We start from the raw sequence: 72089 nt of genomic DNA, 5'->3' as shown, positions 1-72089 counted from the left end.
TCTCTCTCTCCCCTGGTAACATGCACTCACCCTGTGTGTTTGCATGTTCTGTCTCCATAGCCATGTGGCCCTAGCAGCCACCTGGGGCCCTCAGCAGACAGCATGGGGCTGGGCACAGCACCAGTCAGGAGCAGACCAATACACCTTATCGGGACAGAGACATGGACTGAACCAATGTTGCAAAATGCCTGGACACTGGCCCTATTTCTGGCCTGGATGAAAACAAAGCTGGGCCTTTTCCACTGTGGGAGAGGAGGAAATAAGACATTGGGAAACTGGGGGCAGCTTTCTATTTCCACCCAAATAAATCTTACCATGACACAACCTCACCCTCCCATAGGTGGGTCCCTCAGAATGCTTTTCTTGTGCACCTGTGAAAGAACCCCATTTTGACCAGCAAGAGAATCAACTTTTGTGATTCTCAATCCAATTATTGTTGAACCTTCACTGCATGTACACAGTGGAGCTGTAGTTTGAAGTCACTGCATACTTTACTGAAAATATACCACTGAAAGGAGATAGAACCGGACCTATAAGAAATGCAGGTATTTAGGACAGAGTATGGTTAGGACTGCCAAGCAGTTCCAAAGACTCCACACTTCTATTTTGGTGACAGACACCAGAATAAGCAGTTTGTATAAAAGAAGGTGAACAGCACTTGGATAGAGCCCAAGATGCCCAGGTTTAGGGACCTGCTTGACATTGCCCTAGGTTACTTCCAAGGAGAAGTAATTGGCTGCAGATGACAGTGCCTGGACTGGTAGAGGGACATGTTGTCCAGACACTGCTCTCCCATACGTCTTTGTTACCTTAAGCAGATGGTATGAAGCTTTGGTTTTGTCATTGCTAAAATGCTAACTATTCTGCCTCCCCTTTTCAGAGTTGCTGTGAGGACCAGCTGAGTTCAGGGGGCCTGAGTATGTATAAGGGGGATCGAGTCTTCTAAGACTTTGGCATTCTCTCCTCACAGCTTTTATGGAACTGTACCGTAGCTCTTTGATGACACAAACTGAATGCCATAAAGGTACACAATATAGAAAACCAGCAAGTTCTTAAGAGTAAGACCACCTTTCTGGTTAGATTTATGGGAAGAGGCTTAGTTCTCATCTCCTTCCTCAAAACTTGGTAACATTACTTAAACTCAGTGGTGTGCTAGAGGTGGCTCCTACCAGCTGTGTATCTCCCTGCAACTCTGTGTTTAAAGCGGTTGGAGTTGGTAGCTCGAAATTGGTCTGGCCATGCTGGGCATATTTGTACCATGGAAATTGGCAGATGCTACTATGATATTGTGATATAATGAAAAATACAGTTTGGTCTTTATTCCTACTTCCTGGCACAGAACTTCTAAAACCTTTGGACTTTGCTGAATGATAGAAGTGAGAGGAACGTTTTTTGTTATTCATCTTTTAATCACACTTGAGTTTATTATGCTAATGAGGTGACTTACAAGGCCCCTAGATAGCTTCAGGATGGGTGCTAGTTGCCAGCTGAACCCAAACCATTAGAGAGTTGGAACTTTCGGTCTGACCTCTGATCTTTAAGGAGGGAAGAGTTAATCTGGGGCCTGAGTTAATCACCAATGGCCAATGAGTTAATCAACCATGCGTACATAATGGAACCTCTATACAAACCTAAATGATAGGGTTTGGGGAGCTTCTGGGTTGATGAACGTATGCACATGCCAGGATGGTGGTGAACCTCAAACTTCATAAAATCTATGCTCAGGACCCTTCCAGATCTCTTCATCTGGCTGTTCATTTGTATCCTTTATAACATCCTGTACAATAAACCAGCAGTAATAAGTAAAGTTTTCTACTGAGCTCTGTGAGTCATTACAGCAAATTATCAAACCTGAAGACAGGGTCGTGGGAACCAACCATTTATAACCTAGATGGATGGAGTGTGGGTAACCTGGGGAAAGGCAGTCTCTGAAACTGATCCTTTCATTTGTGGGGTCTGTGCTAACTTCGGATGGGTAGTGTCAGAATGGAATCAAATTATAGAGTCTCAGTTCTTGTCCACAGAGGACTGGAGGATTGTGTGGTGTGGAAAATCTACATATTTGCTATCAGAAGTATTCTATGGGTAGAAACAGATCATAGTAGAAGGTACATATCAGGGCTTTAAAAAATTTTTTCAGAGAGCTACTTGTCATGTATTTACTGGCTTACCACTACTTAGACTTTTTCCTGTGCTTATAAATAATTGTGGTTATGTTTATAGGCTGGGAGAATCATGAACTTAATGATTTCAGGGACTCTGGAGTGAGCTGAAATCCAAAAGAAAAGCTCCCTAATTTACTTGCAAATGTATCTTTACCTCTCCCTATATCAATAGTGCTGAGACAGGCATGATCTTAGTTCCACCTCCATGAAGTTACCCTGAGTGGAGTTGGGGAGGTCTGGGTTCAAGTTCTTTCTCAACTGTTACTGGCTGTATGACCCTCAGCAAATGACTTGATTTATCTAACCCACAGAATATTTATTTGTAAACAGACACAAACACCTACTCCTCACAGATTTGTTAAAATTAAATAAGATATTGCATGTAAAATATTTATCATGGGACCTTGCCCACAGCAAACTCTAAAAAAAGAAGGGCAGCGGTCAGTCAAATTGTCATTGTGATCACCACTCTCACCATCAAGAGGGGCAGTGGATAGTCGTGATGATTCCCACCTATCTGTGAGAAATCCTTCCAAAGTCATAGTTTGTTGATCCACAGTTCATTTCATCTTTATAAATCCTCAGTAACTTTGGGTTCTTTCTCTATTGGACTCAAAATCTCTTTACTCTCTTTAATCCCATGGAAAAAAAACTAATAATACAACCAGGTTCAAACAGCAGGTCAAGTATTAGCATTTCATAGGTTGAAATATATCATCCAGTTAAATTTAAAACCACTACACCTCACTGTCACTGGAGTTACAAACATATTGAGATATTTCTCAAGGAATTGAGAAATATCAATTCCTTAAGCAGGTTCCTTATTTAAAAGGAACAGAAATTTGGAGGCCAAAATAGTATGTCATTACTAAGACAGAGGATGTAGTATAGTGCTGGAGGATGTATAGGAATTAAATGAACCTGCTTAATAAAACTCCAGAACTGGACAGACTTGAACCCCAGTCCAAAGCAGTGCTTGCTACATGGAAGCTCACTCCAGACAAGAGGCAGAAACACATGAGCTCCTAATTGCAGCCAAAAGGAAGAGGGAAAACCAAACAGAGCATGTCCAGATCAATCTTCTAGCACTTAATGGTCATAGAAGTTATTCAACCTCCCCTGGAGGTATGGGTGTATGGATGGATGCATGGATGGAGTTCTTTCTTAAATATGACACTTTCTGTCTTCTTATCTCCTTGGAACTTGAAGGAGAAAGACCTTCAAGCAACCAAGTTGATGCTTGTTGCACATATGTTAATTCACACTTTTGAGGAAATAAAAAGGTTTCAAGGGCTTCAGTTCTTTGCAGGAGCCCTTTCATTCATTTATTTTTAGAAGTCCTCATTGAGAAATGACTGTTCAGTGTTCACACTGGGGGCATAATCCCTTAGCCCAAGGAGTTCATAGTTGGATGGAATAAACAAACATATAAACTCATTATCACAAGGCCAAGTGATAGATACTGTTGTGAAAAATGACAAAATAACTGTGGAAGAATACTATATCTGAAAAGGCTTTGCAAGTGAACTAAGAGTGAGGGCAACTTCACCTGTGAGAGTTTTCTATATCTCTGAATGGACAGTGATATGAATACACACACACCAACATCTTTCCATAACTATATATTGCAGGGGAAGGTTCTCTTTAATATCACTTTTGCCCTACTTTGCAGTCCCATATCTTACTTGGTTCATCTTATGATAGCTAGTTTGGCATATATTATTAACACTCCCCACTCTATGGTTGCCTCATATGTTAACTTGTGTTTTCATTTCATTTGAATGAAAAGCGAACATTTTAGAAAATCACAGCTGGTCAATGAAACTTCCTTTCTGCCTACACTGTACCTGCCAAAGTGGTTCCCACCCTTTAGCTCATTGGAATCTCCTGTTTTCCCAGTGATACTGGCAGAGTTGACTCATCCATTCGCAACCTATGGGTGCCACTTTCCACAATTCCAGGGACACTGTTCACATTGTAGTCTGCGTTGTTCTCAGTGCACTTTCCTTCCTCTTTGCCTCCTGTTCTGCCACCCAAACCCATTCCCAGAACCCCCCGTGCTGCCCTTCTGTCCTCATACAGGATATCCTCACGACCCCTAACCCTACACCCTCACTAGCTCCCCATACTCCATATCTATTGTCGGAGAACCTATCTGTTGTCCCATTATGGGTTGGTGAGTTATTTATTACAAGTTACTTTTGTTACTTTTGTGATATTTTGATTTATTTTTTAAATATTTTACTTATTTATTTTTAGAGAGGAAGAGAGGGAGAGAAGCATCAATGCATGAGATATCTATAGATCAGTTGTCTCTCATATCCCACTGCCCCAACACCTCCTCAACTGCACTCCTGTCCCCCACCCCCCGGGACCTGGTCCACAACCCAGGCATGTGCCCTGACTGGGAATCAAACCAGCAACCTTTCTGTCTGAGGCCAGTACTCAATCCACTGAGCCACACCAGCCAGGGCAGGGATATTGTGGTTTACAATAATAAATACGTATTTGATCTTCCTCCTGTTCCTGGCAGAGACCTACTAAAACCCTTGGGATTTACTAAGTGATAAGAGCAATTAAAGTGTCTTTTATTATTCATAAAAAGCACCTTTTAACCTCACCTGAGTTTATACAAAATTACTTTAGGAAAGTCCCTAAGGATGGAGGCTGGTTGCCAGGGGAACTAACCTGTGATTAGAGTTTGAAACTTTTAGCCTCAAGTGACCTCCAGGAAGGGAGAGGGTTGAGTCAATGTTTCAATCACTTGTGCATACATAATGAAACCTTCATAAAAATCCTTAAACTAGGAAGTTTGGAGAGCTTCCAGGTTGGTGAACATGTGCTGGGAGAGAGGAGTACCTGGAGAAAGCTTGGAAGCTCCAGACACCTTCCCACGTACTTTGCCCTATGAATCTCTTACATCTGGCTGTTCCTGAGTTACATCCTTTTATAATAAACTGGTGGCCTCACAAATAAACTGTTTTTCTGAGTTCTGTGAGTTGCTCTAGAAACTTACTGAACTCAAGGAAGGTTGTGGGAACCTCTGATTTACATCCTGGTGAGTCAGAGTACAGGTGACAGTCTGTACACTTGTGATTGTCTGAAGTGGGGACAGCCTTGCAGGGCTGAGCACTTCACCTGTGGGATCTGACACTAACTGCAGGTAGTACTTAGTGTCAAAACTGAATTGAATTGTAGGACACTAGGTGGTGTCTGCAGAGAATCAGAGAACTACTTGGTGTGGGAAACCCACAAACCTGGAGTACAGAAGTATTCTCTGAGTGGAGAGAACAGAGGAGATCTTTTCCCCCTTTTTTCTACTCTTCCCAATTCATTTACTGATGTTTTACTTGGATCTTGGGGTTGAGGGACAGAGAGGACTGGACTTTAACCCAGAGAAGTGTGTGGGGCTAGAAATTTCAGGCCAGGAATTGGCAACCTGGGCAGTAGTTGTAGGAGGGCCATTTTTTGGGCAGGATGATATTTTAGGCATCTGTAGCCTTTTATTCCCCATACCCACAGAGAGGCTTCCTGCTTGCATAAGTCAATAACCTCGTGTATTTTAGGATGGGTCCTCACCAAAGGCAGGATGCTGGTCTCAGCCTTACAGGGAGATGAGACCAGGCATTTCACAGGATTAGTTATTGTTTGGTTCTGTTTCTTAGCAGGTGAAGGTGAATCTGCTTGGTATTTGCATAATATGAGTATATATATGTATGGAATGACAGAAAGAGTATATATAATACACAAAAGTGGTTCAAATGCTAGTGGAAACATAATAGAGTGACATGGTTTTGTCTGGCTTTAAAGTTGGACTTAATTTCTTATTTGTGCTGAGTCTGGATTGCAGGGAAATAAAGACTTGGATACTCATCCACGTGTGACTTTAGTTTCTATGCATTATAGCCAAAGTTTTTTTTCCCTCTGTTATTTTTCTTCCCTTCTATTTGCAAACAGATTGAAATTCTATACTAGGAAAGCTCTTAAATAATCTGTTCAATTTTCAGTCATTACATTTCCCCAATTATACACCAAGAATAGATCTGAATTTTATTTTTTAAGGTCTATCTTTAAATGAATATATCCCAAAGGCTTATAATAAAAACTCTGAGTCTCATGCTCCAAGTTCTGCTCCCTGGAAACTTCTAAACATTTAATTCTCTTCATCTTCTAGTTGCTTTCTACAATTTTCTAAGTAATGTACTTAGGCCATAATTTTATTATTGATCAGTTTTAAATAATCTCATCTTCCTGCTATGCTAGATGAAGAGTTAACTTTATAAATTCCCAATCCCGTCTTCTCGAAGTGGTTATATTCATATTTTATTTTAAATTACTAGTGACCACTTACATTATTGTGACTTTTTAAAGATTTTTTGTAGCATAAGCACAGTGGGTTGTGAAATCATTCCTTTTCTTTAGTAAAGTGGTTACAATCATTCCTTTGGGTGGGATGTCAAAAACCTAGCTGATGCTGACACCATCTTCAAAGAGAAAAACCCTTAACTGTGAAGGGCATGCAGAGGGGTCTGAGCACCACACCAAGTGCTGACCTCATCGCTATTGCTATGATCACCAGTGTGCATGGCAGAGCTCAGAGAAAACTTGGTGTCTCAGTAGATACCCAGAGAAACACTTTCTGTGTGTGTGTTGTCCTTGCTCCAGCCAAGGGCTATAGGAGCAGGGTACATCCCCTTAGATGAGTGTGGCTTTTGGAATCATGAAGACCAGAATTTACATCATTGTAGTAGACAGAATAAGGCCTCTGTGATGGTTCATTTTATGTGTCAACTTGGCCTAAGGAATGCCCAGGTAGCTGGTAAAACATTACTTCTGGGCGTATCTGTGAGGATGTTTCCAAAAGAGATTAGCATTTGGATCTGTAGACTGAGTAAAGATCACTCTCACTAATGTGGGTGGGCACCACCTAATCCATTGAGGGCTACATGGAACAAAAAGGAGGAGGAAGGGCAAATTTGCTCTTGTTGCCTGACCTGGGCTTCTCCTGCCCTCAGACAACAGCGCTCCTGGTTCTCTGGCCTTCACACTTGGACCAGGACTCATGCCATTGGACCCTTGATTCTTGAGCCTTTGGAGTTAGACTAGGACTTCTATCACTGATTCCTGTGGTTATCAGGCCTTCAGACCTGCACTGAATTACACTACTGGCTTTCCTGGTTCTCCAGCTTGCAGACAGCAGCAGATCATGGAACTTCTCAGTTGCCATAACTGTGTGAGCCAATTCTTATAATAAAAGTCAACAAACAACAAACAAATCCTATTGATTCTTTTTCCTTGAAGAATCCTCACTAATGTGTCCCAAAATCCATGCCTTGATCTCTGAAATCTATAACTATGTTATCTTACATGGCTAAAGGGGCTTTGCAGATGTGATTAAGTTAAAGATTTAGCCCTGGCTGGTGTAGCTCAGTGGACTGAGCGTGAGCTGTGAACCAAAGCATTGCAGGTTCGATTCCCAGCCAGGGCACATGCCTAGGTTGCAGGCCATGGCCCCCAACAGCCACACATTGATGTTTCTCTCTCTCTCTCTTTCTCCCTCCCTTCCCTCTCTGAAAATAAATAAATAAATCTTTATTAAAAAGTTAAAGATTTTGAGGTGGGAGATTATTCTGAAATACTCAGGTGGACTCGAGGTGATCTCCTAGGTCCTTAGTAGGAAAGGGGGGCAGGTGAGTCAGAGAAAGAGATGTGATGATAGAGTCAGCGTTTGGAGTGATAATGCTTTGAAAATGAAGCTACAAGTCAAGAAACACAGGCAGCATCTACAAGGTAGAAAAGACAAGAAAATAAATTCTCTCCAAGAGCCTCCAGAAAGAACACAGCCCTGCCAACACCTTAATTTTAGGACTTCTGACTTCCCAAACTGTAAGGTAATAAATTTCTGTTGTTTTAAGCCATAGGTTTTTGGTATTTTGCAGAAATAGGAAACTAATGCAATCAAGGTTCTGCTGCTTGTTCTGTGTGGCTATGGGGAGCCAACTCACCTCTCTCCTCTGAGTTTCTGTGAAATGGGGACAACACGGACTCACTCCCCCCTTGACCAAACTCTAGTCAGGCTCCTCTGAGCCTTCTTCTTGACTAATCCAGTCCTTGGCCTGCTGACCCCAACTTTAGTAAAGAATCTGGCTGAACCAAGTTTTAGCAAGAATCCTACTAAGTGAATTTAGTGAGACTGTCCCTTAACATGTAATCAGGTTCCTCTTGATAATCGTCCACCCACAGATTCTCTTACTCTACCCATTGGATTGACTATAAATCCCCAGCGTGAGAGTGAGGGTAGGATGAGGTGGGGAATTGATCTCTGCTGCTTTACAGGGCAGTGAGGGGCTAGCTAGGAGGCTCTGAGACCCCGGCAGTGGGGTGAAGGGCAGTTATGGTTCTGACCCGGGTTTGAATTCAGGAAGGAGGCAATGAAATAACACAGAGGTTGGAAGATTTTTTCTGATGGGTGACTGCTCTAAGATGACACAAAGGAGGAGGAAGACCTGAAGTGACTCCAGTGTGAATGCCCTGCTCTCCAGTTCACTTGACCTAGAGCCGTTTCAGAGGAGGCTGATGATGGGGCGAGCTCCCAGGCAGTTAGGCCCTCCTGAGTGCCAGGCTCTCTGCTCTGCACTTCACATGTGTTTATTCCACTTGACCTTCCCCAGATCCTCATTTCATGGTTGAAGAAACTATCAAGCAGAGTTAGTCAGGGCTTAACCATGATGCCACTCGGCCTGTCTTTAGAATTAAAATGATAAAAAGTGCCCAGGCTGCAGCTCCTGGCCTATCCTAGAAGATAAAGGTGTCTACGCTGCCATGGAGGAATGAACTGGGCAGCCAGCATAAACCTCACCTGGAGAGGCCTGCACTGCTTATGGTTCCCAGGCAACACACACCTTCAAGGAGAAATCGTGACAGCCATAGTGAAACTTGTCAAGTTATTGAAAGAACCCATCAAAACAGCTTCAGAGCCCTGGTTGCGGGGCTCCATTGGTTAGGGCATCATCCCTGCATGCTAGGGTTTCTGGTTTGATCCTCCATCAGGGCATGTACACCTAGGGTGTGGCTTTTATCCCTGGTTGGGGCAGGCAGGGGAGGCAACTAATCAATATTTTTCTCCCTCTCCCTTCCTCTCTCTCTAAAATCAATGGAAACATGGCTTCAGGTGAGTATTAATAATAATAAGTTATTTTTTTAAAAAATAGCTTCAAATAGGTCACCAAGGTGTGTCAGAAACTGGCTGAATAGACAGTGCGACTTCCACCATGAGAGAGGGGAGCAGGAAAGGACAGCCAGACCCATCCAGTTCTCCTGTCAGAAAGTTTTCGGATCAAAGAGCTGTCAGGGATAGAGCACAGTTTCAAAATGGGATTGCAAGACATGCTCAGGCACAGCACCAGTTATCTGTGACATGGGATATGAAAAGACCAGTTATATTCACTGTGCTTGCCTCCAAGTTAGAAAGTTCTATTGCAGGTGAAATGTTTGATTCTTCTGCATAGATTTTTTACACTAGAGCAACTTTGTAAATAAGCCCTTGCTGAGGGCAAATAATATAAAAAATTGTGTTTATGGAATCTACTGTGTCTCATCCTATAATAGTCAGGATTTGATCAGAGAAGTAGAACCACTAGAAGAGACATCTAATAGCAGATTTAATGTGGGACCGTATGCAACTGTGGAAGCTTTGAGAGGCCATTGCTTCTGCACTTGCCACAGTAGGCAGTCAGGAAGGACACATGGATGTGAAGTGGGGAAAGTAAAGACAAATGGGGCCCTTCCAGGATAAAGTGGAGCCTGCATCGCTCTACCACTGCCATAAGCCTCCACCTTCAGTGATGGGGGTCTGCCTGAGAAGCTGGTGCCCAATATCATAGAACTGCACATACACCCAGCCCAGGAGCTGCAGAAGCTGAATGAGGACTGACAGCAGCTGCTGGAGTTGTGGCTGGGCTGTTGCACCTGTTACCAGCAGATGAATGACACCATGCATGAGCACCAACAGCACCCTGTGTCCTGCACCAACCTTCCAACAGCACAGGGAATATGGCTGCTGCTTCACTTCCATCTACCCAACCTTACTTCAGGATGTCTCCTGTGGTGCAGGCTCACCTGGACCCAAGCAACAAAGGGAATTCTGGGAAACCCAGTTCCAGCTAAGCCAAGATGACACAATCTAGATCCCCCACAGATCTTGTCTATGTTGGGAGAAAGAGCTGCTGGAATGTTTCTTGGGCTGGCAAACTCTCTTTAATGAACTAGCCAAGTGGTCAGGGCAGCAAGGGGGAATAAAAGAAGTCAGCTGGCCTATGGAGTCTGCTGGTGGTAGGAATGAGAAGCTTGGGGGCCTTAGGGAGAAACCATGGCTCAGATTTCAAATCTCAGCTCTACCACTAAGGGGCTTTATTTGATCTAGAAATTCCTTCAACCACAAGGACCAAAGGAAAGAACCAAATCATTGGATCTCTCAAGGCCTTTGCAGCTCTAAGTTTCATTCTCTGCATTATTTCATTTGTAAAATGTAGAAGTGCCATAGTCCCCAAACTTGCAATGGCCTCTTAGGTCAGTTTCAGGGCCCCATCACCACTGCACTGGGACCACCACTGCACCTCCTCAGAGACCACTACCTCTCACCCAGCATGAGTGTCTGACCTTAGACCAGAGGCGTCAAACTCATTTTCACTGGGGGCCACATCAACCTCACAGTTGCCTTCAAAGGGCTGAATGTAATTTTAGGACTGTATAAATGTAATTACTCCTTAACTAGGAGCAAGGAGCTCGGCACTGCCACCAGGTAGAAACAAGGTGTCGGGATGGATAAAATAAGGTGAAGGGCCGGATTTGGCCTGCAGGCCTTGTGTTTGCCACCTGTGACTTAGACTCTTGCAGGTGCAGCAGATGGAAATTAATATGACTAGTTTGTCCCCAGCATGTTGTCAGAAGCAAATGGAGAGAGCTACAAGCAGTCTGACATTCCATTCCAGATCCCTATGGACCATTCAGATCAGCCTGGCCAAAGGAAGGGTTGAAATTGAGAAGGACAAGGAATCTGGACCTGCTTGGCCCAGGAACAACCAGAAAGTGAGGAGAGGCCACACAGGGCCATGAAAAAATTGTACAAGCTGGTGGAATTGTGGCCTCTTTGGGACAAAATGAAGAGCAGTGGACAAGTAGGGCCTAGTCCCTCCTCTTGGGAAGGCTTGAGGGATTGTTTTGCAGGGAAAGATGGAATTATCTCCAGTATCCATCTAAAGCCTTTACAACCACTGGAGTTGTTTCCCTTCCTTGCTCGTTGATAGAGGTGCCTCTGTGTCTCTTGATTATGCTTCACAAGATTCATGTTTTAAAGGTGCTAATAATGAACCAAGGGACAGAGATTTCAACAAAGATGCATAGTAGGACACTGGGAAGGAAGGAAGGGAGGGAAGGAGGGAGGGAGGGAGGGAGAGAAAAAGAAGAGTAAAGGACAGAAATAGAAGCTGCCCTGCCCTGGCTCTTTCACAAAGACCAGGGACCAGAGTGTTCCAGTTGGTAAGGCCTGGGCCATGCAGCCACCTGGGACCTGGGCGATATGCTCTGCTCCATCTGAACCACAGAGCTGAGCCTGAGGAACCAGCATTCCCTGTGTGGAAAATCAGGGTAGCGCTACCAGAGGAGGGGGATGGACAAGGGACAGAAAAACAAAAGGGATGCCAACTACTCTCATCCTTTTGTAGAATCGGGTGATAGATTAAGCCAGATTTTTATTTACCAGATTTACCTGATGTGGTATCAGCAAGTGTAGGGACTACAGATAAACAGACCCAAACCCTCAATAGCACTGTGGGAGGACTGTCTCATCTTACTTTGCCCCACCACCCTCATGTTTTTTAACCTTCCCTTTTTCTCTCTTACTCAAGACTTCCTGCTCCCTCTCGATGCACATATTTACTCCTTTGCTTCCTCTCCTTCTACTCTCTTCTTTATTTTCCTGTTACATTTTCTCTATTTCCATTCCTCTTCTGCTTTCCCCTCGAGCTCCTTCTCCCACTGATACTCCCTTCTCTGCTTCTCCCTGTCTTTTCCCTAGATCCTGTGCTGTCTAAAGCTAAAGGATTGAAGAGTTTCAAAAGCCTGTTACTCCTACGACCTTATGTTTGCAGTGTGTCAGTGTGAGCAAAATTCAGTAAATACACGTGTTCTGACTGCAGACATGTGGCTCATCTAAGCTCCGTAACATCCATCCAGGAGCTACAGCGGAATTCCAACCATTCTGTGTGCATGAAGATCTCCTCCCAGCAAAGTGCAACGTGGAGCCCAGCAACCGGCCCTCCACGCTGTGGGGAACACAAAGACGTGCAGGACAAGAGTTCTATCTTCATAGTCATTGCCATCCAATGAGCCAAGACATACAGATGGGGTGACCATGCATCCCAGTTTGCCCAGGACCACCCTAGTTTTCACCTATTTTTTTGCAAAATTATTAATATCACTTCTTTTCCCTCTAAAAACACCCAGGTGCAGATGATAAATTGTACATTCACCTTCCATCTATAAGAAACATTAACAACAGCTCAGAGTTAGTAACAGCTTAGAGTGTTCATGGTGAAAAGGGCCTATATTAGAAGATTGAATTCTTGTTTTAACCAAGCCACTAACTTGGGAAGATTTGGGACAAGTCCCTTCAGTTCTCTGGGCCTCATTTGAAAATGAGAGGTTGGAAATGGAGTCCTCACTAATTCATTGGATAATTCATTCATTCATTCATTCATTCAACAAATTGGGAAACCCAAGGTTTCCTACTATGTTTTTTTTTTGTTGTTCTTGCTCAAAATCTTTCATGGCATTTCTTTGAAAAGATGCTGAGCTTATTCCCAAGTACAATTTTTATAAGTTGTTCAGGTCCCAAACCTGTTAAGATTTACATCTTTCACAGATATAGAATTTAAGTTTACACATGTTCTGGAAGGCGTCTTTGTAAGTGGTGGGCCATGCAGAAGACCCCTAACTGCTGTTCCTGCCTTCCTTGCACTCTCTGGATCAAGCTCCACTCTGCTGGGCTTGATCCTGTCCAGGAGATGGCAGCCCCTGACTTGTGTTCACCACTGGGAGCCTGATGCCAACTGAGCAGGTGTTTCCTGACTTTCTTATAAGGCACCGTATGTGTCACATGACCTGGGCAGCCATAGTCAGTCCCCGAAGGGGCACCCGGCTGCAATGAGAACACCAGCTTTGTCAGACTTGTGTCTCTACAATAGATGCTTTTGGCAAATTATCATGTAGTGTGGAGGAAAGTGCAGGAAGGGAGACTAGGCTCATCTTCTTCCATCAGTTAAGTACCCAATAATCTAATGTGTTGTTCTGAAAACAGGAAATGAATAAAAGTGTCTGGAAACCATCAGTAAATTTAGGTTTAGTTTTAGGGCAACAATGAACATGTTTAAATGGGACTGAAATAAATAAAAATTCACCAAAGCTTATGCTTAAGTCCTTAGTCCATAAATCTTCATTAAAAAAAACAATTCCATCTTGACCTGGCTCACCAAGGGGTCAAGTGGCTTCTCACCCTGCCCCAGGTACATATGCTTCATGAGGCAGGAGAGGGTCACATGGTTACAGATACAGCTTAAGGAGATCGTTGCTGACTGCTGGGGGGCTTCAGCACCCCCAGGTCTGTAAACAGCAGTGTTATTAAGGAAGGGGAGGTATAGTCGACCTGTGGGTACTTCTGTTTGAGATCTTTTCCAGTCTGCACAAACTACAAAGTAGCTGCCTTGAATTTAAACTTATCCAGGATGTCTTGCTGGTTTAGTGGGAAGAGCTGTACAAATTTGAAACTTACTGCAACCACATAAAATGGCTTGTTCTGTGCTTTGGCGTACACAGCCATCTGGTTGGTTCCAATCTTGTTAATAATTCCTCGGTTTTCAACAGCTCCTTCAGCACCAACTATGACAAGGTCCACTCTCTCCATGATACAGCCAACAGCAGCATCCAGGACCTCAGTGACAGGGACATTGAGCTGGCAGAGGGTTTTGGCCATTTTCTTACCAGATAAGTCAGACTGTGACTCTGTAACAACACACTGAAATGCTTCTTGGCCACCACAGTTGCTTCCAGGACCCTCAGGGCCACTCGGGAGTAGGCGTGAGTTCATATTCTTGCCCTGCCTTTGATCAAAGTGTGGCACAGATCCGCAGTTTTACTTCTTGACAAGGATATTCTCTTTTTTAAAAAGCTCTCCTTGCTCAATCATGATCTTTTCACATTTGGAGAAATCAGAGTGTTCAGGGAGGTAAGGCTGATGAAGCACCGGTTCCTCTCAGCCCCCAGGACAGGCCACGAGGTGTCCAGGCTACACAGGATCCCTACAGCTCTGGTGAGATTCCCTCTCAGGCCCTGCATTATCTCCCCTTCATCTTGCTTCAAGAACTCTGGCAACCACTGCTGAGGCCATGTCAGGGTCTTCTTTCATCTGATACTTAAAATATTCAGCACCCTGTTGTCTGCAGCACCCTCTGGACCACAAAACCAAGGGGCCTGGAGCTGCCCGTGCTGACCTAGTAAGTCCCTTGACTGTGCCAGCTCAGAACGGCAGAGACTGACAGCTTGTGGTGCCCTTATTATGTTATTTTCAAGGAACTAAAAAAGAAAAAATACCTCACTGGAGGATATATGTATTGATTTTAGAGAGACAGAGAGAGATATGAGACAAAAACATCCACCAGTTTCCTCCCTTATGCGATCCCATGGTGGAAAGGAATTGCAACCTAAGTACGTACCCTCACAGGGTATCGAACCCTCAAGCCTTTGGTGTACTGGACGATGATCCAACCAACTGAGCCACCCAACCAGGTGGACAACATAGTAGGAAGCTACTATGTTTTAGCTATTCCAATTTGGGCAAACTTAGATGATGATGTGAGAGTGTCCCAGATTCTTGCTTTTGTCTCCTCAGGAGACAATCAATTGAATTCTATAATCAATTGAATTCTGAGATGGGCCACTAAGTAGGTCTCCCATCCTCCCAGGGTTTGCCAGACTGGTCTTGGGGAGGACAGAGAACGGAGAGAAAGAAACAGGATGACTAATGGGGGTGATGGGAGGGGTAGCTGTTTTGTGGGGGAGCTGTGGGAGAAAAGGGAGTCAGCACCCATGGGGTACTGAGGGCAGCTGACAGCAGAAGGAAAGGGCGCTGGAAGAAGTATTGCCAAAGACTTAGATCTCTATGATGGTATTTAAGAAATACCAGGGAAGTTAAGCCCTGGTTGGCGTAGCTCATTGGATTGAGCATGGGCTTCCAACCAAAGGGTCGCAGTTTGGATTCCCAGTCAGGGCACATGCCTGGGTTGCAGGCCAAGTCCCCAGTGGGGGCCACGCAAGAGGCCACTATACATTGATATTTCTCTCCCTCTCTTTCTCCCTCCCTTCCCCTCTCTAAAAATAAATAAATAAACTCTTTAAAAAAAAAGAAATACCAGGGAAGAACTTGGATACTTATATATTGCTTTTGGTTGCTTTGACTTTGTTCTTTTAGACTGAACTGTGTAGGTGTTGGAGAAACAAAGAGGAATAATGTTTAACGTGTTTCTTCAGGAACCTTTAGTGTGGCAAGGGTTGTGTTCTCTCAGACCCTTCCAGCTTGAGGAACCCATGACCAATGAGCCAAAGATGGGAGAGATGACTGAAGGAATTTAGTGGGAACCTAAATGGGTCATGAAAAAATGGGCAAGATCAAGAGAAATAAGCTTCTTCTTCCAAACTTGGGTAGATTGAAACAAAGCACCTTCTAGGGATAAATGATCCTGTTCCCATCCTCAAAGTGCTCATGAGTCAATCATGATGCTTCATCCCCACCCCTTCCCTCCGCCAGCCATAAACCTTGCCATACCCTGTCCTGTTTTCTTAACAGTGGCAGGGCCAGGTTGCTCACCTGGCAACTTCTAAAGCATTGCTCTTATAGTATTTTCCACTTCAGCACATAGGGTGGATAAACAGACACTATTTCCTTTGTCTCTTTAAAAATTATTTGGCCATGAAAAAAGGAAACTAATAGACCACAACATTGTCTTTTTTATCACTGCATTTAAAATGAAATAAGTGAGACCATATAAACACTGCTAAAGCCTCTTCTTGCATCATGTCAGTTTACAGTCCATTAGCCAAAGTAAGTCACAAGGCCAAGCCCAGCATCAGTGGGGTGGGGAGGTGTAGTCCACCTCAGACAGGAGGGGGAAGAGGAATATCTGTTGACCAATAACACAGTCTCCCAAGAGGGGAAGGTGTGGAGTGTGGAGACCAGGATTGTTATGAAGCTATTCACAGAGAGCCAGCTGAGAGCCCATGTGTTTTTACTAAAAAGACATTGCTAAGCCCCCAGCCTGTGCCAGGCACTGCGCTCGATACTTGGAGAAACAATTTACAAACAACTAAGGTGCAGTCCGTGGTGGCTAAAATGTCACCAAATCATGTGGTTCTTAAAAACAAAGAGGTGATTCAAATGGCAGCAAGGGGGGAATGCTTCCAATTTCTTCACTGCTGGGTGGCAGCCACCAACACTTTTGGCCCCTTCCAGGTGTCAGCTGCTTCCCAGGGCCAGGGAATCAAGCCTCTGGATGCCAAGTAAGTGCTTCCCACGAGATACATGTGGCAATTAAGCCATCAGCCACTGTAGAAGTTTGCACTCTGGTTTTGCTTCTCTCCAATAGAAAATGAATGAAATTACAGGGATGGTTCCTGCCCCCCAGCCCTGCACTGTTATCCATGCCAGAAATGCAGCAGTGATTCCTGTAAAGAGCTAATTGCCAATTTTAACAGAGCAAATTTGAAAAATCTATGTATGGACTTTGCCCAAGACAAGGGGCCTAGCCAGGTTCACAGAGCAGAACCCACAGTGCAGAGCCAGTGGGATGTCCCAGGAGAAGCATGTCACAGCTCCCAAATCTTTGGAGATGTCTCCCTTTATAGTGGCCCTGAAGACAAGACAAACCCCTCCTCCTTCATCTTCCAGCACAACCTGACCCCCTCCCTCTAGGGAGCTGAGTGGATCCCAGGCACCTCCTTCCACGGACAGACCACACCCTAGGTGTGCACTCCTTTGAGCTCGAGGACTAGCCAAGGGCTGCTGCTAGGAGGGGTCTGGAAGCAGCTTTGACCAAGGGAGGTGTGTCCGGACAGGAGGGCAAGGTCCCCCTTGGTGTGGAATGCAGTGGAGATTGAGAGAGAAGGAGAACAGGTGGGGCCACAAGGAAGAGGTCTGTTATCTAGGCACCACCATGTTTTGGCTCTGAAATCCAAGGAATACAAGAATTCTGACATTGAACCTGGCCTTCCTAGGGACTCTAGAGAGAGAGATACAGAAGATAAAATATTTTACTTACAGTGTGTTGGCTTGACTTATAACTTTAAATATTTAGACTAATGGTTTGAGGGCCTCTATTTGTATTCTTTCTCCAAGCCTCACAAATGTCCAAGGCAGACCTATAATTATACTAGGGACACAGAAGGAGCAGGTCAGTGCCATTTTGGTGTCTCATCAGGTACCTGTGATGAGAAATCACAGGGGCATCTTCCAAAGCAGCAGGAACTTTAGATCTGGCTTGTTAACTCCGGGTTGAATTTCAGTCTGCTGTCAGCTTGCAATTAATCTTCCAATGCTTTATCCAGCCCAAGTTATATTTACTCATTTATTTTTATAAGCATGTGTTCCCAACTCCAGAATTTCATCTGAACTATACTATGTAGCTCATTCATTGATTTCAAATTTCCTGTACATTCAAAATGACACAGAATCACCAGCATGGATCACTTTTTTATTAACAATGGGAGACAAGGAAAATTAAAGCAAGGGTTTATTAGACACAAGAAGTCTTTAGTCAAAGAACAAAAAATGAAAATGATCAGAGTGAGATTTCTGGGGACCAGGGGAGGAGGGGACCAGTCTGGAGACAGGCACACTGCAGAAGCCCAAGAATTTAAGTAGAGCCCCTTTAAAAAGCCTTATTCTATTTTGACTCACAGAAGGCTTAAATATTGGATTGACTAATTAATAAAACCAAATATAAAACTATCAAGAGTATAAGTACTGATCGCCCAAGGTTAAGTGTTTCTGGATAGGGACCCAAGGGAAGTATTGTCTAGCACAGACACACACTTTGCACAAAGTAAAGGCAAGGCATGAACAACTGCTCCATGACCACCTATCTGTGAACTTTTGTTACTCAAAGGGTGGGCCTCAGACCCGCAGCATCAGCATCAACTGAGAGGTATTAGAAATGCCCAGTCTCAAGCCCCACCTCAGACCTGCCAAATCAGAATCTTCCCTTTAAGAAGATTCACAGCAATTCCCATGCACATTAAAATATGAACAGGCTGCCCTCAATCCTTTGAGATTCTTGTTTTTCAGCTCTCACTGCTTTGGGCAGACTATAAAAATAGCATAGCCACTGGCTGGAAACCACCCCTTCCATTTTCCCTCATTTTGCCCCTAACCCTGTACATATCTTTATTGCACCTATAACCCCACTGCTTAGAATCCTGGATCCCTGGGCAGCCAGGTGGAGATGTTTTGGAGAGCAGGGCAGAGAGTCTGTCCTGAAGGCTTTGTATCAGACTGATAAGTCAGGCTGATCCCTGACTGCCCACCACAGAAATGGCCACCCTGCCTCCCCCATCATTACATTCTTTCTGATCATAAGACCCTCTCTGTAATGAGGAAATCTCACATTGCAGTCATCCAGCAACTTCTAACAAAGCAGGAGAGATGACCGAAGCAGCAGCAATGCTGTCTGAAGATTCAGATGACTTCATGCCATGGAAAGTTTTAAGGAAGATGCCCCTGATTTGAGCTCCATTCAAAAGTCCCTAGAACAGTAAAGAATGCTTATTTTAGCTCCAGGGAAATTTCACTCAAAAAATAAATAAAAACAACACACCTTTATTCTGAATCTCATTTAGCTCATATTTTAGGTTATCCTAGTTAATCCAGCCCATGTAGAAAAGGCCACCCAATTTCACATTTATAACATTAGTTTTGTATTATTTGCTTCTTTCTAATTAATACATCTTTGTCATGTGTGTGTGTTTGTTGTATTTTTATCATCAATTCTTATAACTTTGTAAAATCAATGGATTTCCAGAAACCAAATTCTAGTTTATAAAACTTCATGTCTCTAGGAAATAAAGGTTTGATTTATGAAGTGTTGATTTGCAGCCATGGTTCAGGAATTTAATTGACTCATAAGTCAGGTGAATTGCATTTCCTCTCCTAGCCCAGAGCCAGTCCCCCTGCCAGTGCGGTACAAGGGCACTCAGAGTGAGTAGTGCTCTGAAGGAGCTCCATGTGGGAAGCGGTGGGCTGTTTGGGGAAGCACCAAGGCCCTGTAGCAGGATTGCAGGTTCTGGAGTCTGAGGCCACCTTTTTTTTTTAACTTAAATAATTTTTGTTTTTCGATTACAGTTGACATACAATATTATATTAATTTCAGGTGTACAACCCAGTGATCAGACATTATAAAACTTGCTAAGTGATCACCCTCATAACTTTTTAATAGCTGTATCTTCCCTGTATTTCATAAAATGAAGATATTGGTCAACGCAGTTACCGAGTAATGAGATTATCGACGTGAAGTGTTCTTCGCAGTTCCCAGCACTTAAAAAAATGTACAATTAAGTATCAGATATTAGCCACCCTTCCCCAGAGGGTCAAAAGCCCTGTGCAAAAGAGGAAACAAGTATCCCTGCTGCTAGGCAAAATCCCGTATGAATACTCATTCATAAAACTGAAATCTTGCATCACAGGTCTTAACAAAGTAGGACCCCAACCCTCAATCTTCTTCAGAAGTGACCAGTGGTAGATGACTTCCAGGTGTCCCTTGGCCAAATCAAACATCCAAGCTGCTGCTTATTCTGTGTTGTCATGCAAATGCCTTCTGGGGATCAGAATGTTTGATGGGCTTCTGGATGGAGGAGCTGTAGCTTCCCTGGACTGGACCTCAGGAGAAGGGACTCCATGGTTTTGGGCAGAAAGTAAACAAGATCTTTTCCCTGTGGCTGGGCAAATAACTGTCTCATTATCAAATGCCTCCTGGGGCATCCACATTCTAAAACGGTCTGTCCACAGTTGCTGGGCTCTTGCTGTCACTGAGGAAATATCCTCATTGTCTCCTTGCAGTGGACCCCACATGAATCCTATGGTAGCCAAACATCTAAGCTTCATTCTCCAGCTGTCTCTACTGAGATGGAAAGCATCCTGAGAAGCAGTAAGGGAGCCTTTGGGGAGCCAGAATGTTCCATATCTCAGTCTGGGTGGTGGTCACATGAGTGAATCCATTTGCAAAAACATTTATTGAGCTCTGTACTTAAGAAGTGTGCATTTCATCAGCTATCCTATACATGTTAATATATTCAAACAAAAAATTTTAAAGAAAAATAAGGAGACTTAGAAAAGCTGTGAAAATCACCAGGCAGCATAAGAACACCTGAAACAAGTGCAGACTACTCAAGAGGGGCTTCAGAAATTTGAGTGCTAATCATAGGGACTTTGGAGCTTTGCTTTTGGCTTTATTTCTGACTTTCATGGATTTGGCTTTTGACCTTAACTGAAAGTGAATGGCAAAGATAACAGCAAAAGGAGAGGAGCTTGTTGCTTCTCTGACAATCTGCTCCAATGAGACACCAAAAACAGTTTCTCTCCATACTTGAGTAATCCCCTCCAAATTACTTCAAGAAGGGCCATGGAATCACAGCCTCCAGGAGTTCTGATGAATTCAGAATCAGAAATCATTAGGACTTTAACAGCTACTTAAGCATTTTCTGTTAGAAATCCTTTGCCCCACACACAAATGGAGGGTTATAAATTATTTATGGAACCAATCAGGGATGTAATTGGAATAATCTGGCTGGTTGCCATAGCACTAATGCATCTAAAGTTTGCTTCTTTCAGTTAAACTTTTTATCTGTTTTCTGCTACATCTTTTACTATCCTAATCTGCTCTCTAGAAGTCTGTGAAATATGTTCATGATTCTTTTTTTTTAGTTTTATTTTAATCATTGTTCAAGTACAGTTTTCTCCCATTTACTCCTGTTCCAGCCCACCCACCCAACCCTCCCCACTTCCCACCCATTACCACCCTCCCCCTAGCTTTTGTCCATGTGTCCTTTAAATTTGTTCCTGTAAACCCTTCCCATTCTCCCCCTGAAATTCCCTCTTCTCTCCCCTTTGGTCACTGTCAGACTGTCCCCTATTTCAGTGACTTTGGTTATATTTTGCTTGTTTCTTTGTTTTGTTGTTTAGGTTCCTGTTAAAGGTGAGATCATATGGTATTTGTCTTTCACTGCCTGGCTTGTTTCACTTAGCATAATGCTTTCCAGCTCCATCCACGCTGTTGCAAAGGGTAGGAGCTCCTTCTTTCTTTCTGCTGCATAGAATTCCATTGTGTAAATGTACCATAGTTTTTTGATCCATTCATTTACTGATGGGCATCTAGGTTGCTTCCAGCACCTAGCTATTGTAAATTGTGCTGCTATGAACATCGGGGTGCAAAGGTTCTTTTGTATTGGTGTTTTAATGCTCTTAGGATATAGACCCAGCAGTGGAATTGCAGGGTCAAAAGGCAGATCCATTTTTAGTTTTCTGAGTAAGTTCCATACTGCTTTCCATAGTGGTTGTACCAGTCTGCAATCCCACCAACAGTGCACTAGGGTCCCCTTTTCTCCACAACCTCTCCAACACTTGTTGTTTGTTGCTTTGTTTATGATGGCCATTTTGACTGGTGTGAAGTGGTATCTCATTGTGGTTTTAATTTGCATCTCTCTGATAGCTAGCGATATTGAACATTGTTTCATGTGTCTTTGGATCTTCTGTATGTCTTCCTTGGAGAAGTGTCTGTTCAAGTCCTTTGCCTATTTTTTAATTGGGTTACTTGTCTTCTTAGAGTGGAGTCCTGTAAGTTCTTTATATATTTTGGAGATTAAACCCTTGTCTGAGGTATCATTGGCAAATATGTTTTCCCATACAATTGGTTCTCTTTTTATTTTGATACTGTTTTCTTTAGCTGTGCAGAAGCTTTTAATTTTGATGAGGTCCCATTTGTTTATTCTTTCCTTTATGTCCCTTGCTCTAGGAGACATGTCAGTAAAAAAGTTTCTGCATGAAATATCTGAGATTTTCCTACCTATGTTCTCTTCTAGGACTTTAATGGTGTCACGGTTTATATTTAAGTCTTTTATCCACCTTGAATTTATTTTTGTGTAAGGTGTAAGTTGGTGCTCGAGTTTCATTTTTTTGCACGTAGCTGTCCAGTTATCCCAACACCATTTGTTGAAGAGGCTATTTATATGTTCATGATTCTTTTAAAAATGTGTATAAAATTCAACTTTAGTAAGGAGTCATTGACTATCAACAACTTATTTCTGCTTCATCATCTTCTCACAAGTATTAGCAAAAAGCACTGAGCTCAAATCACTTATGAAGAGATGGCTTTGGTATGTTTACAGAGTCTCCTTCCTCCTCCCATTTCAGGGATTTTATATCCCTTTTACCTGTCTTCATGGGCTGTCTTCTTGCTGTGAACTTTGTGAGATGCACCAGTCCCTTGTAATAATATCCCTTGACTCAAATTAGCTTGGGTTTGGGTTTTTTTGCACCAAACTCTCCCTATGACAGAGTGAGTTAAAAAGTAATTTATCCCGCCCTGGCTGGTGTGGCTCAGTGGATGGAGTGCGGGCTGAGAACCAAAGGGTCGCTGGTTCGATTCCCGGTCAGGGCACATGCTTGGGTTACAGGCCAGGTCTCCAGTGGGGGCCACGTAAGAGGCAGCCACACATTGATATTTCTCTCTCTCTTTCTCCCTCTCTTCCCCCTCTCTAAAAATAAATAAATAATTTTTTTAAAAAAGTAATTTATCCCATTTAAAACTCAAGCTGCTCAATATTTTCACTGACATGTCTCCTAGAGCAAGGGACATAAAGGAAAGAATAAACAAATGGGACCTCATCAAAATAAAAAGCTTCTGCACAGCTAAATAAAACATCATCAAAATGAAAATGGAACCAACCATATGGGAAAATATATTTGCCAATGATGTCTCCGACAAGGGCTTGATCTACAAAATATATAAAGAACTCACACAACTCCACTCCAGGATGACAAATAATCCATTAAAAATGGACAAAGGACCTGGACAGACACTTCTCCAAGGAAGACATAGAGAAGGCCCACAGACATATGAAAGGATGCTAGCATCACTAGCCATCAGAGAGATGCAAATTAAAACCAAAGTGAGATACTATTTCACACTGGTCAGAATGGCCATAATAAACAAATCAGCAACAATAAGTGCTGACGAGCTTGTGGAGAAAAAGGAACCTTAGTGTATATTGTTGGTGAGAATGCAGACTGGTACAGCCATTGTGGAAAATAGTATGGAATTTCCTCAAAAAACTAAAAATGGAACTGCCTTTTGACCCAGCAATTCCACTTGTGGGATTATACCCTAAGGATCCTGAAACACTAATTCAGAAAAACCTATGCACCCCAATGTTTGTAGCAGTACAATTTACAATATCCAAGTGTTGGAAGCAACCTAGGTGCTCTAGGTAAATGAGTGGATCACAAAACTGTGGTATATTTACACAATGGAATAATATTCAGCAAAAAGAAAGAAGGAACTCCTACCCTTTTCAACAGCATGTATAGAACTGGAGAGTATTATGCTAAGTGAAGTAAGCCAGGTGGTGAGAGACAAATATCATATGATCTCATCTATAAGTGTAACCTAATCAACAAAATAAACAAGCAAGCAAAATATAACCAGAGACACTGAAATAAAGAACATGCTGACAGTAACCAGAGGGGAGGGGAAAAGGAGATAATGGGGGAAAGAAGGGAAAGGGTCATCAAGGAACATGTATAAAGGACCCATGGACAAAGCCAAAGGTGGGTAGGATAGAGGGTGGGAGTGGGGGTGAGTGGGGTGGGGAAAAGTGGTGGTGGGAAAATGGAGACAACTGTATTCAAACAACAATAAAAAATTGATTAAAAAAATAAATAAAACTCAAGCTACTGCCCTGGATGGCTGGGTCAGTTGATTGGAGCATCATCCCATATACCAAAAGGTTGTAAATTCAAACCCAGTTGGGGCACATACAAAAGGCAACCCACTAATGTTTCTCTGACATGGATGTTTCTCTCTCTCTCTCTCTCTCTCTCTCTCTCTCTCTCTTTCTACCCCCCCTCCTTCCCTTACTCTATAAAAATCAATAAACAAAAAAAATCAATAAACATATCCTCAGGTGAGGAATAAAATAAAAACTCAAGCTCTTTCACTTTTTAATGCTTATTCCCACACTGACACACTCAGTGGTTCCATGCTGACTTCAACTACTGGCACACCTGCCTACTCAGGGACACCTCAGCCCATGTGGATTTCCGTCGTCATTGCCGGGCTGCACTGCTCTTTGTCTGGACCTTTCTTTTCCATGAATTTCCCATAATTATTGTTACCTGCCTGGTTGGCTTCACCAGAGCTCACCTGGCTCTGAAAAATTGAGTCACTAAGCATGATCATGTCTGTGATAAAGGTCTGGGAAAAGCATGTTGGCCTCTGACATACCTCCCTACAAAGGGTCACTTCCTTGGTCTGGCCCTCAGGCTGCCAGCTTAGAAATTTGCTCTTATCATTGTCTAATAGGTGATGAGATTTAGGAATGTGACTCCTGTCTACACAGTCCAGGGAGGCACTGACCTCTCAAGACAGAACATCACCACATTTATTTGGTCTTTACAGCCTAACAACATGTGAAGCCCAAATACCTCCTGAGGAGCTTGGGACTAAAGTAAGGCGCTTGGTCTTGATAATGGGAAGGCTGCCTGACACTGGGCTGGAAGGGCCCTAGCAGCCATATTTGGAAAAGGATCCTAGTGATGCATGGTACATGTTTTCTATGGATAGTGCCAGCCCTTGTCTCTTGAGCTTTGCTTCTTCTATGCCCCTATCTCTATCCAAATTTATCAATCCAGGCTGGTTAATATACTCATTCTTTAGAAGTTTTGATAACATTGTAGTGGATGCTGGAATTCACTGCACAGAACCAGCCACCACAAAATCAAGGCACTCAATTCCCCAGCTGCTGAAGTGTTACCTGCTGAGGGCTCACGATTCAATCCCTCTCTGAGACACTGCTCTGCCCAAGTTCATACTCCCTCCCTAGGAACATCAAGCATCCAATGACTGGTCCATGCACAGGTATAAAAGCCCAATCCTTCATCTCAACTCACACAAAAGGGCCTGTTGGCTCCAGAACCACCCATGAGATTGGCTGAGGCCTTTATTACAGCTGTGTCACTACCCAGCTTCTCCATCCTGTCCTCTTCACTGTGTCGTAGGTGTCAATCTTCCAGCACACAAATTCTTAGAGTCTGTTTCCTGTACATCATGACCTAAGACAAATGTAATTCTGATACCAAGCCTAATGGACTATAAGCTGACTTTTCTGTCTTCCCTCGGCCAGCATGTGTGCATTTAGAATCTGTTGTTAAAAATTGTTGTTTTATCTTTTCTTACTCAGACATTGAGAGCACCCCTCAATGTTGGCTCCTGCATATGTCTAAAAGCCCTATCTGGATTTCAAGTGCTACAACTCCCTACTTATGTGGCTTTAAGCCAAGTTACTCACTTCTCTGTGCTTCAGATTTTCTCATCTCTGGATAGAGTTCAAAAGAACTTCCTCACACACACACACTTTTGAATGAGATAGCAACAAGAAACACATACTACCAGACATGTGGTACACAGTTCATGTGTTTGTCAAATAAGTGAATGGATGAATAGTATCAACAGTATTAACCAGATAGGACAGCCAGTTCTCCTTGTGGGACTAGAATCAAAAGGCTCGAGTCTCAGCTTACTCATAGGCATTTATTGATTTACTCACTCACTCATCCATTCATTAATTCAGTCACTGATTCATTCAACAAATATTATTTGAGCACCATGCTTGATGAACCACACAAGGAAAACACAATTCCTATTCTCAAATATAGTTGGAAAGTAATAGACCATACATTCTTAAAATATTTCAAAGTTTACCAAATGTTTTATATGTATTATCTCATTAATCTTTATGGCAATTTAATGAGGTCAGGACTATTATTTACATTTTCAGGTGCAGTTAAATAATTTTCTCAAGACCTTGCAGGAAGAGGTTGCATATGGAAACTGTTGTTTTGAATATAGGTCCAGAGGGGTTTCCATGATCAGGCTTCAGACAAACAGATGTAAAAAATTAAAGAGTGTGTAGTTAAGTGCCAAGTGATTGAGCCAAAAAACATTGCTGGCAGGCAGACAATAAGTGGTGAGAGAGTTACATGAAGGATGGATTTCAGTATTTGTCCTGCCTTCCTGCTGTGGCTATAGTGGAAACCACCCATTTGTGATACAGTCTCCCTGCAGTGCCCACACTTCCCTTTCTCAACAACAGAGATGAACTCTGAAATGTAGATTCATTTTTTAAAATTAATGCATCCCCATATTTTTAGTCTTTCTGGCCTTCTAGTTCCAAAGTCTATAATCTCTATAACTAGGCAAAAACCCTAGACAGTAATAAAAGGTAAAGGCCAAAAGTTAAAAGGTTTCAATAAGGTCAAAAGATCATTTTAGTGGAGTTTTTGACAGAAGGTGGTGGTAACAAAGTAGAATGTTAGAAGTTGCCATTTTGAAAGTCATGGTGTAGGGCTTGACCCTAGGAATGGATGTTCCGGTTTAAATAGAGAAGTCTTTGGGGTGATTAAATCAAGAAACTAAGGATCCTAGGTAGTAGGTGATTCATTTATATGGGAGTGGAAATCATCCAGAATAAAGCAAATGTTGAAGGGGAAAAGACCATGAAGACAAAACTCAACTTCTTTGGCAAATGAGAGAAAGTGATGAGAATGGTAGTGAATTATAACAGTGAGGAAGCACTGAGAGAAAATCGAGTCATCCTCAAAGAAACAAGGGCTTTTTAGAAAAAGAGGTTGGTATGTGGAGAGGGGAATTGAGAACCTCAACTCTACTTCCTGGTCCCAAAGAGCTTGTGCTGTGTGAGGGAACAATAAAGAAATAAAATCCATCCTCCACTTGAGAAAGCTATAAGGAAAAAAAGAGTCCTTGAGGGAGAGCCTATTTAATTCCAGAAAGAAGAAGGAATAGTTTGAGGTCTTGATGACAGGAAACTTTGTTGGCATACCAGAGGATACAGAGGAAGGCTTTGGGATAGAAAAGGGGTTTGGATTATTGGTCCTTATTAGGGAATAGACTCAACAGTACAAGGATGAGTCTGACAATGGTGGCTGCTGCTGAGATGTGACTTAGGACATACGCTGAAACCCAGATGCATGGAGTCAGCTGCCCACCAGATTCCTCCATCTGGATGTCTATGCATTCCTCAGACACATTTTTTTCTCCTTCCTCCTCCATTCCCCACCCCAATTTGCTCTTCCATCTCAGTCAATGGCATCCTATTCATCCAGCACCAAAATCTGAAAAATGGGAATCATCCATCATAGATTTATCTTTCTTTCTTTCACCCTAGTAGGCCACTAACTCTTGTTGCTTTAACCTTTTGAGTATTTATTGACTACATCCCCTCCTCTCCATTTCTGCTGTGCATTCTCTCATCATTTCCTGTCCAAATTGCTAGTTGCCTCCAGGCTTGCCTGTCTCAAGCTCCTCCTATACTGTTACCAGAAGGACATGATGAAAAGGTTCTACTGCCTTTAAAAGCCCCCTGGCTCCTTGTAGAAAGATGCCAAGGACTCTCAGCAGAGCACACACAAGAACTGCATGACCTGAACTCTCTCACCTCTTCAATCTCATTTCCATCAATTCTCTATCTTATGTAGAAATATCAAATTTCTTGGTATTCCACCAAAATACCTCACAGTTCCCACTCCAGATCTTGTCCATGTTCTTCTGATAGTCTATGTGGAAGCTGGCTCTTTTGGATGTGAAAAATAAGGACATACTGGGCTTGCCTTGGGAAAGGTATTATTGTCTGTCAGAATGGAATTGACATGGAGTAACATGTCTTCAAGGCAGAACTGGAACCAGGACAATGTCTGGCTTTGTGGAGACCAGAATGTGGTTCAGGAACTGAAGTGCCATTTGGGTACTCCTGCACTATGTGGTTTCTCCCTCGCTGGTTGTACCTACTCATAGTTTTCAACCTGAGTGTTTGACCATTATGGTCACTCCAGACCAGTTTATCTGTGCTTTGTCCTTTGGTGATACTAAGTGCTCTGCCTCTTCCCTCTGCTTCATGTTTCTTGCAGCCTCTTGGCTCCTGCTTCCTGCCTCCTTTTATCTGAATGCTTTTCTGCTTCTGCTCCCTGCTGTCAATTGCTTATTATCTCTCCCTGTCAGATTAAAATTCCCCCAAAGAAGGGCTCTGATAAATTGAGCCAGTCAGCATCCAGTGTGGGTTTGTAAGGGGTTTGAGGAATTTGGGGCCAATGGATGATAAAGATATGACCACAAGAGGCAGTAACATACATGAAGCTTCACGGGGCAGCTCTTGGACACTGTTGCATGAGAGCAGAATTTCCTCATAGCATGAGATTGTCTAAAGGTTTATGGCACAGGGGCTACCATTTAGAAAGAGAAGAGGGTGAGGGAAATCTTGGGGAGAGAAGATTGGTGAGGAGACTTATTTGCCTGGGTGAGGTCACTCAGTAGGACCTCACCCAGACAGTGGGAGTCTCTGGATCAGAGAGCTGTGAGGAGCAGGAGCATCTTGGGGTCTTATAACCATAAGGCTCTGTCCTATCAATGGCCAGCAGATGCCAATTGTAGTTTCACAGGGTATGCAAAACAGGAGAGCCTTAAATGGCTAAAAGTCTGCTTTTGGGGCTATTTTTAAAATAATTGGATATGTAAAATTGAGTTTAGTGCCTGTGGACTTTTGAGTGAAGGAGTCACAGCCTGCTATGAAGACATAAACACCTGAGGACAAATACACAGAGGCCATCTTTGGCTCATTTATATATCAAGGGCTGCTTTCATTCTAGGCTTCTCCTATATCTCTGGTCACCCTGTAGAGTGGTTGTGTAACTAAACAAAAATGAAGGGTCATCTGCCTGTTGCCACCAAAGTCAAACTCATGAGGCAGATGCTAGTGTAAAAGGAAAAAGGTTTTATTCAGGTGCTGTGCAATCTGGGAAAATTGCAGACTCCTATCTCAAAGACCACCTCCTCAACAAGACCAAGACAAAAGCCAGTGTTCAGAGTTTCTGCTCCAATTTAAAGCACAGTTCTTTGGATCCCATAGGCAGCTGCTAAGGGGTCAAAGTCCCTATGCAGGTAGCTTAGCTTATTCCTGGCTGCTCTTCATTTCTGGCTCCCTCCTAGAGCCTGTGTATGGAGCCTGCATGACCATGGGCCATGTAGCTACTAGGGCTGCAAGATCATGCACTCCTGTGAGAGCATGTGAATGCACTGGCAAGAGCATCACCAGGTAGGCAATAGAGAGCAACAGGCTCTCTCCTGGAGGCTATGGGTCACGTGGCTGCTAAGGCCACATGGCCCATGGAGAGCATAAACCAGAGCCCTATGCAAGTGTAGGTCATGAGCCAGAGTGTTTCTTTGTCCCTCTGGGATTATATTAGCTTGGGTGTGGGATGGACCAGGTGCTTTCTAAAAATGACCAATCAACTTTACCAAACTTTTGTGCACTTTATGTGGGTCCACCTCCCAACTAATTCCTTCTTTCCCCAGGCTAGACTGTCAGGCTTCTTTGGTTCAGCACCTCCCCCTGTGCCATTTTTACTTCTACAGTGCATGTACCTGCCTTCCCCTGGTCACACCCCCAATCTGGTACTGGAAGGGGGAAAGGGTTTTTCTCTACCCAATTATCTTGTTAACTTTCCACTCTTAGGCCCTATCCATTGAGATTTCTAGCTTTCTATGCACTCAGTGTAAGAACCTTTCCCTGCCACCACCTCAGCCAATTGGGGAGACTGTGCAATGCTTTGGACAGATGGTCTACCAATAACAGTTGCCCTTTGACCTGGTACCCAGTACTGCTCTAATCAGCTGAGATCAGAGCAGGAGAGCTGATGTCTTGCATGTGGCATCTATACTTAAGCAGCTACTCAGCAGTTACGAGCTTGACAGACCCCGGACACTCTTTGCTCTGAAATCCCAGAAGGCCTTGTATTCCTTATGATCTTTGCCTGTTCCATTCACTCATGAACAAAGTCAAATACCATGTCTTACATGTTGCCTTTTCCCCTGATACCTGCCCACCATTGCCCCACCCTCAAGTCTCCATAACATTCAATGCATGTCACTGTCAGATACCTTACCTTGTCATTTAGATAGGGGTTTTAAAAAAATTATTTATTTATTTTTTGAGAGATGAAAGAGAGGGAGAGACATGTTGATGTGTGAGAGAAACATTGATCAGTTGCCTCTTACACATGCCCCAACCAGGACCAGGCCCACAACCCAGGCATGTGCCCTGATCAGGAATTGAAAACCAATTGAGCCATGCTGATCAGGGCTAGATAGGTTTTTTTTTGGGGGGGAGGGTGTTTTGGGTTTTTTTTTACATTTTATCTCATCTATGGAACTACTAAGTATGGACTGTCTGAGTCACTCCTATGTCCCCAGGATATCTCAGAGTTCTTGGTACAAAGGTACTTAGTAAATAGCTACTAAACAGATTGTTTCTAGAAAAGATTAAGAAGACTCCACAGAGGAAGTGATGCCAGAACAGTGCTTTGGAGGATGTGTAGGAGTGACCCAGGAGATGAAAGGGTGAATTTCAGAGAAAGAGAAAATGGCCTGGATTAAAGCCCAGAGGTTTGAAACATGACATGATTGAGGAACCATAAGTACTAAGTAGTTTGGTGGTGGGAGTGGAATTGTGTGGTTACCAGAAGTTTCCAAGGGTAATATCATCTGAGTGAATGGAGCCCAGACCTTTGGTTTTGGCAGCACCTCAGATTCATTAATCCCAGGCAGGCTGAATTACACTAACAAAGCTAGTTTAATAAAAGGATATAAAATCAGATGCCAGTTTTTAAATTAACAAGAAGTATAAATGCCAGACAGAACAGAATGCTTGTGTCAACATGACCAGTACATTCTCTCTTTATATTAGAATAATTCACATGTGAAGCCAATTTATAAACATAAAAATTTTGGTGAGGATGAGATTGGGGCAAGGGAGTTGGGATTTGAATGCTTAATGATACCAGGCCCTGATCATGGACCCATGAAGAAATGTATGGTACACTCAAATTGGGTAACTTGGAGGACAGTGCAGTACCACCATTACTACATGTAGGTGAGAAGGAATGAGGGTGGAGAGTGGCAACTGGAAATCAGAGGGAAAGAGTTGTAGGAGAAGCCACAGTGCAGAAGTTGTGGCCTTAAGTCAGGACAGCAAACATGGGGTAAAGCTAGAGGAATCAATAATCTGACCTCACTCTTCTGTCTCCCTCCAATCTCCTGACAATGTTCTCTATTAACTAACCCCAATACATAGCCAGAGGACAAAGGAACCCATAGATTCAACCTATTCAGGCCAGTCTCCCAACTCTCAGAGAAGCCAACTGAGAATAACCTGAACATCCTGTTTACTGAACAGATATACATCTATAACAAGAAGTAAACAGTCATTCTGAACAATGTTCAAACCAAAATTGCCAGTTCTTTGTCACAAACTCACCTTTCTTTCATCTGCAGATGATATTGCCCTTCCCTACCCCTTCTGAATAACATTTTTTTCATAGACCTTCTTTAAACATGGGCATGACCTTCACTCTGCCTGGGTTTGGTCTGGCTCATATAGACAGGTTTTGGTTACTCTTGCTGTTAATGGTCCTAGAAATACTTTATCTTTGAGGAAGTTTTTACATATATCATTCTCATCTATCATGGGTTGATACTTATAATTTAACTGTCAGAGAGTTCTGGAGTGCCTTACTGCACCTGCTCCTACTCTAATGACCTTGAATTAAATTCTATAGGCATTGGGGTGGAAGGCTTAATGGAAACCATTGAGTAGCAAGGTATTTGAGATAAACCAGTTAGGAAATTATTGCAGTGGTTTCTTGCGGTGGAAATTATTGACAGGAATGGAAAGAAAAAGTTGGTTTTATAATTTAATTTTTAAATTAATTTATTTATTTTTATTGTTGTTCAGTTACAGTTGTTCCCATTTTCTCCCCCCAGTACTCTCCCCTGTCCTACCCACCCCCATTTCCCACATTCAGTCTTCCCCACCACCTGCTGTCTTTGTCCATGGGTCCTTTAAACATGTTCCTTGACTTGATCCTTCCTTTTCTTTCCCCAGTTATCTCCTCCCCGCTCCCCTCTGGTCACTGTCAGTTTGTTCTTTATTCCCATGTCTCTGGTTCTATTTTTAAAAACTATTTAAGAAGCAGCGCTGCCAAGACTTAGAAATATAAGAGTGAGAACATGATGTCTAGAAGAAAATGAATTTTGTTTTTGAGGTTAAAGTCTGAGAAGCCTAAAGGACAGCCCCCAAAGTACCTTCTCAAAAGCTGTTCTTATTCATTGTTTAGGCTCTGCATGTTTCCAAGTCTCTGGTTAGTGCAAGTTCAATGTTAACCTTTCAGCACCACAACTGAGGACAGCTCCATTCAGGGTTCTCACTGAGTCAACCCCTGCAGTTAAGGTGCTGGACAACTGTTTGGAGGACCACATCTATACCCTTGAGTACATTAAGAAGGGTGGTTGGTTAGCTGCACTGATTCTTTGACTTCTTTTTTACAATTAACTGGTTCTTCTTCCTTGAGATTCATTTTGGGGATTATATATAAAGCTTATCACTCCTTTTTATCTGCAAAATTATCTATGCAAACTATCTTGGATGTCTTGTGATTATCCAAATATGCCAACTAAGTTCCATTGGAAACTGGAAGTTTTATAATTTCCACAGATATGAGTGTGTGATTCTCACTAGGCAGGCCCGAAAGAGGGTTAAGGTATGTTCTTCACCTTCAAGGAGCCTACAATCTAATTGGTGGACAAGCCATTCACACACTGAATGATAATTATATAAAGCAACACTGACATTCTGAGGAGGGGGAGGTCACCTTTGGGAATGGCTTGAAAGAAGTTGCTTCTAGGATATGTAGAATTCAGTTATGCTGGGAAGCACATGAAGGGCAGGCACTCTAGGTGAAGGAAAGGGCCTTGGCAAAAGCATGGAAATAGGGATGTTCCATATGTTGAGGTACGGAAAGGTGAAGAATGTAAGTAGACATCTGTAATTAGATCACTGAGTAAATATGGTAACTATAGGAATCAAAACTTGATGATGTTCATGGACTTTGGTTTCTCTCACTCTAAATTTGATTCCAAGAAAAAAAAACAGTAAGCCTAGTACTGAGAGAGCTTAAGACGGGGATTTTGAGCACAATTTATTTTTTGTTAAAAATTTTATGAGGACTTGCTGAATGAACACCAAGATAAAAGTAATTGAGTACTTTCATATCTATTTAATCTACTTAATTACCAAAATACTTTCTTAAGGTAAACAGAAAGGAGAAGATATGTACAAGTGTTCAGAGGAGGAAGCTGAACACAGAAAGTTTAGATGGCTTGACTAAGGTCATGAGGTTATTCAGAGACAAAGTCAATACCATCATCTGGGTCTCTTTCCACACTGGGGTATGATTGACCCCAAACTTTGTAAGCAGCCCTGAGCTTTTCTAGAGAGTAATGGGTGGCCAGGAGAATAAGAAGTGGTATCTACTGAGAACCAATAGGTAATACTGGGTTTCTACTATGGGAAGAGGTGTGCGATTCAGGTGTGAACAAAGGGGACAAGATCCTGGCATCACAGAGTTTGGTTTAGACTTTAGCCTAATTTAGGACTCTGTCTTAATTGTTGGCCCATACAATGGTATACTCTTGCAAAGGCTGACACGTGTATCTTAAATAGTTAGGAAGTGCTTGGATGTGGGACAGTCACAGAGGCTGATGCCTACCTCTTTCCTGGTTGGCTCTTTGTAATCAGCCAATTTGGAGAGACCTCCCCAGAGGTGATCTGAAACCCTACACTCTAATTGGCTTGACCAACCAAATGCCTATAGGCATTTAAAGAGATCTGTCCCCAAGTGAATTGATGCTGTGTTTAAAAAAGGTTGGACCTATAGGATTCCCTTCTCTTAGGTCTAGAGTCAATCAGTGATTGTGCAGGAGATATAATTGATCCCTCAGGATTCTCCATGCTTTTGAAACTCAGTCCTATTTTCCACTGCTTTCCTTTTTAGCCATTTAAGTAGCACCATCACTCAAGAGTAGTCAAGGACAGTAAAGTGAAGGAAGCCACTGGATCCATTTCAGCACAAGCTTTAGCAGTGCCACCACCAAATCCTTTGGGTCACAATGCATAGGCAGACCTGTTAGCTATATGATCTCTTGAAATGATATTTAATAGAGGAGGATATTAAAGCAGAAACCATATTGTATCCTTCTTGCTTACCCCAGAACCAATATTTTCTTTCATTAGTAAATAAGTACCTTTAAATAATAACAAAAAAGTGATGAGAATACCTTGTCTGAGCAAATTACAGAATTTAGGAATCAGCAATCTGAGATTTAAAGCACCACTTCAAATTTAAAAGACCTTTTCTTATTGGCTCTCCTTTATATTAGTTGAAATAGAGCCTTACTCCTACTTCTCCATATATTTTTCTACAAACACATGCATCCTTAAATATATTGAATTATTTATATAAGTGCATCACTAGACTAAATATGTAAACTTCCTAAATCTAATGTTTTCCTTAAATATATTTCCCTCCACCATGGATATGATTAGAACAAATTATTATGTAGGCACAGAGAATCTTAGAACTAGAATGGATCTCTAGTCTCAATTTCTATTTCCAATAAGTTACCTAAACATTCTAAGATTATTTTTAAGAACTTCTCCCTATGATTTTTTTAACATACCTTTGTCTTTCCTTGGATGTGGAGACAGTAAAGTAAATCAATGTATTGAGCTTAGGGCACCTTTAATTCCTTGTCTTCAGGCTGCTGTCTCATTACTAACTCATGTGATCCTATCAACAAAATAGATTTTTTTCAGAAGCATCTTCAAAAGCTGCAGGGTTCATCTGTGGAAGTCAAGACAGGTGGTATTATCTGAGTTCCTCTAACAACCTAGTTATTAGAACTCAATTCAAAGTGAAAGTCCAGTAAGGGTGGCTCAGGTACCTGAGTTGGTCTTATTTGTTGTTCATGGTTTTATTGTTGCTCAGAGCAGGATAATACAGCTCAAGGAGGGGAGATGCTAGTAAAATAAACTCACAAACTATAGGCTTTCTGTCCAACAACTCCATATTGCCTGTAGATTCAGGGTGTAAATTATTGTTTAAAAAAAGAAGAGTAGTGTTAGTATATCAACAAGCAGATCACTGGTATTTTGTTTTGGTTTGGTTTGCCAGCAAAAAGTCTCACCAGCCCCTAGGCTGGGAAATTTGGAAGAAGATGGTTAGAGCACTGGTTTTTAACCTTGGCTAGTGTTAGATTCACTTGGAGAAATATTTAAATCTCCTGTGCCCAGGCTGCATCTCAGACCCATTAATCAGAATCACTGTGGGTGGGACCAGGCATTAGTATTTTTTAAAGCCTCCCAAGAGATTCTAAATGTGTAGCCCAATTTGAAAACTGCTGTCATAAAAAACCTACTGATTCTTGGGTCCCATTACAAATATTCAGATGAAAATGATCTAGGGTACAGCCTAGGCACTAAGATTTCTATCAGCTCACCAGGTGGTTTCAATGGAGTAGCCAGGCTGAGAACCACTGGTTTAGAGAAAAGAGAGCAATGCAGTGGCTGTATAAAATGAAAGACATTCCATATGTAGTGAGAACACCCTCTTGTCCATCTTATTCACCACGCTTTCTCCCAGCCAGGAGAAAATATTTATGCATTAGGAACAGTAATTTTGCATAGGGCTTTTCCTTATCAAACTATTGAGAGATATCTTTGTAACATAATTGGGGAGGTGGGTAGATAACTCTACTATGCACATCTACTGAGGGTTTCTAACAAGAAACTACCTAGCAATGTAGGTTATATCTGAGTTTAGGCTCCTGGGGAAAAGGGAAAGGTTTTACCTGGAGTGGAGGTATCACACACTTCACAACTTGTCCTGCCCATGTAGGGACTTTGAGTTCCTCCTATTCACATTAGAAGTCACCAGAAGCTGCAGAATTGGAGAGACCTAGGTTGGGGTGGGATCATAATGCTTCTTCAGGCTGGAAGGGAGAGAAGACTTTGAATCTTCAGGAAGGATGAAAAGAGAGGAAAGGGTAAAAGACAGAGAAACTGCCAGAAAAAAAAGGGTGTCCATCACAGTTGGACACCTGGGAATAGAGAGGCCAGGTGAGTGATCAACTGAGTGACATATCAAATTGGTTCCAAACTCTGTTACTCACAGGAAAGTCATAAGCAAAGAGCCACAAAGGTGACATTCAGGGAAAGGCTTTCAGGCCCTTCCCCTCTTTGTTCCACTTGTTTATGCATTCATTGGTAGCTTCTTGTACATGCCTTGACTGGGGATCAACCCCCTACAACCTTGATGTATCAGGAGGCTGCTCTAACCAACTGAACTACCTGGCTAGGGCCCTCCTTCCTCTTTGAATGGAAGCAAAGCCCTGGTGATGTGTTGAGCAAAGGAAAATGTTTGAGCCAGTACTCAGACATTGGAAAGCAGTAGGATTTCACATGTGGGGAGGGGGAAGAAAACCTGACATGATCATATTCATTGTTTCTTTTCAACCTGCATAGCATGAGTCCAAACACAGAACAAAATTTTATAATACCCAAAAGACCTGTTTTCAAGCATAAAGTGAAATTTTTGAGTGTAAAAATGCAGTTTTGTGTTCTCTCTGAGATAGCATGTAGGCCAAAGGAGGCCTCTCACACAAGCCCCTTTTTCTCCCTGCCCTTCTCAGCCAGCTGGTATGGCCATGGGCCCAGGTGGTGTTCTTGGTAGGCGGGCCTCCATCTCTGGAATGATGAGATGGTGATGGGGCAAAGAAGACTGAGAGAGGTGGCTGACATTATGATGAGATGGGAGAGTCGTGCCATTACTCACTTTAAATAATACCCTTATCCTGGATTTCTTTATTGACTTGGTTTCAAAGTCAGTGGTTAGCTAGCACCATGGCATCGAAGACACTCCAACTGTTCTACCTTCTCACCTGCGCTACTCATTAGGCAGCAGGAGTGTCAGGGCTTCCCTTCCCCTTTTGATTAGCTTGTTATCTGCTTTTGAAGCTAAGCCCTCATTAATGAATTCCCAGATGGGAGAATAAGCCTATCCATTGCCAGCATAATCCGTCCCTCGGGGAATCCTTTGCTTCCCATCAGAAAGGGGCAGACGTTTGGCTGTTGTCCAGCCTGGGACTTTACAATTCCAGTTTGATAAAGCCTTAAAGAGCTTCTCTCTCTCTCTGGGAATCTACTTCCTCAATCATGAGCATTTCAGGGCTAATTACGCTGATTTAATGCACCTGGCTTTCTCTTACACTTAAAACCTCAATAGGAGAGAAAATACTCTGACTGATCAGCATTTATTGGAGAGCCAGGGAATCAATGGTGCATAGTCAGTTTCCTGGCATATGCTAGGTCAGAGGGAGCAGTAGTCCCCTTCAGCCCCAGAGAGAGTTTCTACCCTCCTGTGGTAAAGGGTCATAAATCATCCTGAGAGTCTTAGTGCTGAGGCATCTGTGGGTTCTGGCTGTTTTCTGATGGCTTAATGTGTGTGGGTCTTCTTTTTCAGTTAACAACAATAACAGATTGCAAGCTGGTGTCATCTCTGTGGGAGGCCACAGAGGACAGTGGTTAAGAGAATGGACCCTGAAGCCAGATAGCCCTGGGTTTGAATCCCATCTCCATTGCTGACTGTATAGAATTTAAGACAAAGCAATTACTCTCTCTAAGCTCTAGTTTCTACAGATGTAAAGTGAGGGTACTCTTACCTAGCACGAATAGCAGTAGCTCTCAACTTCAGCCTGTATTAGAGTCCCTTGGGTCTCACTCCAGGGATACTGACATGATTAGTATGGGCTGCATGAGAAGATGAGAAGGCTCAACACTCTCCCACCACCACCACCATCTGGTATAGTCTGGATTGAGTCATGTGGGTTTATTGTGAGCTGGATCAAGGCAGTGCATATAAAGCATTGCTGCTCGAAGTGTGGTCTGTGGACCTCCAGCATCAGAATTAACAAAGAACTTCCTTGTTACAAATATGGACTCTCAGGCCTCCTGAATAAGGTGACTGGTGTATTTTAACAAGATTCCCAGGTGATTTGTGTACATATCCCAGTCTGAGAAGCACTGGCATAAAGCACTTAGCATTAGCCTGGCACAAGGGAGGTGGTGGTGGTATAACTATTGCTAATGTAAATGCAGGGCATGAGTTCATAGTGCATTAGGTGAAGGACCTGCTTGGAATAATAGGCTCTGACTGAAGCCCAACAATTTAGTGGCTCTAGAGGCTTAGCCTTTCTGAGCCTTTTTTCCTAAATTCTGCAAAAGGAAGAATCACAACTGCCAACACCTCTTCTCAATTGTTCAGCAGCTGTTGAGATAAGTCAATGAAAAGAAATCTACTCATAAACTGTCCAACTTCATCATAATGAGAGAATGAAGAGCTACTAATATAGCAGTCTTGTCACTTTCCCCCTTTCCTAGCCCACCAAAAGAACCCTAAAACCAAAGCGTCACTCACCCACCTTCTCTTAGGGAAGAGTCTTTCATGTTGGAAGAGGACTACATTGATCTAGTATATACAGAAGTGTCAAGAAGAGATAAGAAGGGGAGGTCTAATGGTGTTGAGACTGGGGTGAGCCAGAGATGCCTCCAAACAATGAATATGTAAAGAAAGTGAGTAGGAGAAACAACTTTTCTGGAGATGTGGTTTATTTAGATCCCTTTCACACAGATTGGATTTTGTTGTTAGTTTTACTAGACTCTGATTTCTGGAATGGAACATCACTCAGAAATTTGACTACAAGAGAATCACGGTTTGATTCATGCAATGACATCTATGATTGTCCACCAGTCAAAGACTACCGGGTACATTCTGTAGTCAAAGATAAAATTAGGTTTACTGAGCTTGGTATAGCAAAAAAGGGCACACACCCAAGGAATCATGGAGGAATCATGGGACACCTTGGTAGGAAGGAGCTGGGAGAGCTTGTGCTTGGAGTTTATAAGAACGGCTTAAGACAGCAGGGTCAGTTCACAGGTGGGCTGCTTTTCACCTGAGGTCATTATGGACTTTGCTGCTTATCAGAATGTGGATAATTCTTGTCCTGACTAATGGTCATTCCAGGCTCAGTTCATTCATCAAAATAAAATTGTTCCTTGGAGTACAAATGCAATATCATCGGCTTTTCTTTTCTAATTTGTTATGATAGTCCTGATAAATCATGTTTTAGGAGAAGGGTCTTCTCAAGGTGTCCAGGACATCAGTGCAATTTATTTTTATTGCTTTTTCTATGTAACTTCTATCATAGAAGATTTATGATAGGCTCTTTATACCTTCCCATCAGAGTCACTTTGGTAAATTGTATTTTTCTAGAAATGTATTTATTTCATCAAAATTTTCAAAGGCACTTACATAGAGTTATGCAAAGGAGCCTTTTAATGGTTTCTTAAAATTTCCTGTTTTGGTGGTTTTTCCCTTTCACAGTAATGTTATATGTCTGTTTGCTTCAATTTTTTACTAATTATGTTTGCAGTTCATCTGTTTTATTTATTTATTTTTTAAGAAACAGTTTTTCTTATTTATTTTTGCTTTCATCCTTATTAATTTCTTCTTTCTGCTTTTTCTGGCTTATTTTTTTGTGTTTTTTTCCTGTGTAAACTTATTACTTAATTTATTTTTTATTTTTATTTATATAGTTATATAGATATATTTTTTCAAGAAATTCTATAGTTTTATTTAGTATTTCTTCTTTGGCCCAAGCATTTAACAGTGAGTGGGCTTTTAAAAATCCAAGTACAAAATTGGATAATTGATTTATAGCATATTGATCAGAATGCAGTTCTTTAGAATTTCTTCTCTTTTTTTGTGATCTATTGTGCTCATTCTTCTTGAATGTTCCATGTAGCATGGAAGGTATGCTTTTTATTATTGAGGTTGAGTTAGATATTTATAAGATCTATTTGTTTGTTATGTTGTATAAATCTTCTATATTCTTACTGATTTCTGCCCCCCCCCACCCCTGCCAATATGATGTGTTTGGAATTGAGCAAGTTGTGTTAAAGTTTTCTACTATTAGGGTTATTTTTTTCTTTCTCCTTACATTTCTTCTCATTTTTGCTTAATGAAAGTTGTTAAAGTGGCATTTGGTACTTAAATATTAATAACAATTATATATTTATAAATAGTTTAGCCTTATAAAGTATCTTTTGCTGTCATTTTTTTAAATGGTTTTGGGGCCCTTGAGCTGGGGCCATGGAGCTGAAAGTCAGGGCCTGCACTCCTGGTGGCAGAACAGCCACTATGGCCAAGTGCTTGGTGCAGATCATTGTGATGGGGCACAGGTTGTGGACAGGGCCTTCACCAGCCTCTGTGGCAAGAGTCTGCAGCCAACTGGACACCATTCTGCAGCTGCATCTAACCTCTCTGGCCTGAGCCTCCACGAGACACAGCAGATATGCAACGTCTCCAAACAACCCCAAGAAATCCAGAAGCTTCCCCTGCCTCTGCAACCCAGAGACTGCACACCTCTCACTGTCTCCCCTCCTCTGCAGAACTACAAACACCTATTTAAAGTGAATGATAAATCTGTAGGTGGCTCTTACTACCTGCAGTAAAATGTGGTCAGAGCGAAGAAGGCCTTGAGGAGGAGCTCAGAACCCTGGCTTCGGAGGACAGAGAGAGCAGAGGCCCTCAAACACGACCACTTGGTAGAGCTCAGTATTCAGTGTCTTTTCCACAACAAAAAATACTTTTGGGACTTAATTCTTCCTTGTCAGATATCAAGATTAAGACCTCTGCCTTCCTTTAATTTGCATATGCTTGATATCTCTTTGTCCACCTTTTTATTTTTACCCACTTGAATCTTTTTAGTTTGTCTTATACACAACATATTGTTAATTTACTTCATTATTCAATCTGAAAATATCTTTGATTACATTTGTCAACATGATTACTATATTTGAACTCATCTTACATATTGTTTTAGTATATATGTTTAAGTATTTGTGTCTTCCTGGCTGGCATAGCTCAGTGGATTGAGCGTGAACCTGAGAACCAAAGGGTTACCAGTTCAATTCCAAGTCAGGTAAGATGCTTGGGTTGCAGGCCAGGTCCCCAGTGGGGGATATGCAAGAGGCAACCACACATTGAATTTCTCTCCCTCTCTTCCTCCTTCCCTTCCCCTCTCTCTAAAATTCAATAAGTAAATTCTTTTTAAAAATATTTGTATCTTTGTATATAGTCTCTATATGTTTTATTTTATCTGCTTTCTCTTTGGGATAGTATAAATTTGCAATTTGGAGAGGTTTGCATTATTGTTCTAATGTTTATTTTATATTATTATCTTCATGCAATACTATTAACCCCATCTTTTGACTATTGTCTATTGTTTTTATACTATGAGCAATACTGAGGTTATTTAATAATATCATTTTCCCCATTCCTTTTCTCTCTCCCAGTATTTGATTTCGGGTACTTTTTTTTTTACTTACAGTTAATACCTATAAGGCAATTAGTATGTTTATTTTATAGTCACTATGTATATATTGCCCTTACACCCCTTATTTTTTTATAGTTGAACTGTATTTACACTATTGGGGAATCTAGCCATTACTACTCTATCTCCCCTATAACCATCAAAATTTAGTCTTAGTTCCACAGGTGAATGAATATATGTTTAATGTTCATCACAAATCCTTATGTCTGTGACTCCTTTAATCATTTTGATTGTATAAGCCCATTCTATAGTAGATTCATCAAAAAGGGCTGAAGGAAAATGTAATTTCTGAGTTCTTACATGTTTGTAAGTTTGTTTGTGGCCTTTGGAACTTAAAGGTAAGCTTAACTGAATGCAAAATTTGGGCTCATGTTTTCTTTCCTTGACTATCTTAGCTATATTGTTTCATTGTTTTCAGGCAAAAAGAATTGCGTCAAAAATCTAATGTCAATATTATTTTCTTTCTTTCTTTATAAGTGACTTATCTTTTTGTCTGGATGCACAGCATTTTTTGTTTTTGTTTTTGTTCTTATTTTTTTTTAGTTTTGGCTATTCTAGGTTGATTTTTCTATGTTCATGATGTGTGCACTCAATATGTAGTTTCATAAAAATTTTCTTGAGTTATAGTTTTAGTATTTGTCTATCCCATTATATTGGATTTCTACATTGGAGCTTCCTATTGTACATATATTGAATTATTTTTGCTTGTCTTTGATATCTATTACTTTCTTATGAATCCTTTTTATCTCCTCTTGTATTTATTTATTTTAAAGATTTTCCTCCTTTGCAAATTTTGTCTTAAACCATTATCTGTGGTAATTTTTTACTCTTGAGTTCCTTCTAGTTTAGTCTTTAAGCTTCAAAAATAATTTTTTCTATTTCTAATTTGTACTGTGTTTTGTCCCTTTCTTTTCAAAACTTTTGTCATTTATTTTCTGAATTTTTCTAACTTTGATTCATGCTTTTATTCCTTTTATCATTTCACTAATTTCTTTTAGATTGTTTTAAAATATAAAGTTACAGTCATTATCTTCTTTTGAGCATACATTTCTTGCACATCTTTGTTGTTTATAAAAGGGTTATTCTGCTCCACATTCTCTTCTTTCTTTATAGTAATTTTGCACAGGAGTCAAACTCAGACCTTTTCTGTGGTTCATTTTCAAGAGTGCTTAGTCTGTCTTTTAAGAGGAAAAGATAGGTCAGGATAGCTTTTATCACTTCAAAACACTAAAGCTCACTTTTCTGTTGTCTTTGGGAAATGGTCATAAATGTGCTCTCACTCTAAGAGAGTTGTGGCTGCCTCTCCCCTCCACGACTTTTGTCTAGTCCTTCTCTTTCTTTTGTTCTTATCGCTCCTGTCCTGCTCAATTTGGATTCTCTTCCCAGGGTTTCTCCTCAGCACAGACTTTCCCTGACACAGAGTCCAAAGAAAGCATCTGATCCTAAGGACCAGTGTTGCAGAAAAGTGAAAATTGGAGCCAAGATGGTGGAAAACTGGGTGACACAGGCATCAGCTAGAAAGAGCCCTACAGGACATCTGGAAAAAGAGGAGGAAAGACCCACATCCTATGTCTCAGGCCAGGAAGGGGAGGCCAGAGGCCCAGGGCAGACAGGACAGAATATCCCTACATGTTTTGGGCAACTGGGATCATCTGGTGGACCTAGTCCCTGCCTCCTCCTTCCCCAGAAAACAATTCTCCCTCTTTCCCTCCAGAGCCCCACTCTATACCTATTCAGATGTAATTCTGCTCATAGAAGAAAAGGTGAATGAAGAAGCTTTTCTGAACACAGGACATGCCACTAATGTAAATGCCCTTGAAGACAGTGGTGTGTGTTTTACTTATTTAAATGTGTACTGAAATCATACAGTGTGCCAAGCACTGCCTAGGTGCTAGAGATTCAACCTTTGATAAGTTGATTTGGCTAGAAGGAAATAAAATGCTTTTGCAGTTTTGGGAGCATTTTTTTTATTTTTAAAGTTTTTTAAAGATTTTATTTATTTATTTTTAGAGAGAGAGGAATGGAAAGGGAAAGAGAGGGAGAGAAACATCAATGCGTGGTTGCCTCTCATGCGCCCCCTACTGGGAACCTGGCCCACAACCCAGGCATATGCCCTGACTGGGAATCAAACTGGTGACCTTGGTGACTGGAGGCCTGCACTCAATCCACTGAGCTACACCAGCCAGGGCTCAATTATTTTTTTAGAATGCTAATAAAAACATCTATTTAATGAAAAACTAATATATGATGGGCATATATACACATCATCTCTTTTAATAATCCCCCTCAACATAACTAGATAATATTATTCATATTTTGTCATTCATAACTGGTTCAGAGAAGTTAATTGACCAATCCAAGATCATAATAGGTAGCAGAGCTTGAATTTCAAACCTAGATCTGATTCTAGAATCTCTCCTTCTGCCATTACACCAGTTTGCTTCTCTGATGGTCAACACCAATAATATTGGATAATAACCACGTGATATTTACCTTATTAGCATTCTTAGTTAACCACCTGGACTAACTAGGCCAAAACTAGTAAATTACAAAACCCTAAAAACGGGATTGGGGGGATGGTAGGTGTTTTTGAAAGTTGTTTTGCCAAAGCCCACATTAAGTGACCAGCCTGAAGTTAGCATTCCATTGCTTTCCATCTCCCCAGCCTTGAACTGAGAACAGCTAAAAGCCTTCCTCCCCTTCATTATTCAAGGCAGGGAGCAGCCACCATGGAGAGCTGTGTTCTAATGCTCATTTTCTGCTGCTATAATAGTTTTGAAAAGAATAAAATAAAGCTATGCCCACCCACACAGGAAAAACCCACAGTTGAGTAGAAAGAGTCTGACTGATTTCTTACTATCAGATTTTTTCACAACCTTGCTGCTTTTGTCATCTTACTGCCACTTAGTAAAGATTGACAGTGAAAATGACCCCCAAATAAAAAATATTGAAGATTGATGCCATGGGGAGAAAATTACCCCAATTCCATATAAGCAGAAGAGGATTAACACCAGGTACAGGCACCAAATTGAAAAGTCCAGCAGGCTGCTGTTAGAAGGCTAACAATACTTTCAACATAAGAAGTCATGTCAGAGGCTGTTCTAAAACAAGTTTAGTGATGGCAAGAAATAGCTCCAACAGCCCAGGCACTGAGGGGCTTGATGCCCAGGAGAAGGGAGTTATTAATAATAATAATATTTTAAAAATATTAGAGGCTTCCCAGGTGATGCAGTCTGGATGCCCTGATACTTATTCAGAATACTGAACCCCTCAAAGCCAAAGAAATTGTAGTGTATTAATCTGACCATTCACTCTAGGCTCTGATTATATATAATATAACTTAAATGGTTCTGTGTTACTTCCAAATGTACATTATTCAACAGGGCTGTATTTTCTGATTCTTTTGTTCCTCCCAGCATCTAGGCACCATTCCAATGTCCTTTGTTTGTGTGCTTTTACCTGCAAAGTACCACTTCTTTTGGGACAGGAAGTCTTGGTTAAGGAAGGTACATCTATCTACCAACTGTCCAAGGTGAAGCAAAATGGTTTCACATTATTGGGATGCTTGGCAAAAAAAAATGCACACGATGGAACAATCTTATGGTAACAAATTAGGCCCCTCCTGAATGTAATATCCATACTACCTACATATACAATACATGCATTGCTTAGCTATTTACCAGCATCTTTATTTTTTACAATTTATAACAACAAAAGCCATTAGCTATCATACACATAATATGTAACAGGCAATTTTTAAGCACTTACATTTTGTTTTATCAATGAATATAGTTCTAATACATGTTTAAAGGCAACATGACACCCCTGGAAAGAATGTATTACCATTTATTGAATAAATCACCTATTAATGTTCATGCATGATATTTCAAACATTTTTTCACTGAAAAAGTTACAGTATATAACCAGTAAAAACATCCCAGTAGTGGAGTTTCTAGTGTGAAAATCATTTGTACTTTGAATTTTAACTATATTGGTTTACCCTGTTCACTGAGGGGGTGGCAAAGTAGTCTTGCCCCATCAGGTCAGAGGTTCCTGTGACCTTCTGTGCGACATGACTGCCAGAGTCCCATCACATCATGTAAAAGTACAATGAATGGACACACAGACAGAGGAAAAGGTGGTACCTTCCAGCTCCAGTGACTCCCAAGACCGCTTCAGCCAGAACCCTACACAGAAGAACCTCATTACCATACCTGCCTCTCCTCATGCACAGCCCAAATTCAGTAAGGTGTTACTCTGCAGAATATGGAACTCAGCAGAAGATGAGATACAGTAAGTCATAACTCAATTCAGTGGTGATGATGAATCCTAAAAAATAACACTGTGAAGGGATATATATATATATATCGACCACAGATTCCACCCTGAACAATTTGGCGATGCCCAGAGCTTCCAAGATGCACCTTCTGGACAATGCATTCAGTTTTCCGCAGGACTTCAGAAAACAAAAGCTTTAACAAGGTTGACTAGTCAGACACTCTACCTAGTGCAGAAACACATGTCTGGTTCTGAAAAGCACACAGCAGGCACGAGGGCCTGGATAAGCAGTTCATTCTAGCCAGGAAATGGAATGCAGAACAAGCTGGCAGGAGAAGAGGGGGAACCCTTCAGTGATAGCTATTAAAAAAAGCCTCTGATCACACAAAACCAGAGAAAAGAACAGCCCACCCCAAGAAGGACTGCTCAGCAGCTATGTACTCCCCAAGAAGGCTGAGGGATCCACAGAAGCATGACTGTGTTAAGAGTTTGGCTGCCCCAGAGAGTAATTTTAACATCTACCTCCTTATCTAAAAGATGAAGATGCTTAACCCACTCACCTCCAACATGCCTCAAGCTGCTTGACAAGGTGGACCTACTTCCCATGGAGTTAAGCAAAACTAAGAAGCTAGTGAGCCCCATGGAGATTGACCCTAAATCCTAGGCACCTTTATACCCTGAAGACCAGTCATTGCAATAGAATTCTAACACGTTGTGGACCAGATGTTTGGGTGATGTTCCTGTTATCCCTTACTATATTTAAAATTTAAAACTTAGTGATTTAAAACAGCAACTGTCATTTCGCTCATGCATCTGCAATTTGGACAGGGCTTGGCAGATGCAGTTTATCTCTTCTTAATGGGATATCAGCAAGGAGACCAGAGCAGAGTATCCACTTTCAAAATGGCTCACACAATAGGCTGACAAGATGGCACCAGCTGTCAGCTGGGAGTTCAGCCAGAGCTGGCATCCTGGGGCTTCAGTTCCTTTCCATGTAGGCTTCTCTACAGGTCTTGTTGAGCTTCTTCACATGGCCTCTGGGTTTCAGAATGAGCGTTCCAAGAAGCTACAAGCTCTCCTATTACCTCAGCTCAGGAGTTCCAGAACATGAATTCACAGCATTCTTTAGGACAAAGCAACCACTAAGTCCTGCTCAGAATCAAGGTGATGGGTTTTGGCAGCTGCCTCACAATGTGGGGAGTATGAGAATTCACTGCCATCTCCAACCTACCACTGGTGGGACCTACACCTGGCTGTGCAGTCTTCCTAGAGGAAGCCTCCTGTGTATTTAAGCTCTTTGTCATTGTGCTTCATCAGTAGGAAACTATGCTCACTCAGGAGAGAACACTGGGTGATGATATGAATGTAGACAGGCTTTGAAACCCATGTTCACCAGTTTATCATTTGAGCTGTATCTACCCACTGTCTTCATATCCTCATAAACAATATTTTTTACCTACCCACCTTTTAAGGGCCTAATGCCTAAGAGATAAGAGAAACACTCTAATCTGAACTGACTACATTATATCAGAAACTTGGAACAATTAGTGGACTCATGCAAGGAATTCACAAAATCCTTGTGGGATTTTACAAATTCAATAACTTAACAGTTTAATATTTTCACTAACATAGAATGTAGCTGTAATAAAAACAGCCTGGGAACTCTTTATCCATCCAGTAAGGACTTTGGCTCCACTAGCTATGTGGCATAAACTTCCTTTCTACTCACAGCAACCGCTGTTCATTTGCACAGGATCTGGGATTAGGATGTCTCAGGTGCAGTGTCAGGCACTAATTTTAACTAAATTATTTTTGGAAATTATGTGTGGCTTATTTCTGAGGAACCTGCAAGTCCAAGTCATTAAAATGTAGATGTGCACAGGGATTTAATGAAGCACTCTCTCTAGCTCCTCTCCCTTACTCACACATACCCCAAAGGCATAACTATATATTTCTTTTTGATGAAAAAAAGAAATGAAGTATAGGAGACTGCATTGGAGTCCTTCATGGGTGGGCAGAAGGAAGAGCTGGAGCAGCTGTGACAATCCCAGTTGGTTTCCCATTTGGGCCTCTCTCTGCTCCAGTGGAGACACACACAGGCCCTGCCCAGGGCAGTGGAGGCACTCTGCAACACGGGAGCAGCCCTGGCCTCTGAGACATGCCCAAAGAGGATTCTAAGTCTAAAAAAATAAATAAATAAAGAACCTGTCTTGATTTCTAGAGGGTATACCATGGACCTACAATTCCAGAATTATTGTTAATTTCTAAAAATCACATCTACCCTTGTCTAGAGAAATCAGTAGGTTTTAGAAATGAAAAAAGAATCTATTTGCAACCCAGAGAATCGTACAAATTTTCTGAAATGCTTGCTTGGCTCTTTTCTTTAATGCCATTACTGCCTCCTGCCCCCTAGTCTACCCCACCAGGAAATGTCTTCAGATCATCTTCTGCTTTCTTCACTGTGTCTCTGTATCTCTATAGACGGCTCCAAGCAATGGTAGGACAGAATACCTACTATTTTTTCTAAATGTAATGTGTTCTAGGAAATACGTTATTAGACATAATTTTCCTCTTTCTAAATAGTTTGATTGTTTGTTTTTTCTTTGTGTCATAAAGACAAGAGAAGGAACAAAAATGTATAAGGAGGGACCCCCCAAAACTGGTATTATCTTCTGGAGGGTGGGCCCCACGTAGTACAGGCTTCCCCTGCTGGGTGTTCTAGGAACCCATCTGTACCAGTGTACCAGCTGGCTTGTTGTGAGAGGCTGCATTTGGCTTCAATGAATTTTTTTTTAAGATTCTTTCAATGTGTTTTCCATTTCATGATGGGTGATTTATGAGCACACCTGCCCACACCAAGATGAGTGTTCAGCAGTTTTTGACCAAAAACAGCATGACCCTCATGCCCTCTGTCCCTATTCACCCAACCTCACCCCAAGCAACTTCCTCCCCTCTGGATGAAAAAGGTCCTCAAAGGAAAATGTTTTGCCGATGTAAAAGAGGTGAAAACAGAAATGGCAGAAACACTAAAAGACATTAAAATCAATGAGTTCAAAAACTTTTTTGAGCAGTGGGAAAAACGTCTCAACAGGTGTATTGTATCAAGTGGAAAGTGAAGATGACTGAAGTTTAAACATATGAAAGTAAATACACAATTTTTCATGAATAAATTCTAGTTTGGGGGAGGTCACCCCTCGTATTCTAAAATTAAATAAAAGTACAATAAAGTCACCATAAGTGGTATAACCATTTCTTCTGTGTCTGAAGTTGATTGTGTATGTGTGAACTCTTCCAACCCTGCTTCAATTCACTTTGGATGTTTCTACAGAAACTCTCCTGAGCCCAGTTTTCCTTGTATATCTCATGGGATGTGCAGGTGACAAAGGATGCCACATTCACGACCCCCTTCCCACCTCAACCATAGACCCTGACTTCTGGCCCCCTAACCTGGGCCCAGGCTGCACAGCCTCCTCAAGGGAGGCCCTGGCTGCCTTGCATCTGGCCCTTTGTTAGGGTGACAGCAACCTAATTGCATGTTTATTTTCTCATTGAAGTACAATTGTTGGCATTCCGCAGGAGCTGTTTGCTGTATAATGTGCCATCTGGTCCTCCATGATAAGGAAATAATTGATTATTTTGAATACTCTTAACTCATTATGCCTGCGACATTGAATGAAGAGAGAGGGACCTACATTTGCATGGTAGCCCTCCTTTCACTAAAATGGAGTGGTGGCAGCTTCAGGAAGCCAAAGTTCCCTTGTAATTAATTTACTTTTTCACCAACACTGATAAAGTGACTACTATATGCCAGGCATTGTTGTAAGGTCCTTACCAATATTAGCTCATTTATTCTCAGCACAGCCCTGTACTGCAGGGGAGGAGGGAATGAGGGTCTAGGGAAAGTTCTGATTGTTGGACTGGGTGCTCGCTACATGCATGTGCTCAGTTTGTGAAAATGTGTCCATTATACACTTAGAGGGTATATGCTTACGTGTATTATTCTTCAAAAGAATTAAAACAAAAAACCCAGTATAGTAGATGCTATTATTTTTACCCCTTTTACAGATGGGAAGACTGAGACCTGGAGGCTGTTTTTGGTCACATAGCTCAAAATAGTCACCTGGAATTGGAAGCCAAACAGTCACTGGCTGGACTCCAGGCACTACTGCCCCTCTGCATATGGTGTGAGGAATGCAGGCAGTGCAGGGAGCCATCTGCAGGGTGGGAGAGGACTCAGTGGTTCAGATGTGATAGATTGCCATGAAACAGGTAATAAATCGGTCAGAAGTGGCCCCAGGGAGAGCAGCAGATGTCAGGTAACTGGAACCTTCACACTGGAGCCTTTGACTCACCAGATCCTTCCTCTTCCTTTCTCCAAGTTGACTGTTGGTGAAATGAGACCAAAGACAACTAGATAAAGAACCAGAGAGTGTTTAGGCAGATACCCACACTCACAACTCTACCCATTTCCACCCAGCTGAGAAAAAGCCCTGAGACTCTCCCAAAGAGAAAAAAATACTAATAAACAGAATTTCCAAGACATAGCCTGAGATTTTTAAGAGCTCGGGGGGAGCTTCGTCTATCTTCCCTGGTTTATCTTCAGATATGGGTCATTCTCCACATCACCACTTCATCTTCACCAACAACAGCAATGACACTGAGGCCCTGCTATGTGCCAGAAATGTGACTTGTGTTAAAAAAAAAAATACTGAAAGCAAGTATCTCCTTCCCCATGCACTTAGGAGCTAAAGCCCAAGCAAACAGCAGTTATGTTATAGTACTGCAAAGTAAGTTCCTTTTTTAAGAAATTTAATATTTATTATATTATTTTCTATTACCATTTAGTCCTCTTATACCTTCTTTCCTCAGCAGTCACCACTCTGTTGTCCACATCCACGAGTCCTTTTTCCTTTTTCGCTCGATCCCTCCACACCCTAGTCTCCCTCCCCCAACCCCCAGCTGTCATCCTGCTCTCCAACTATGAGTCTGTCCCCATTTTCCTTGTCAGTTCAGTTTCTTCATTGGATTCCATATATGAGTGAAATTGCAAAGTAAGTTCTTATTGAGAAAGTCTGTCTGAGCAGAGACATGCCTATCAGACAAAGAAGGCTCTGAAGCCACAATACACTGGGTCCTCACACAGGAACTTAACCTCTTCTACTGATGCTGAGATGATGATTTAAGTGCAAATAGTTCATTTGGGAAGTGGTCCCAGGATGTGAGGAAATGAGACAGAGGAGGAAAGGAAGCCTGCACAGGTGGTATGAAGGAGTCCACTGTGGACACCTGGAGCTCAGGCCCGTTGGGGCCTCTAGGAGACTGTACAAACCACACTGGAATTGTCCGTCATTCCACTGAGGACTAACAGCCATGACTAGGACAAGCCCTGCCCATGCACCAAGCGTGCTCTAGCAGGTAGAGAGTCACAGGCTTGCAGGAGAAAACCCATGGAGCAAAGCCACAGCGTGTGCTGATGGTCTGTATGTGAACCTCCACTGACAGTCCCAGCGGCATCTTAAACCCTAAAGGCCATCTGGACGTAACAGCCACCTGAGTCTTTTTTAATGATCTAGATAGGTGTTTGACTCCCTCTTCTACTTCCTATTCTGGGTGGGTCCAACCCTTCCGGTAAGGTGGGTAAGGTGAGGCCTGAAAGCCAGCCTGGCAGCTGACTGGAGTGCTCTGAGCCCCCCCTCAGCCTCAGAGCACTGGGTCAGAGACAGGTCAGCATTTCCAACTTCCAGAGTTTTCTTTAAAGCACAGGGCTGGAGTAGACCCATCTCTACAGAGGTGATCCAGACCTATAGCTATATTCTCTAAGTATAAATCCAACTGGAGAAAGTAAAGTCAGCTTTCCCTTGAGCACGCTGACTATAGATAGAAAACCCTTTCCTGCATAACATATTCTTCCTGTTTGTTCTATGTCCTTTCCTAAAGTATGCCCTTCCAAGTCCCTCCCCAGACCTTCCACAAGCTGACGGTCACTGTTCACTTCATTTGCATGTTATTTTCCTCCTCACCACTCCACTGCCACTGTTGGTGCTCAGGGCAGTGGCCCAAAAATGTCCCACAATGACATATTGATTATTTCTAATTAAAAGCACTTGAGGAGCAGCAAGAGTGGGAGTCACTCTGTCACTCTCCTCCGTCTCTCTAACTGGTCTCTCTAAGTGCAGGAAGTAAATCTCCACGTGAAAGCTGCCCTCCTGCCACAGAAGGGCTAACAAGCAATCCAGTTAATGAAGAGGCAGCTTTACTGCCAGAGAGAATCCAGAGCTGAGAAGCCTGTGTAAACAAACCCTTGTTAATTTTACTAATTTACTCCCCTAAACCTACATTCTATTTAAACCCTTATGAACGATGTCCTCCCAAAACCTATGTTCCTTTGCCTGGTCAAATCCCCACATATGTATTCTTTCTTTATGAAAATGATATGTAAATAAATGTCCTACTCCGCTTCTCTCTTGGAGAGTTACACTTCTAATTCTCCCATGTAGACATAACAACACTTGTTTTATTCTCCTGTTATTCTGCCTTATTTCAGTTCTTAGTCCAGCTGCAAGAACTCAAGAAGCATAAAAGGGGAAATTCCTTCCCCCCAACAACATAAAAACAGAGAGAAAGGGCTAATGGCTAAAGCATTTGAGAGCAGGCGCATGGGTCAGGGAGCTGCAACCAATATCTGCCTCAGAAAAAAAAGTTCTGATTAACCTGCAAATTCAAAGAACCAGAACATCCCTCATGATTCAGATTAAGGCTGTCCCTCGGCTTAGGGACATACCCTAAGCCTTCTCGGGGAGGAGACATACAGGCTGGCACACACATGCCATGGGGCACTGACATGCCGCAGCAGAGATGAGTCTCAGATGCAAGCGCTACATGAAAAGATCCAGACTCAAAACACCACGGACTGTGTGATCCATTTATACTGCATTCTTGAAAAGACAAAACTGAGGAGATGGAACACAGATCATCGGTTGCCAGAGGTTAGAGATGGAGAGAGGGGGTGACCACATACCAGGGCCAGCTTCAGGATGAGTGGCCCAAGGGCTGCGTGCTCAGAAGGGCCCCATGCTTCCTCAAATGCTCTGCTGCTACTGTCTTGAAACTTTTCATCATTTTATGTTTGAAGGCATGCTTTGTGAGTGAAGTCCTGTGGATCAGTGGGGAATGCCCATCAGCAGAGTAGACATATACAATATTCCTACCTGCCACCAGCCCTTTCTGCCCCATCCACTAGAATGTTCGTGATGCCTCATGAGCACAAACCCTGGGGCCAGTGATGTCACAGGAGAACAGTGAGAATCAAAGAGAGTGCAAGGAGAGCGTGCTGCTGAACTGGCTGGCTCCAGAAAGCGAGTGTCTCAAGTGAAATAAAAACAACTGAGTCAGTTTTGTGCAACATTCTGTCATTCTAGTGAGAATGAAGGACATATATATGCATGAGCTATGAAATACATATTGGGTAATCTCAGTGATTCACTACCATTAAATGCTCTTATAGTTACCTTAAAACTGGTGTTATACAATGTAAAAATGAACAATAATATTATACCACTAATGTAAATTTTTTATTTTTCTTCACTGAGAACATTAAATAGCAAATATGAAAATACCATGACAAGTCAAAACAAAAAGCAGAAGAAGTAAGAAAGCTTTATACATTACTATCTTTACTGGCCCTTTTCCTGCATTTTCATGGGGTCCCCAAAAGTTTGGAGCTGGCCCTGGCAGCACTGGGGAGTTTGGGGTATGATGGGGTCATTTTATATCTTGACTGTGCTTACACAGTCATATGAAAAAGGGTGAGTTTTACTGTATATAAAGTATACTTTAACTTTTTATTCTCACCCAAGAACATTTTTTTCATTGCTTTTAGAGAGAGAGAAAAGGGGGGAGTAAGAGGGAGAGAGAGAAACATCAATTGGTTGCTTCTCATAGGCTCCCCAACTGGGGATCGAACCTGCGACCTAGGTATGTGTCCTGACTGGGAACTGAACCTGAAGCCTTTCAGTGTAGGGGACAACATTCCAATCAACTGAGCCACACAAGCCAGAGCTACCTTAATTTTTTTTTAATGGGGAAAATTTTTTTAATAGTAAGATCTGCTCATACAGCCTTTTATGGCTTTTAGAGTTAAATCCAGTGAGCCTGCTTTTGAATTTGAAATCTATAGAAAAATGCTGCCCAGCATGACAAAACAATGGCAAAGTAATGGGTTATGAATGACTGTTTTACCCCATAAGCTTTCAGACAATCATGCTAACCAAAATCTCCTGCCTCCTCAGGATCCCTGCTCAGCTTTGCCTGATTTTTCTCAGGCAGAACTGGCTAGTAAAAACCATCTTCTCTCAAGAGCATAGCACCCGTTGGACAGAGGGACACAGGAGGAGGCTCAGTGTAGTGGGGACAGTCTGCTCACAGCCTGGTATCTGGAAGCCTCACAGGGCATTCTTCCTGTAGGGGAGCCAGTGTTCTCTCAAAACCATGTGGGGGGACCCTAAAGGCCCTTCCTGTTCTCTCCAGACCTCCCTCTTATCTCAGCTCTGGTCCCCCCAAGTCTCTGTTAGACACATTTGAACCCAAAGAGCAGGGCTCAGTCTGCTCATTGCCTTCCAGGGAGGAGCAGAGACTCTGAAGGGTGGAGTAACCTTCCTTGTTTCCCACTGTCCTCAAGCCCAGAGACCCATCTCTCCCCAGGTATCTTTAAAGACTCTCAACCAGCTGGTGAATCTTTCCAACATGACGTGTTCTTGGCAGCGTTTGTCTGAAAAGAGGATAAATAACTCACTCACAGTGGCTCTCAATAATTAAGTCTTTACCCAATTTCCTCCCTTCTCTGCTAGAGGATCCTGGGCTCAGGAACTGAAGTTACTTGCCAAACATCACATACATGCCAAAGAGTGAGCCCAGAATTTGAACTGAGGCCCGAGTGACACTCCCAACCCCAAAACACACACGGCCCCGCCCCAGCAATAACTAAGACCACAGCACATCATCAGCATATCCACTGGCCCGTTCTTTGTTTTTCTCTGTACATTTCACCCAACTGATAAAACTCAGAAAGTGTGGAAGGAAATCCCAGCCCTAAGAAGAGGGAAAGGCACTTACCTTCAAAAGCGTTTGGAGTTGAGCAATTCCCATCCTGGGAGGACCGGGCTGGCATCATCTGGGAGGCATTGGGCTGAATTGGCTGTTTGGCTCCAAAGGATGCAAATGCAGCTTATGTGAGCTTGGCGGAAACCCAGGCACGCATGGGGTCTCAGGTGGCTTCCTGGGAGAGTGGGCTTCCAACAGGATGGGCTGCACTGATGGGAGGGGAGGAGTAGGGAGGAAGCAGACCACCACCCAAAAATCCCAGGGGGATTATATACCACATTTTTCTGTCCCTTTAATGAGCCCTGCCTTTCACTATTCTGACCCTGCCCCACTTCCACCAACTGTGTGGGCATGTTTCTTATCAGTGGAGGCTACGGTTGAGAACTCAGACTCCTGTGTCTTGGGAAGATGTTTTTGCCTAGGATATTTGTGAATAACGGAGCAACTGGAAAATAAAAAAAAAAAAAGCAAAATGAAAAAGCCAAATTAAGTGCCAGCTTGGGAGAGAAGAGTTGATCCTCCCCCTTTCCTCCATGCCTCTATCAGAGTGTCTTACCACAAGGCCACCCTCCAAAGCCAGGTGTCCTGTGGTCAGTGGAGCTCCTCAGCTGTGGGGGAAAGGCCACCCAGGGAGGTGGCCAGTCTACCATGTGGGTGAGGAGCACGTACCTGATGTGGGCACCAGGCACCCAGAGAAAAGATGGGCCCAGTAGCTGAGTGGGGCCTAGGGTGCCCAACAGATATCAGCAAACAGGCTAGAAGGCCAGGCTGGGGCCAGGTGATGAGTGTCAGGATGCTTCCTAAAAATGTGTTCTCTTTTCAACTCCAGTCATCTTTGTAAATGATCATAAGAGCTATGTTCAGAATCTTGGCTGTCCTTCCCCAGGACAACAGGCTGGAGCCAGGGGCCTGGGGTGGGATGCATCACCCAAGCCTCTCATGCTCCACCCACTCCTCACCAATGTGGAACCCCCCCCCCCCAACTCCCCTTTGACTGACCTCCCATGTCCCACTTGCTCTGAAGTAAATGGAAAAGTCAGGAGACCTGACTTTGAGCCTCACTGCTCTTTGGCACCTAACTGAGAAACATGCCTCCCAGATGTGTGAGCACTCTTCCCATCTGTAAAGCAGCCCTTTCTTTTCTCTCTCTCTCTCTCTTCATCTCGTTATTAGACTGAAATAGACTGAAATCACCAAGGACAGATTAGTTACTCTCTTTCTTTAATATTTCTCCAAAGCATTTCCTTTCTACGCTTGTGGGTTGAGTGTCCAGCATAGAGGAGACAGGAAGAAAAACAAAAGTTTTACCTGCTTCACCCTTGCCCCCACCCCACCACCATTTCTTAAGTAATTCAATTATTGGTAGGGAATGAGCACCTCCCACTTCACTGCATTTGTGACATTGAATCCTGCAGAGCCAACCAGCACAACCTTTCTGAAAGGCAATTTGGTGGCATGTTTCAGAAGCTCTGGAAATGTGCAAATCCTTTGGCTCAGCAAGTTTTTAAAGAATTTATTGTAAGAAAATAATTATGAGATTCTATGAGTTATATGAGAAGTGTAACTTTAGGAATGTCCATTATTGTAGAAAAATGAAACTAGCATTTAAAACCTACATCCATAAATATATATACAGAAGAAAATACTTTAAAGGTATAAACACAAATATATTGACACTGTTAGCACACGATGAACAAATTTTATTTTCCTCTTTTCATTTATCAGTGTTTCCTAAATTTCATATACTGATGTAGTTTGTTTTATTATCTATAGATTTCTTTTTCAATCTAGAATTCCTAGGGTGTGAAGTCACCTGTTTGTTGAATCTGATGATTAATTCTCAGCAGTTTATATCCTAACCACCTGATTTCCACCCACTCTGCACACTCAATCCACAAATACATGTTGACTATCTACTGCTGGAGCTAGAAGCTCTTCTAGGGCAGTTGTCAAGGGCAAGGAACTGAATATTAATTTTATTTAATTTGTTAAATTTAAAAATTGATGCTATATTCAGTTATTAGAAGTTTTGACCTAACTTTGGCACAACTTTTTCAACTATAAATTTTATGAAATCTAAACACAGATTAAACATTTCTGATGAAAACTGAACATCTAAATCAAACTGTGCAGTTATCATACCTACTGTGGTGATCACTTTGTAAGGTATATAAATGTTAAAACACTATGCTGTACACCTGAAACTAATATAACATGTCAATTAAAATACATTTTTAAAAATATTAAAAATAAATTCAAATATGAAGTAAATGTAAAAATGCACACTGATCTCAAATACTTATTACAGAAACAAAGAATTTAAAATATTTCAGTACTAAATTTTATATTGACTACATGTTGAAATTATAGTTTGGATATATTGGATGGAATAAAATCTATCATTAAAATTAATTTCATTTTTTAAGAGATCACTAGAAAATTTAGAACCATGTGTGTGACTCCTGTTCTGTTTCCCTGGGATGGTGCTGGTCTAGAGAACTGTGGGAGATCACATGACATAACATCAGGAGACAGACACATTTGTCAGGAAAGTAAATCTCATGTTATGTTTTTTATCACAATAAAAAATCAGGCACTTGTTTTTTTGTTGTTATTTTTTAAAGATTTATTTATTTTTAGAGAAGGGGGAGGAAAAGAGAGGGAGAGAAACATCAATGTGTGGTTGCCTCTCGCATACCCCCAGCTAGGGGACCTGGCCGGAAACTCAGCCATGTGCCCTGACTGGGAATTGAACCAGTGACCCTTTGGTTCACAGGCCCATGCTCAATCCACTGAGCCACACCAGCCAGGGCTGGCACTTGTTTTTTTAAAATCTGTTAATAATCCATTCCTTTGTTATTGACATTTTCACAGAAAAAAAAACTTGTAATCAAAGGGTGAGTCACAGGTTTAGGAAAAGATACCAGGAGCTGGTTGTTTCTCGCCAGTTGTATGTCCTCTGGTGAGATCTTTAACTGCTCTGTTCGATTTCTTCATCTGTAAAATGGAGATCAAAGAATGTCCCTCACAGGAATACAAGTGAGTGCTAAATAGGTAAAGTGCTGATATATAGGTAAATGTTAGTTACTATTTCAGTTACCTTGGCACACTCTGGAAATATGTTCCTAATCATATTTTTACTATTTCCATATTGAGTTTTATTCTCATGTGAAGTTCTCTGCCTAACATTTGTTCGGATTGATAAACACTTTCAAGAACTCTTTCTATTCTCTTGAATTCATTTTTCAAGCCTCACAACAAAATTTACCATAATTGCTAATTGCCTTTAATTTAATATGCCTACGTAAACACACATTCTAAATAATAATTTTGTGTTTGATTTTTGTTTCTCTTGGTCATTCAAGTGCCTTCAGTGTGGACGGAGAATCAACACTTCTCAGGACCACTGGAATCACACAGGAACAAACAAAATAACCCATCGGTGAGCTCAGCTGTTGTCCAGTACAGGGTTACTGAGGGCAGTTTAGACAAAGAATTGCAAATAGCATCAGGACACCAACTGTCCCTTCACCTTTTGCCAAAGGAAAAAAAAAGTACAAAAGTAGGAGGATTGTTCATTGAACATAATGGAAATGCTACCTAAAATAGCCATCTGAATCTTAGAATATTAATGTTATAACACTGTGACAGCCTGACCCCATCCTGGATGGGAACAGGTCTTTAGCATAATAATAAAGCACCAAAGTTATACACCCTTGTGTAAGGATCAAGGATACACTAGGCTGGAATCAGAAACCACTTGACCATCTCTGCACCCTTGACACCTGGGTGTCACCTGATAGAGCACAGCCCTGGAAGGAGGACAGAGGGGTAGGAAAGAAAAGAGGAAGGACACCAAAAGCAGAAGGGACTGTAGGCAACATCTGAGGCTCACAAATCTGTAAGATCAAAGAGAAACCCAGTGGGAAAAAGACATGTCTCCCACCATCTTCAGCAGTCTCTGTGCTCATGACTGATGACCAATAGGATGATTATTTTATTCTGGTAAAGAAATGTATCAGTACACCAGGCATCAAAGCATAACAATAATATAATGATATTAACAGACACCATTTATTGTGCTTTCCCTACCCAGACTAGACCAATCCTCTGTGTTCCTTACATTATCTAACCCATGAGATGATATATTAGATATCTATTGCTGCATAACAAATTACTCCCATACTTAGCAATTTAAAACAATTAACACTTATCTCATGCAGTTTCGATTGGTCAGGAATCTGAGAATGGCTGGGCATTCTCAGATTGCCCTCAGAGTGGCTCTGGTTCAGGGTCACTTATGAGGCTATCATCACCTGAAGGTTTGCTTAAGGTTGGAGGATCCTCACTCACATGCCTGGCAAGGTGGTGCTGGCTGTTGGCAGGAGGCGTCAGTTCCTTGCCTCATGGGCTGCTCAAGCTTGAGGCTGCCTGAGTGTCCTCACAACACGGCACCTGACTTCCTCCAGAGCAAGGGATTCAAGAAAAGCAAGCTGCCATGTCTTCTGACCTTGCCTCAGAAGTTGCATTCTGTTATTTCCACAATATCCTATCGATTACACAAGTTGGCCCTGTTCTGTGTAGAAAGAAACTATACAAAAGCATGAATACCAAGATTGGGGATCATTAGGGAACATCGTGGAGTCTGATGAGCTCAGGAGAGTATGATTATTCATATGATACAGTAGATAAAATTGAGGCACAGAAAGAGTAAGTCAAATTCTCTCAAAGACACACAGCTGGTGCGTGGCAGAGCTGGGATTTGAAGCCTAGTCTCCTTGACCCCACTACCATGCAGAGGCAACCCTGAAGCCTGAACTGCAATTAGGTGAAAAGGTGGGGAGGGTCGGGTCTTTAGCAATACAGCATCTGTATAGTTCATTGTGTGTTGAAAAATATGGAACGCTTCACAAATTTGTGTGTCATCCTTCTGCAGGGGCCATGCTAATCTCTGTATTGTTCCAATTTTAGTACACACACTGCCAAAGCCAGCACTCCTTTAATCTTTTTAAAAGGTAAGTTTATAAGGACAATTGCCCTCCGGAAGGTGATGAGTCAGAAAAGAAGAACAGTTGAGTCATCATCCAATTCGATAAGCTCTGGAAGTTACAACAAAAATGTGTGGTGAGGGAGGAATGTGAATTTGTCCACCAGTCAAACATCTGGGTTGCACTTACCACACACATGCCAGACCCATGTGTCCCCTTCTTGGACTGTGAGGGCCTGAGAGCCATATGGTGCTCTGTGGGGCCTCTGCCAAGCACCACCCCTGCATTCCAGACCAGTCTGAGGCTACTGGTCTTCAATTTTTTTTATTGTAAATTTATTAAGCAATTTTGAAAAACTCTGTCTCCCCTACTTAAACATTATCAAATTGACATCTAAATATTTTCATCATAACTTTAAATGGTCAAGAAAAAAACAAGGTAATTTCTGGCATATTAGACAAAATGGATAGTTGCATAAAAATGTTTCCTCCTTTTATAACTAATAACCTTAATCCATTCAGAGCACACTTTTTCTGCTCCCCCCTCTCAGCCTGTCCTTTCATTAAACACCACTTGCCACCCTAAAAAAAGAGCTCACCTATCTCTACAAAGATACCTTACAGGAAATAACTAAACACACACATGAACATTTGTTTATCCTTTTTTTATCAGCTACTAAAATTTGTGTTTCTAATCAGTCCACTGATCTTGACTTACATTCAGTAAAAGGCTCCACAGGGTATTGTATAATGGATAACGGACTTTCGCTGATGCTAGCCCAAAACTCTTGTGTAGATGAAACCCCAACCCAAGACCCAGCATTGGTCATTTTGGGTACATGCTGGTATGAAGTGCCCATTCAATTCTTGCCCACTTTTCTGCACATATATTTTTCCCACTCAGGAGCTTGTCTCTTTACTCTTTGAATAGTCTTTTGGTGAACAGATATTCTGGATTTTTTTAAAATATAGTTTATTATTATGCTATTACAGCTGTCCCATTTCCCCCCCCTTTACTACCTCCATCCTGCACACCCTCTCCCACCCACATCCCCCGCTTTAGTTCATGTCCATGTGTCATACTTACAAGTTCTTTGGCTTCTACATTTCCCATACTATTCTTACCCTCCCCCTGTCTATTTTCTCCCTACTGTGTATGCTACTTATTCTCTATACCTTTCCCCCTCTCTCCTCCTCCCACTCCCATGTTGCTAACCCTCCATGTAATCTCCATTTCTGTGTTTCTGTTCCTGTTCTAGTCATTTGCTTAGTTTGCTTTTGTTTTTGTTTTAGGTGTGGTTGTTAATAATTGTGAGTTTGCTGTCCTTTTACTGTACATGTTTTTTATCTTCTTTTTCTTAGATAAGTCCCTTTCACATTTCATATAATAAGGGCTTGGTGATGATGAACTCCTTTAACTTGACCTTATCTGAGAAGCACTTTATCTGCCCTTCCATCCTAAATGAAAGCTTTGCTGGATAGAGCAATCTTGGATGTAGGTCCTTGCCTTTCATGACTTGGAATTCTTCTTTCCAGCCCCTTCTTGCCTGTAAGGTCTCTTTTGAGAAATCAGCTGACAGTCTGATGGGAACTCCTTTGTAGATGACTGTCTCCTTATCTCTTGCTGCTTCTAGAATTCTCTCCTTCATTTTTACCTTGGCTAATGTAATTATGATGTGCCTTGGTGTGTTTCTCCTTGGGCCCAACCTCTTTGAGATTCTCTGAGCTTGCTGGACTTCCTGGAAATCTATTTCCTTTGCCAGATTGGGGAAGTTCTCCTTTATTGTTTTTTCAAATAAGTTCTCCACTTGTTGCTCTTCCTCTTCCCCTTCTGGCACCCCTATAATTCGGATGTTGGAATGTTTAAAGATGTCCTGGAGGTTCCTAGGCCTCTCCTCATTTTTTAAATTCTTATTTCTCCATTCTTTTGTTTGGTTGTTTCTTTCTTCCTTCTGGTCCACTCCATTGATTCGAGTCCCAGTTTGACTTCCTATCATTATTGGTTCCCTGTACATTTTCCTTTATTTCACTCAGGATAGCCTTCATTTTTTAATCTAATTTGTGACCAAATTCAACCAATTCTGTGAGCATCCTGATCACCAGTGCTTTGAACTGTGCATCTGATAGGTTGGCTCTCTTTGTCGCTTGGTTGTATTATTCTTGGAGCTTTGATCTGTTCTTTTGTTTGGGCCATTTTTTTGTCTTGACATACCTGTTATGTAGTGAGGGGTGGAGCCTTAGGTTTTCATTCAGGTAGGGTAATCCACGTCACTGAGCTGTGACTCAATATGTGGGGGAGGGGTCTGAGAGGGAACAATGGCGCTTGCTCTGCTCTCTGCCACATTTTAGTCCCTTCCGCTGCTTCCTCCAACCAAACTGGGCCCTTCTGGTGCTGATTCCCATGTGGGTGCGTTTGTATACATTCTAGGACCCTGTGGGTCTCTCCAACGAACTCTCCTGTGAGACTGGGAGTCTCTCCTGGCACCTTGACCCCCACAGGTGTTTTCAATCAGTGTTTTGAGGCTCTATTTCTCCACACTGGGACCCTGGGTTGCGCTGTCTGTCTTGCTCCACAGTTTCACCTAGTTTATCTGGCACAAATGTGGGACCGCCCATGAGCCAGACACCTTGTGCGCTGAGCCCCTCCACAATCTGATGTCTTGCTGGGTCCACCTGCTGCCTCCTTGCACTCCCAGGCTCCAACAGCGGCCACTTTGCCACAAGTCCTCTCCACCTGGCTGCCTGACTCCACCCCTCCTACCGGTCTGGATGAATGTTTCTTCTTTAACTCCTTTTCCATACAGTTCAATTTTCTGTCAGTACTGGCTGTTTTTTGTTTCTAAATTGTTTTTGTCCTTATTTTGGTTGTGTGAGGAGGCACAGTGTGTCTACCTATGCCTCCATCTTGGCCAGAAATACAATATTCTGGATTTTGATGTAGTCTAATTTTTCAATGTATAACTTGTTTAAGAAAGCTTTTCTAATCTCAAGGATAAAAAGATATTCTCCTATATGTTTCCTGAAAATTGTACTGCTTTACCATTCACTTTTATATCTACCATCCACCTAAAACTGATTTTTAAGGAAGGTAGGGAAGGTGAAATAAATCTCCTGGTATCTGAGTGTGGTGGTTGTAAGTCAGTGCCTGCTGCTGCAGGGGACTGCCCACAACAGAACTGGGATGGGTGTGACATCCGGCCTCCCTCAAGTCATCAGGTGTGCTTTTGGGTGCTCCCGAACTAGAATAAGCATAGAGGGATTCTTATGAGTTTTTCTTTATTTGCCAATATCTTGGAGGAGAACTGATATTTTGGAACTGACTTATTTGTCTTTATTTGCCAGTTTCTTAGAAGAAAAACTGAGTGTTATGCTAACCTAAGAGACAGAAAAAAAGAAAAACCCCTTTATGGCAGAACTCAACCTTTCCCCAACTCATTGCCCCCACTCTGTGCACATAAGCTTTGAATCAATAAGATCTGTCCCCTCCAGGAGGCAATTTTGTGACCATCAGTCACCCGTGCAACAAAAGTGGCAGAGCCTCTGCCCTAAGTTTTTTACATGCAGACAGCCAAGCCTCGTAGATATTTCCATCTCAACAACACACCCAACACCATTCTCCCTCTTTCCTTACCACTGCACTGGCTTGGACGGGAGGGATGTACCCCTGGCTATTCTTAAAAGAAACCATAGACTTATGCATATAGGACAATATTTGGGGATTGATGAAGGAGTAGGAGGGGCTCTGGTTTGTGAACCAGTAGACGTCATTTCTAGTTCCAAGACCTGGGCAAGTCACCTAATGTGCCTGAGCTTTGGTTTTCTTAACTGTGGAATGAGGGATTGGGATGGACAGTCTCCATGGCCCCTTCTGTGAGATTCTGTGAGATTCAAAACAGCACTGAAGTCAAGCATGAGGACAAATGTTTCTGAAGTAGAAATTAGGCTTTGGGGGACCCCGCCCCCAAGTGTTGTGTGTTTCAATGATGACTGTTCCTGAAGCCAGTATACAATTAAAATAATAAAATCTGGGAGCCATAAAGGAAGTCCCAATTCATCTTTTCTTTTTGATGATGAAGAAACATAGAGCCAGAGTCGTCATGAGCTAATTTTTGGTTGATTCTAAGTCCTTCTACTCTCCGTCTGTTGCTCTTAGAACTAAGCCAGCTGGCTTTATTAAACTGCATTTTCCAAATGGGCAAATTGGATGATGAAAATATCACATTTAAAGTTCTCTAGCTGTGCTTTGGCATTTAATAAAAGGAAGGAATGATGTGAACTATGGTGTTTTGCCTTTTTTTTTTTACTTTTGTACCCACATTATTCAGGAAATGACAGAGAGCATTTGCTTTGTGTCCATAGCACCTCCTAGACAAGGGCAAGAAAACTAGACCCTTCCCCAGCCCAGACCTGGAACCTGCCAAAAGGTGGCAGACCATTTCCCCAAAGGCAAACTTAGTGTAGAAAGATTCATCTCGTCGCCTTTTCCTGGTGGAAGCTTTGGTGGGATGCTGAGATCTATACCAGAGAATTTTCCTTAAGCTGTACCACAGAAGGATAGGAATAATGGGCAGAAACTGGCCACATGTACTTCTGAATTTCCCGGGTGAAGTTGAGTGGTCTTATTGCAGGGGACATTGATTTCCTTCTGAAACAATCAAGGGAACAAATTTTCTTCACTCACTGAGCAGAGCCACTGTATTGGTTTCCCATTCTTCCATAACAAATTACTACAAATGATGTGGCTTAAAACAATGCACATTTATTCTTTTATAGTCCTGGAGGTCAAAAGTCTGAGTCTTACAAGGCTAAAATCAAGTGTCAGTATGGTTATGTTCCTTTGGGATTCTTCAGGGATGAGTGTTTCCCTGTGTTTTCTGGATTTTCGAGGCCTCCTGCCTCCATGACCCATGGGTCCTTGACCCATGGTCTCTTCCCCCATCTTCAAAGTGCTTTGAAGACTCCAATCTTTGCTTCCACATCCCATCTCCTTCTAACTCTTGACCTCTTCCCTCTTATAGGGCCTCTTGTGGTTACACTGAGTTCATCTAGATTAGCCAGGATAATCTCTCCATCTCAGGACCTTTAATTTACTCACACCAGCAAAGTCCTTTTTGCCACATGATGTAACATATCTATAGGTTCCAAGGATTAGGACATGAACATCTTTGGGGGGTGAAGATGGATTTTTCTGTCTACCACACCTACTACATAGACTTAGTATTTAGAGGAAAAGAAAATATGCCACAGAAAGTCATTACAACTACTCACATAGAAAGTTACTCACTTCTCTCTCGGCTCTCAATTGTCCAGCTGTACAATGAGGTGGCGGTAGAAGCTGTTTCTAAGTTTCTTCTAATTCCAACACTCTGAGATTCTAGAACCTTGCTGTGGGGACAGTAGCCACTAGCCACATGCAGCTAATGAACACTTGAAATAGGGTGGGTGCTATGTGTTGAAATGATAATATTCTGGACATGTTGGGTTAAATAAGACATATTATTAAAATTCAGTTTCTTTTCTTATTTTTTAATATGGCTACTAGAAACTTTTAAATTACATGTACAGCCCACTTTAAATATTCATCAAACAGTACTGTTGTGGGCCACCTGGCCCAACCTTTATAAGAATCTGCACTAAGACATCCTGAGAAATGGGTATGGAGCCAAGGATGGCAGGCTCATGGCGTGTATGAAGCACTTGTCTTCCTGCTTCTGTGACAGCACTCTCCAACCTCACTCTTTCCACTGTATCAGGCTTTGGCCCCAGGCTCCTCCTACAACACAGTGCTGTGGGTGGTCACTAGCAATTGATCAGAGTTCGCCCTTGTAACATGTGGGGCTCATTTTGTTGTAACTAACAGAAAACCCCACCCAAGGAAAACTGCTGGCTCACGTTATAAGGATGCAGGATGGAGTTGGCTTCAAGCTCACATAGGTCAGGACTCCCCTTTCTCTTGGTCCTGCTTTCTATGTCAGCTCCACTCTCACATTTCACATGGGGGTCCCTGGCTACCCCAGGCCCTTACTATCGTGACACCAAATCTCTCAGTAGAGGGAGACTGCTTCCCCCAAGGCTGGTGTCAAACCATTTAGGCCTTGGTGGACAGACTCATGACACTGAGTTTGAATCCAAGCTTTGCACATGAAGTTCCATCTGACTGGGACATTGTCCCCAACACAACTATTCCGTGGTCTTCTTTGTCTTAAGCCAACTCATCCTGCCATTCCTTGCTTACAGGAAACTTTTCAGGAGCTTTTCTCTGTCACTCTGGACTAGCTTTTAAAACCTTGTTTTATACCTCTCATCACCCCACATTTCCCCCTCATTATGATTTATTTAATACATGTTCTTCAACACCATGAAGGTAGTGACAGCATTGTTTACTAGCAAATGCCCAACATCTAGCTAAGTGCCTGGCAGGAACATAGCTCTCAAAATCTCATGCACTGAATTGTGTAAGTAGAGAAAAATAGAAAGAGAGGGAAAATCCATAGTTGACAGAAAAGATCCAGTTTGAATATGCTCCAGAAAAAATAAAACAGTTAAGGAAGAAGTATTGGAGTGCTCCAGTCTTCCACTGGGAGCTCATGCCAGTTCTGAGGGTAGCCTGCTTCTGCTTTAGGAACTTGAGGCTTCCATCACTTGTACCCCCTCTCCTCCAGGACCAGCTCCCTGCTGGGCTTTCAGCTTTTCCATGGGAAAAGCCTAGGCAGACTGGTTCATAGACAGTCCAGCCAAGCTCTTCCATTAGCCAGGGGCACAGCCTTGAGGATGCTGCTCAGCTTCTATGGGCTTCGCTTCACCTATCTGTCAAAGAACCAGATCACACAAAAGGATCTCATGTGTTCCTTCAATCTCAGACCCCAGGAATCTAATTTGGACAGAACGCTGGCAGGATCTTCCATTAAACCTCAAGCTGGTTAATAGAAATAAAACTAAGTCTTGCAACACTCAAAAGGAGACATTATTCTTTCTTCAAATACTTTGTAAATTATAACAGTAGAGGGCTTCACCATGCCATTTGGGGTTTGAATAAATGCTGATTATGTTGGTATGTTTTCCTATTTCACCTTCTTTTTTGATTACTTATCTAAAATGCAGGTTAGGTCATACATATGTAATAAGTATTTGTGCTTCTTGGAAAGAGGCTGCAATGATTTGTAAATGTTTTCATTTGAGTGTATAACATCCCTTAGATATTCGTCTGACTCAGCACAATTGCTTCCTCAAGTAGCTCTGCCCATGTGTTTACTGTGCAGGCCTATGGAGAACAAAAATCATGCAGAGTTCCAGAGGTGATTTCAGAAGGCCCACTAGCAAGAACATGGTAAGACCACTATCTCAGAAAAACAATCTAGTGAAATTATCTGTGGATCAAGAAAATAAATTCTATTGCAAAACTTTACTCAGAAACATTAGCAAGACACATTTGAGAACACTTTGTAACTTTGAACAATTCTCCAGCATCAAACTCTGTCCCAAATGAGGTTTTGGAGATTAATTCAGACAACCATGTGGTCACTGACATTCCTGATCCCATGCATTGAAAACAAGAGATTGGACCAAAACCCTAAATTATAGACTATAAAAAAAATATGCAGTAGGAAAATCACATCAGGTCTCAACATTTTACAACATACACCAGTATCTTAAAAAAAATTGATGGAAGCATAATAACCTAGATATATACAAGTACACAAATGTTAAGTGTACAACTAGATACATTATTGACAAAATGAACACACCAGTGTCCTGGGCACTTGGTGCAAGAAACAACATTATCAGCTCCCAGAAAGCCCCTGTGTGCCTCCTTCCATTCTCCCTCGAAGGCGACTTCTGAATGAGGTGAAAGAGTAAGGTACTTGAAAAGATACATCTAAGCCAAGAATGGAAAGCTAGGTAGGATTGGGACCGGAAAGAGTGAGGGAGCAGGCTGGAGTGGGGAGGAAGGTGGAGCACCATGTGCAAAGCCTGACTTCTCACAACATAGATTACTTTTGCCTGTGTTTGTACTTTATATCAATGGAATCATACAACACATGCTTTTTTTGTGTCTGGCTTCTTTCATTCAACATTTCATCTGTAGCTATAAATCATTCATTCACATTACTATATTCCAGTGTGTGAATATACCTCAATTTGTTTATCCACTATGCTACTGTGGGCATTTGGGTCCTTTTCAGTTTGAGATGATCACAGACTGACCTGCTCCACCGGTATTTCTATTAATGGCTTAAATGTGACATTTCCGAGTCATTTGCCCAGTAGTTGTGAAGATAAGGGAGTCAGTGGAATAAAACCAACGAACCAACCCAATGGTTCTCAAACACAGCTGTGCATCAGCATCCCCTGGATGGCTTCTGAAAGTACAGATTGCTGGATCCCACCTTCAGGGTGTCTGATCTAGTAGGTCTGTGGTGGAGCCTGGGAATTTGCATTTCCAACACATTCCTGGGTGACACTGAAGCTGGTCCAGGGGCCACACTTTGAGAACCACGGAACTGGAAATACTTGTAAAGCTTTTCCTCTGTAGGACCAGGGCCAGATGGAGGGCACAGGCAGTCAGCAACAATCCCCAACGCCTAACACATTTTCCAAATTGTTCCAACTTTATACAGCTCTCACATAGAACATTATTTCTTCCTTTCATGGGGAGAAGGAGATCTTTCAGGTTGCAAAAAACAAAGACCTACTCAGCTTCCCTCAAATGATTTGATTTTTATAAAGAAAAACGGGGAGTAAAAAAGACCAGGAAATAATACCAGCAACCACTCTGTTAGGCCTTATGCAGCTGTGCTTAATAAACTTATTGAGCAAATGACTTACCTGCAGACCCTGCGAAAACACAGATCTTAAGTAAGGAGGTAGAAGATAAGGCCCAACATCCTGTGTTTCTAATGAGCTCACAGAGGATGCTGTTGCTTCTGGTTCAGACTGATAAGACTGTGGAGAATGGAGCATCCTTCATCCCGGGTGCAGACACTGCACCTGTGCTGGTTATCCACGGGCAGCTCTGAGGACCCTAGAGCAACTCAGGAAGACTTCTAATCTCAGACTCAGTACCTCCATTTCTGCTTTTCTCTGTAGCTTCTCCTTCTGTTCCCGCCACCCACGTTCAGTGGCTTCTGCGGCCTTGAGTTTGTGCTCACTGCCTTCTCTCCAATTCTGTGCCTTTTGACTATCTGCTGATAATTGTTTCTATATGTTACATTCAAATTTCCCAAGAGAGAAGTTCTGACTGGGTCAGAACATAGTCTTTCATGTATAAGATGTTCCAGTTAGGCAGAGTGCTTCTTCCTCAAAACCAGAGCATACCTACTTGTGGGTCAAAGGTGCCAGTCATTGGCCTCATTAGTAGTAGCCTGAGAAACATGGGCAGGGGTTACAAAAAATGATCACTTCATCAGAGGGTCTCAGCCTTGGCTGCACATTAGCATTACCTACCAGAAAGGAGGAGGCATTCAAAGAATACCCAGCCTAAAGCTAACACCAAAGAAAGTCTGTTGGTCTAGTGAGGGCCAGGGGTGGGGCCAGACCTTAGTATTGTCTTTGAGATCCTCAGGTATATGTAAATACTAGCCAGTGTTGAGTTACTGACTATATTATGTCCCTAAGGCTGCTGTAACAAAGTTCCCACAAACTGGCTTAAAAGAGCAGATATTTGCCCTCACTGGTGTGGCTCAGTGGGCTGAGTGCTGGCCTGTGAACCAAAGGGTCACTGGTTCAATTCCCAGTCAGGGCACATGCCTGGGTTGTGGGCCAGGTCCCCAGTAGGGGACGCATGAGAGGCAACCACACATTGATGTTTCTCTCCCTTTCTTTCTCTTTCCCTTCCCCTCTCTCTAAAAATAAATAAATAAAATCTTCTTTTTAAAAAAGAGCAGACATTTATTCTCTCACCGTTCTGGAGGCTAGAAATTGGAAATCAAGGTCTTGACAAGGTCCAGCTCCCTCTGAAGCCTCCAGGGGAGGAACTTTCCTTGCCTCTTCCAGCCTCTGGTAGCTCCAGGCATTCCTTGGCTTGTGGCAGCATAACTTCAGTCTCTGCATCCATCTTCACATGACTGCCCACCCTCTGTGCGTGTGTCTGTATCCAAATTTCCCTCTGCTTATAAGAACACCAGTTATATTGAATGAGAGCCCCTCTAATCACTTAATCTCAACTTGATTACCATATTTTTTGGACCATAAGACACACCTAGGTTTTAGAGGAGGAAAATAGGAAAAAAAATTTTGAAGCAAAAAATGTGGTAAAATATTTAATAACATAATATTTCACCAATGTAAATGTAAACAGAACAAAAATGTAAAATGTAATGCTGCTCAACTGCAGCATTAACAACCATTATTCCTCCCAAATTTTTTTTTTGGGGGGAATGTGTCTTATAGTACGAAAAATACGATATATCTGTAAAGATTCTATTTCCAAATAAGGTTACATTCACAAGTATCAGAAGTTAGCACACAATCAACCCATAACGCTGACCTCTGTGTAGGAGACTTTCAGAAGGGGGTTACAGTTTAGGCAGACATGCTGAGAGTGTTCTGATGGGGGTAGTACAGGTGACTGTCACCTTGCATGACCTATCCTTCCCACATTCCCTCCCACCCACCCAAAATAAGCCACATTGGAAATTGGTAGTTTTAGTCTTCCCACCCAATTTTGAAAGAGCCCACCCTGACCTCAACACTCAAGAAAACAAAATCCATATCCCTCGTGTCTACCTTTGGAAGGTAGTTACTCCCCCATCCCCGAATTTATTGTCAGGTCTATTTACAAAGTTGCAGAGAGAGAGAATTTTGCTATCATGTAATTAGCATTGTATACCTTATAAGAAAATTGCAACTCTTCAAAATACCAAAGTAGATCAAGCTAAAACTTTTATGACCAACATAACCTGGCAGTTTTGTCAGGCTCTTTCCATAAATGATGGGTTTTACCATTTTGCAGGAATTATGGGCTCCCTCTATCAATATAAAGACACAAATATAGAGAGCTTCTTCAAATGTTGCTGACATTTTTGCATATTGACATTGAAGACATTTACAAATTATCTGAGAAGTGTAAGACTGTTCCAATAGTTCCTGAGGGCTGCATGAGTAATACTTCAAATGTAAATACAATTACTACCTCCTACGCTTACTACTCATCAGTTATGTAAGTAGTGGCCCAAAACTAATTCCAAAGTGTAAGAGTGATTTTGGTTTAGAATTGCTGGGGCCACAAGACTTCCCACTTGCCACAGACATCACATTTTCAGGACAAAAGCAAGCTCTAGCTATGGCATTGGCCAAACAACACACTCAAAATGTTTAATGGTCACTAAGCAACCAATCCTGTGTAACTTGACATTGCCTTTCGAGAGACTTTGGAACATGGTGGTTATCCAAGCGCACCCTGCAGTTGGCCGGTCCTGGGCTCCAATCCCAGCTTCGCTTACTGCTGTGTGCAGACACAGTGTCCTAACTGGAAAATGAGAATCATACTCCCTCCCTCATTATATTGTTTTGAGCATAAACCAAAACAACAAATCAAAGTGCTCAGCATACAAGCTGTCACACAATAGAGGCTCAATAAATATTAGATATCAATGGCTATCATTTCTGAAAAAACAGTCACCATTTGCTCACATAATTTATGTTGGCATGTGTTTGGTGTAGTCTCCAAGAATGCCCATGTTCCCCATCCTTCCCCCCCGAACTGAAGTTTTATTTTGCTCTTCACAGTGAGCTTCCAACACTTTTTCATGTATCACAATCAATGAATCAACATGCTGTAAATTACCTGCACTTGCTGGCACCTTGAGCGATACAAAGGAACAGAGACACCAT

At 42.1% G+C, this 72089-nt stretch overlaps 1 non-coding gene and 2 pseudogenes across 1 annotated transcript; 1 reads left to right on the top strand and 2 right to left on the bottom strand.

Moving 5' to 3' along the window:
- Nucleotides 1-13763: 13763 nt before the first annotated feature.
- On the bottom strand, nucleotides 13764-14637 carry LOC123815350 (annotated as a pseudogene).
- A 26061-nt stretch (nucleotides 14638-40698) lies between these two features.
- LOC123814682 lies at nucleotides 40699-69274 on the top strand (annotated as a pseudogene).
- On the bottom strand, nucleotides 60162-60265 carry LOC123815444. Its single transcript, XR_006785101.1, has one exon. It is a non-coding gene; the product is annotated as a U6 spliceosomal RNA (small nuclear RNA).
- Nucleotides 69275-72089: the final 2815 nt, after the last annotated feature.

This window comes from Phyllostomus hastatus, unplaced genomic scaffold (assembly GCF_019186645.2).
Source record: "Phyllostomus hastatus isolate PE091 unplaced genomic scaffold, TTU_PhHast_1.1 phas_contig_17, whole genome shotgun sequence".
NCBI classification, from domain to species: domain Eukaryota; kingdom Metazoa; phylum Chordata; class Mammalia; order Chiroptera; family Phyllostomidae; genus Phyllostomus; species Phyllostomus hastatus.
This window is presented reverse-complemented; position numbering and strand designations above follow the sequence as displayed.